Genomic DNA, 60,948 nt, shown 5'->3' on the forward strand with positions numbered 1-60,948 from the left:
TTAATACTTACTTCTGTTGTGGAATTTCTACGCAGGGACACTCAAAGTCAATCTTAAATTAATCATTCCTTATTATCAGCGTGCTGGAGAGGTTCCAACCAACTCAATGCACCAAGTACACATGTTGATCAGGAGCTCTACCGGGGCAGGCCCGTTAGTTCTCTTATATACTGCAGACAAGTTACATTTGCAAGATTTATCTTAATCATCAATCATAATTAATGAATCATTAACGTTAACTTCATTCATGTGACCGACCAATACTGGGTCATGAATGTGACAGACCAATACCTCACAAGGCTTCTTCTCTAAGCTGAGACCTTGGAACTGAGATGTCTTTCGTTCTCAAAACAAGGGTCTGGGCGTACTGCCAAATTGCAGCTACTGATAGTGAGGATTCGTTCAATCAGTCACATTATTAGAAAAGCACAAACATAAAATGTTCCATCACATTTCGTAAGTATGTGAAAGTATTTTATTAGAATCTAAGTTTATCAAATACTAGGATACTGATTACAGTACTCAGATTATTAGGATACTGATTACAGTACTCTGCCTGGGGTACACACAGAACATGAAACATTACATAATACAGAACATTAATAGACAAGAACAGCTCAAGGACAGAACTACATACATTTTTTATAAAGGCACACGTAGCCTACATATCAATGCATACACACAAACTATCTAGGTAAAATAGGGGAGAGGCGTTGTGCCGTGAGGTGTTGCTTTATCTGTTTTTTGAAACCAGGTTTGCTGTTTATTTGAGCAATATGAGATGAAATGGAGTCCCATGCAATAATGGCTCCATATAATACTGTACACTTTTTAAAATTTGTTCTGGATTTGGGACTGTGAAAAGACCCCAGGTGGCATGTATGGTGGGGTAAGTGTGTGTGTCAGAGCTGTGTATAAATTGACCTTGCAAACAATTTGGGATTTTCAACATATTAATGTTACTTATAAATGGAAGAAGTGATGTAGTCAGTCTCTACTAAACTCTTAGCTAAGAGAAAGTATTTATGTTAGCCCTCTGATTACAATAAAGAGCAATCCGTGCTGCTATGTTCTGGGCCAGCTGCAGCTTAATCTTTCCTTGCAGCACTGGACCACATGACTGGAAAATAATCAAGATTAGACGAAACTAGAGCCTGCAGAACTTGCTTTTTGGAGTGTGGTGTTAAAAAAAAGCAGACCTCTCTGTCACGCGGGACTAGGTGGGTGAAGGAATCAGGCGCAGAGAGTTCCACTGGGGAAAAGTGCTCTTTAATACGGCACACAAAAATGACAAGCCCAAAAACACAGGGCGAGGACAACAAAGTGACTACCCAAAAACACAGGGTGCCAAGTCCAGAAAATATAACCACATCTACCTAAAACACACACATGTAACATAAAGACAATCCCGCACAAAACAAGGGCGGGTACACATACTTAAAATAGGGAAGCTCATTAAGCCATACAACAGAACACAGGTGAAACTAATAAGACAAAACAAACAGACAAACGAAAAAGGGATCGGTGGTGGCTAGTAGGACGGTGACGACGACCGCCGAGCACCGCCCGAACAGGCAGGGGAGCCAACTTCGGCGTAAGTCGTGACACTCTCCCCATCTTTACAACCATTTAATCTATATGTTTTGACCATGACAGTTTACAATCTAAGGTAATGCAAAGTAATTTAGTCTCCTCAACTTCTTCAACAACCACACCATTCATTACCAGATTCAGCTGAGGTCTAGAACTTAGGGAATTATTTTAAATTAATTACCAAATACAATGCTCTTAATTTTAGATGTTCAGGTCCAGTTTATTACGAGCCACCTATGCCAAAACAGACTGCAACTCTTTGTAAATGGTTTCAGTGACTTCATTAGCTGGGGTTGATGATACGTATGTGGTTGAATCATCAGCATACATGGACACACATGCTTTGTTTAATGCCAGTGGCCGGTCATTGGTAAAAATAGAAAAGAGTAGAGGGCCTAGAGAGCTGCCCTGTGGTACATCACACTTTACATATTTGACATTACAGAATCTTCCATTTGAGTTCTATTAGATAGATAGCTCTGAATCCACAATATAACAGAGGTTGAAAAGCCATAGCACAAGTGTTTTTCAACAACAGGTTATGGTCAATAATATCAAAGGCTGCACTGAAATCTAACAGTACAGCTTCCACAAGCTTCTTATTATCAATTTCTTTCAACCAATCATCAGTCATTTGTGTCAGTGCAGTACATGTTGTGTTCCCTTCTCTATAAGCATGCTGAAAGTATGTTGTTAATTTGTTTACAGAGAAATAGCATTGTATTTGGTCAAACACAATTTTTTCCAACAGTTTGCTAAGAGCTGGCAGCAAGCGTATAGGTCTGCTGTTAGAACCAGTAAAGGCCGCTTTACTTCTCTTGGGTAGCGGAATTACTTTGGCTTGCATCCACGCCTGAGGACAAAGACTTTCCTCTAGGCTCAGATTAAATATATGACAGAAAGGAGTGGCCATAGAGTCAGCTACGATCCTCAGTAGCTTTCCAAGCTGTCAATGCCAGGAGGTTTGTCATTATTAACTTTACAAAATTAAAACTTGCAATGCTTTTCTTTCATAAAAATGTTTTTGTTGCATGAATACGATGGCTCCCTGTTCGTTGGTGTAATTTCCTGCCTAAGTTTGTCCACTTTGCCAATGAAGTAATCAATTTACAATACTGTACAGCCAAAAATGTAGTGTACAGCCAGACTTATTAGCCACTCCTTTTGACCTATCTCTTTGAACCAGAGTTTTTCAATTCCTCATCAATCCATGGAGCCTTAACAGTTCTAACAGTCAGTTTCTTAACATGTGCATGTTTATCAATAACTGGAAGAAGCAATTTCATACATTCATCAAGTGCAGGGTCTGGATGTTCCTTATTAATCACATTGGACCAACAAATATTTTTAACATCATCCACATAAGAGTCACAGCAAAATATTTTGTATGATCTCTTATACACTGTTTTAGGCCCAGCTGTTGGAACTTTGGCTTTCCTGGATACAGACACTATATTGTGATCACTGCATCGAACTGGTACGGATACAGCTTTAGAACAAAGTTCTACAGTATTAGTAAAAATGTGATCGATACATGTGGATGATCTTGTTCCTGTAGTGTTTGTAAACACCCTGGTAGGTTGATTAATAACCTGAACCAGATTACAGGCGCTAGTTAGAGTAAGAAGCTTCCTCTTGAGCTGACAACTTGATGAAAACCAGTCAATATTCAGGTCTCCAAGAAAGTAGACTTCTCTGTTTACATCACATACACTATCAAGCATTTCACACATATTATTTAGATATTGACTGTTCGCACTTGGTGGACTCTAGCAACACCCCAAAAGAAAAGGCTTTAGATGTGCCAAGTGAACCTGCAACCACAACACTTCAATAACACTTGACATAAGATCTTCTCTAAGGATTACAGGGATATGGCTCTGAATATATATATACAGCCCCCATAAGCATGTCTGTCTTTTCTATAGATTTGATATCCTTGAACTGCTACTGCTGTATCATCAAATGAATTATCCAAGTGACTCTCAGATATGGCTAATATATGAATGTTATCTGATGTGAGCAAGTTATTGATTTCATGAACCTTATTTCTAAGGCTACATATATTAGGGCTAATTTCAGCCTTTTCCTTGGTAGCTTATCAGAGATAGACATAATACTGAAAAGAGCAAACAAGCAAGATAAAAAAATATATACACTCAGCAGTCCATTAATCAATTGGTGTGTGTGTGTGTGTGTGTGCGTGCGTGCGTGCGTGCGTGTGTGTGTGTGTGTGCTGCGGGGTTGAAGCTACGAACCCATAGGCTTGGTTCACTCATCCTCATCCCTTCCAGGCTTCTGGGAAGTAGGGTGGACAATGAGCCTGTCATGCGGATGTAAGCAATGTGGTTGTGTCTAAGAGTTGTGGGAGAAGAACAACAAAAAATGAATTCCCAATAACCTTTTTGTATGGTTATAATACTGCCTGGAACGGGTGTAATCGATAGGTCATTTCAAACCTACACGCAACATTTACAACTCCATAAGAGTTAGTAGCCTCTTCCGAGGCTGAGGCTTTTGGGGTAAAGGGTATTCCTAACTCTGTCCTCTGTTCTAGGTAAGGCCTACTGAGGCCCTGACCAGCCATCACTACCACGGCACCTGCACCAAAGAGCTGTGGATACTACTTATACTCTTACTGGAACACAGGAGCAAAGTGTTACACACATAGGTGAACACACACACACATTCACACTTGATGTAACTATGATTTGGTGACCATTGGATTTTATCTGCAATTAATCAAATTTGACATAGTGTTTGTATTAACAACTGTGTGTGTGTGTGTGTGTGTGCACTTGTGTTCTGGAACTACATGGACACAATGCTGTGGTCTCTGATCAGTGGCCAGCCTGTAGCAGAGGAGCATGGTGTGCTCCCTACACACTGTAAAGACCCTCTGGGCTTCACCTGATGGCTTGTCACTCACTTGGCTGAGCTGGGACAATACAGCAGAAACGGGGCCTTCCAAAACGAGGTAATCTACCTGAGATTAGGGGGTATAAGGAGGGATATAAGGGGTGTGATCTTTCCTGATTAATCAGATATGGCTGAATTTGTGAAATGTGTGCTCCATTTATAGTTTAAACAGTCAAAATCCTGTTTTGTCCCGATCGCATCACCTGTTAAGATGAAAGTCACAGGCTGCAATTTTGACTTCTTGCCAAACTAATTAGACTGTATGTTTTGTTGGTAATATAAGGTATGCTCTGGTCTCACAGAAACCGCTGGAGGACAACTGGAGTTTTGTGGGTGAGCTGCTCAAGTCCACCTGTAACCCTAAGGTAGGCTCTCGCTCAAAGAGGATATGGGTTATGGATGGGAGCATGGCTTCCGTGTACAGTTATAATTAGTTTGTTAATTGATCTGTGTGTGTTGCAGAGAACGCTACAGGAGGACCAGATCAGAATGCACGTGCTCTGCTGCCTGAATCTGTCTCTGCTATGGAAACCTAACAATGGCACTGTCACCACACTCTGGGAGTACTACAGCAAAAACCTGGTAAGGAACACCTCTAACACACCACTCTAAAACATGGACAATATGTAATTTACCCCTCGAAATATCCCACTTACATTCTCCCCACCCTCCAAAGCGGTTCATTCACAGTGCCCTGGTTAGGGGTGTCAGGGCTCTGCAGCGTGAGCAGAACCCCCCTGGCCCTGTTGGACCAGGCCCGGATCTACAGCTCCCCTTCCCCCCTCCTTTCTCCCAGCCACACCCAGCTGTACCGCTCAGCCAACTCCTTTCACATCTTTCTCAGAGTGCTGGCTCTCTACCTGGCCCAGGAGAACGCAGGCGGCGCCCCCTGGAGGCAGATCAGGGGCACGTGAGGTGTGTGTGTGTGTATGTAGGGATGGGTAACATGGAGGGGTACAGAAAAGGAGGCCAGTTAAACTCCTAAGGTACTCTTTAAATGGAGCTAAATTAGTTTTGTTCAATATTATGTTGATTTGAAATACTGACCCAAGGGGGACAGGTGAGTCCACACTCACAGACACGACTCTCTGTGCCTTTATCTTGATGTGTCTGTGCGTGTGTGTGTGCCTGCCAGGTGTGGCACAGCCCCTCTCTGAGGCTTTGCTATTTGCTTAGACTCCCAGGGAGAGCAGGTGTCTCAGGAGGAACCTCCACCTGCCTCTCCACTCCTCCCAGAGGAGACCAGCCGAGTCCCACTGAGCCCCACATCAAACCCACAGCTGCTTCCCAAACTCCCCCAGCCATGGCTCCTCTTTCTGGGGGAGACCAAAGACGATAAGCCCATGGATCCCAACATCAGAACGTGGCCTGGGACGGGCCCGGCTGGGCGCCAGCGAGAAGGATAAATCCGCCTAATGACTTCCCTCTGTCTGGAACGTGCTCAGCCGCTCCACAGACATGAAGGCTAATTAGCTAACGAGCATGGCGGTTAATTCCCCTTAACGAAGCCGTGTTGGTTTCCAGCACGGATGGGGGTGGGCAGCGGTAGGGAGGTTGCTGGCAGGGACGGGACTGGGCTGGGCCTGGTCCAGATTAGAACACCCCCTCTCCCTCTGTCTCTGCTCCAGTTCCCTCGAGAAGAGCCGGGCGTGCTTATGGCGTTCCGGCAACGTTCCGGCAGCGTTCTCGCTGGCTGGACCGGTTCCATGGGAGGCCTGTGGTGGCTGCATTAATGGGATCGACTGGGAGAGCGCTGATCTCTTATGCCGGGAGTCGTGAGCATCTGCTTGCCTCCGGAAAAAGCTGTCCAGGATAAACAAACACACTGTCTGTCTGACAGACAGAAAACACGGGAAAAAGCCTCCCAACCTGTTACAGGCAAACTGTAAATCCATTTCCCACTGCTGTTTCTCTCTAAATGGATCTCCCTATCTACCTTCTCTCTTTTTCTCATCTTTCCCTTCTTCTAACTCTCTCTTCCTGCCTTAGGTTATTTTTCCACATGCATACCATCCATACACCTTGTCTCTCTTTCTCACCTTTTCACCTTCTCCTCCCCTCACTCTCTCTCTCCCTGTAACATGTAGCAGTCATGGTTAGGGCTGTTACAGTGACAATATTACCGCAACACCGGCAGTCATGAGTCATGACCGCAGTCAAATTCCACCGTGACCGCTTAGTCACGGTAACTACGTTTCTCCAAGCTCTGATGGTCATTAGTAGCATATTAAACTTGCTAACTGCCTGGTACTCAGCACTTTATTGTCCCTCTAATCACTCTGGCATAAATGCAAATGTGATTGAAAATCAAATCGAACACTTAATGAGAGCTCGTGTTGCGCAACATTTCTACAGGCTATACAATTGCGCGAGTAAAAGAGGATCCCATCAGCTTTCTATAGGCTAGGCCTCTATTTATTTCTCAATTTATCCTAATTTTTAGCATATTGCTTCGCTTTACAACAGGAATATAGCCTACCTGGCTGGCATGAAAATGAACCACAGGAAAAGCATCCTCCATTCACTATTTAAGTGCATAGATTAGATGTATTTTTTCCCCCTGCACCTGTTCTGAGACAGGTGCATGATAAGGGTCCATTCTAAATCAAAACTAATTTCACACACAAATCAAATACAGTACCAGTCAAAAGCTTGGACACACCTACTCATTCAAGTTCTTTATTTAAAAAATATATATATTTTCTACATTGTAGAATAATAGTGAAGACATCAAAACTATAAAATAACACATATGGAGTCATGTAGTAACCAAACATTTTTTTTTTAAATGTTGATATTTTTCAAAGTAGCCACCCTTTGCCTTGATGACAGCTTTGCACACTCTTGGCAAAATAGTTCAAATAAAGAAAAACCCTGGAATGAGTAAGTGTGTCCAAACCTTTGACTGGTACTGTATATGGTTTAATATATGTAAAGACAAGATTAAATTAAGAATGGTCTGATGGGTGACAATATCAGCCTTTCACTTGTGAATTATGTATTATCTATCGCTTGTGAATGATGCCTAGTGTGTGCAGTAAGGCAAGAAAACAGCGCATTACTTATTTTTGCGACTTTTTCAAATCATAGTCACACACCTCATGTAGCCTGTTGATAAGGTTTGTATCACAACTAAAGTGGCCAAATATCTTCTTAAAATTAAGCACATTAATCCGCTTTACAATCAGTGTAAAACCTAACTGCCAAAGGTGGGACCAAGTCATTGTTTTACAAGTCACAAGTAAGTCTCAAGTCTTAGCACTCAAGTCCCAAGGCAAGTACCAAGTCAAGACAGGCAAGTCCGAGTCAAGTCTCAAGTTAGATCGTCAAGTATCAAGTCAAGTCTCAAGTCCTAAACTTTGAGTTTTGAGTTCTAAACAAGTCATAATGTGCTCTTCACCAAATGTTTAAAGGTATTACAAGAGTAATAGTATATTACATTTACGCAAATTATGAATGCTTTTCAAAATATCTGTATATTTATTACTTTCCAAATAAACATTATATTTCCATGGAGAAAGACACACACCCCCAATAGTGATTGACTATCGAGGATTGCTATGGGGTGCAATCGGGCGATGTAGGCTTATACACAAATCGCCCAACCTTAACACACACTCTCTCACTGTGTAGTTACAGTAGGCTAACGTATGTCAATGGTTTTAGGAACAGCAGTAACATTAGGCAGGATTTAGGCAACCAACTGCCTAGCTAGTTGTAGCTCAATCTTGGGTGCAATGGTCACGTTCCCGCACTGACTGACTGTGTGGAGGATCATTGATTTAACGTTACATTAGCCTACATGATACACCAGTAAAGTAATAAAATATATAGCTGTCGGCTATGTTAGCCACGACTTACCGTTCTTCGTGCAGCTTCAAATGTCGAACAAAGTTGGAAATTGTTGCGCCTCCGTCTGTAATTTTCTCCCCGCGTGTTTTGCAATTTGTTTTTTGTTGATACAGTGTCGTTTTTATATCCGAAAATAATAATTTGGGGTATCATCTTTCCAAGGGCTCCATCTGAATTCACCCGCCGACGTTCCTCTGCACTGCCACACACACATTTTTCTCAGCTGGCACAATTTGATTGGCTCCTGTCCGAATCAAACTGTAATCCGTTAAATGAAGAGTTGATGCGCTGCACAATTTTTTTAATAGCATCATTTTTAATATTTGGGCTTGGGGAGGGTATCAAGTCAGGTCGAGTTATAAGGCTCAAGTCCAAGTCAAGTCACGAGTTATTGGTGTTAAAGTCAAAGTTGAGTCCACACCTCTGCTAACTGCCATACATAGGCAGCACGTGAGTTTCAAGTTTGGGGAAGATATTTTTCACCATGAAAATGCACCTTTATAATAATGCATAATCGCATTAGTGGTGTCATGACTCTCGCTCCTGGGTGAGGATCAAAGCTAGCATCAGAGAGGAGGGGGGGTTGGGCTTAAGTATAAAAATACTTTTGTGAAGATGAAATGTGATTAAAGGATAATTATTATTCATATAAACTTTTGCCAAGTCAGTAACCACGCCCACATGAGCACTTATATTGTGTCAACATGGTGGAACCAGCCTCCAAGGCGAGTGCCTTAAAGAACTTGCTGAAGAATTAACATATTAGACCAAAACATGCTGGGTTGCTGCCATTAAGACCAGTCTACGAGCAGCGCAAGCTGAATACGTGACAAATGGTTTAAAACTACAAGACCAGAAAATGGTGGGACCCTCTGAAACTCTTTAGTGAAGAAGATAGGGACTATACCGGAACATTCAGTCTGCAGCTTTTTAAATACCGGTAGCCTAGTAAACTCAACTGAGGACCACCTCGTGTTTACCTCTGAAGGATCAAGTCTAATGAACACTACAACTACTAAGTACATTGTGACCTCTGGTGGACAACCAGAGACTTGCATTGAACTACTTGCCATAGACGGATCGAGTGGTTTCAACAGAGAGCGACGACAAAGATATACAAACATAAATATAGACATTGCACTTCTTTTCGAATGTGCTGTTGTTCATGTGCAATGTATTCACATCCCATGGGCATAGTTTTTCAACTGAATGTACGATGGGCCTCTCTGTCTTTCCCGCTCTTTATCTGTTCCCACCCCCTCTCCATTGTGCAACAAGCCATCATATCGATTTAGACCACTAGGTACTTTTCATTGCATTATGTTAGTAATCAATTCAACCTATACTGTGTGTGTTTATGTATTTCTGTGTGATCATTTAGTTAGTTAGTAAATAAATAATTAAGAACATTTGTGTAGGCTGAGTCATCACGTAGACTAGGGTTCGTGCAGATTTATAGAATATTACGATGTTCAGAATGAGACTGATATGAGGAAATGATTGATGGGTAGGATATGACGGGTAGGATATGGAGATATGCTGATATATTCTTGAGTTAATTAGGGGAACTGTAACTCATTAAATAAACTTTTCCCGTGGTTCCCCAGATTACTAATTCATTAATTGTTGCATGGTTAATTTAATTTAATTAAACGTGGTATGTCATTTTTCAATGAATTGTCAACATCACATAAATGATAGTCACGTCACTTTTGAGAATGATGTTATCCCGCTAATTGATATCATTTTGGTACATTTGCGCTTATGGCCTACTGCTGTGTGCGCATTGCTGCGCTTATAAGTAAAGAAATAGCCTAATAGTTTGGTATTTTACATTTTTGTATTTTCTCCCCAATTTCGTGATATCCAATTGCGATCTTGTCTCATCGCTGCAACTCCCCAACAGGCTCAGAAGAGGCAAAGGTCGAGTCATGCGTCCTCCGAAACATGCTTAACCTGGAAACCAGCTGCACCAATGTGTCAGAGGAAACATCATTCAACTGACAACCATTGTCAGCCTGCAGGCGACAGGCCTACCACAAGGATTTGCTAGAGCGTAATGAGCCAAGTAAAGCTCCCCAACCAAACCTTCCTCTTACCCGGACAACGCTGGGCCAATTGTGTGCCGCCCTATGGGACTCCCAGTCACGGCCGGTTGTGCGATGCAGTGCCTTAGACCGCTGCACCACTCGGGAGGCCCAGCCTCATTGTTTTTAAAAGTTTTTTTGATGCGAATGGTTGTATTAATTTGGGATCTATCACATCCAACAACTGTCCCAGAGTATGTTTGGAATATTTAGTTCTCGCACAAAAGGACTAGTTGCCCAATAGAATAGGTAAACGTTTGTACTATGGGCGATAGTAGATTGACATAGGCTAGTGCTTTTGCTGTTCATTAGGCATGCTCATCTTGTTGGCTGCCGAAAAGTAAATGTGACAGTTCTTCTAAAATCTTCAATATGCGCCTTGGAATTCGATAAGGACACGCGCAGTTGTGTCCCTGATGTGTCGGTCTTCACTTGTAGCCTACTTTGGAGCTGAGATGCCTGGGAGAAGGACCCAATCAAGTGATGGGCATTGGCTAATAAGAATTGATTGGCAGCCAGGAGAAGGGAATTATGATTATTATATTCATCCCACAACGGCCACTTTGGCTGCAAAAGGCATGGAATTTCTTAGGGGGTATTGCAGCCACACAAGGGGGATACCGCACAGAAATTCGAGGCCTGGTGAGAATATTATCAAGTGCTTGTCAAATCGTGAATGAGAGACTGATGAAGTGTGTACAGCCTGTAGAAATTAACAAAGCAGAGCTCATGCGACCTTTTTCAAATCATCATTAGAGTCGCATCATGCAGCCTTAGAATGTTTTAAAAATCTAAACACAGTGCATTCGGAAAGTATTCACACCTGTCTATATAAGGTCCCACAGTTGTCAGTGCATGTCAGAGCAAAAACAAAGCCATGAGGTCAAAGGAATTGTCCATAGAGCTCAGAGGCAGGATTGTGTCGAGGTTCAGTTCTGGGGAAGGGTACCAAAACATGTCTGCAGCATTGAAGGTCCCCAGGAATACTGTGGACTCCATCCTTCTTAAATGGAAGAAGTTTGGAACCACCAAGACTCTTCCTAGAGGTGGCCGGCCGCCCAAACTGAGCAATCGGGAGTAGAAGGGCCTTGGTCAGGGAGGTGACCAAGAACCCGATGGTCACTTGGACAAAGCTCCAGAGTTCCTCTGTGGAGATGGGAGAACCTTCGAGAAGGACAACCATCTCTACAGCACTCCACCAATCAGGCCTTTATGGTAGTTTGGCCAGACGGAAGCCACTCCTCAGTAAAAGGCACATGACAGCGCGCTTGGAGTTTGCCAAAAGGCACCTAAAGGACTCTCAGACCACGAGAAAGAAGGTTCTCTGGTCTGATGAAGCCAAGATTGAACTCTGAATGTATAAAAACCTGTTTTTGCTTTGTCATTGTGGGGTATTGTGTGTAGATTGATGAGGGGGGAAAAAAACGATTTAGTCCTTTTTAGAATAAGGCTGTAACATAACAAAAGGTGGAAAAAGTCAAGGGGTCTGAATACTTTCCGAGCGCACTGTATAGCCCAACATTTTATCACAAATAAAGTTGCATAAATAACTCTAAATTAAGCACATAGGAATACATTTTTCTTTGTTAACCGTTCAACACAGAATATATATTTCTATTTCATTCAGCTATGTTACATTTTATTCTTCATACTATAAAATAATATAAAATAATGCCACGGAATACTAAACAAATCTTGTCTGCTAAATAACCTAGTGTAGCCCACAGCCATATCAGGGTCTAACATAAGGACAACTCAGAGTATGCTATTCTGTTCTGTTTTCTTCATAGCATGTTTCTTCGGATCTGTCTAAAATAAATAATGGATTTATTGTGATGGTGTAGGCTATATTAAATTGATTTATTTTACTTTTTTTAATGTACAGTACCAAAGTTTGGACACACCTACTCATTCAAGCGTTTTTCTTTATTTTTACTATTTTCTACATTGTAGAATAATAGTGAAGACATCAAAACTATGAAATGACACATGGATTCATGTAGTTACCAAAAATGTGTTAAACAAATCAACATATATTTGAGATTCTTCAAAGTAGCCACCCTTTGTCTTGATGACAGCTTTGCACACTCTTGGCATTCTCTCAACCAGCTTCATGAGGAATGCTTTTCCAACAGTCTTGAAGGAATTCCCACATATGCTAAGCATTTGTTGGCTGCTTTTCCTTCACTCTGCGGTCCAACTCATCCCAAACAATCTCAATTGGGTTGAGGTCGTGTGATTGTGGAGGCCAGGTCATCTTGGTCAAATAGCCCTAACACAGCCTGGAGGTGTGTTGGGTCATTGTCCTGTTGAAAAACAAATGATAGTCCCACTGAGCGTAAACCAGATGGGATAGCCATGCTGGTTAAGTGTGCTTTTTGAATTCTAAATAAATCACAACAGTGTCACCAGCAAAGCACCATCACACCACCTCCTCCATGCTTTGCGGTAGGAACTACGCATGCAGAGCCAGTTTATTCGTAGCGCTTGAGGGTTTTTGTGACTGCACTTGAAGAAACTTTCAAAGACCTTGACATTTTCCGGATGACTGACCATCATGTCTTAAAGTAATGCTGGACTGTTGTTTCTCTTTGCTTATTTGAGCAATTCTTGCCAAAATATAGACTTGGTCTTTTACCAAATAGGGCTATTTTCTGTATACCATACCTACCTTGTCAGAACCCAACTGATTGGCTCAAACACATTAAGAAGGAAAGAAATTCCACAAATGAACTTTTAACAAGGCACCTGGTAATTTAAATGCATTCCAGGTGACTACCTCATGAAGCTGGTTGAGAGAATGCCAAAAGTGTGCAGAGCCGTCATCAAGGCAAAGGGTGGCTACTTTGAAAAATCTCAAATTTAAAATACATTTTGATTTGTTTAACTCTTTTTTGGTTACTACATGATTCCATATGTGTTATTTCATAGTTTTGATGTTTTCATAATTATTCTACTACGTAGAAATGAATGAGTAGGTGTGTCCAAACTTTTGACTGGTACTGTAGATGTTCCAAAGGTCTGCATCAGTGGCTTGTAGGCTATGCATGAAAGCCAGGAGATGCTAAATGTGTTTATTTTAATTAATGGTCAATTACCGTGAGACCGGCAGTTATTTGCTTGACAATCACCGGCTGCAAAAAATGAATGACCGCCACATCCCTAGTCATGGTAATGCTCATAATTTGTAAGTTTCAGTCCCTGTTCCTCAATATGTGCTGTGGGAACTATGGAGCCCTCTGTGGCGTGTGTGTGTGTGTGTGTGTGTGTGTGTGTGTGGTAGTAGTTATTGATCTCAAACTGGTGTTGCAGTAGATTGGTTTGACTGCAGAGAGGGCGACTGTGTGCCTACCGCTGCGTGGCTGAGTGTCTGACATTTAACATGATCTCTAAAGGCATTTGTTCACGGTACCCGCAGGATCTAACAACGTTGCGCTGGGTGTTTTTCTCATACACACAGACACATCACGCATGCCTGGCATGCCTCTCATCAGCACCATAGAAGGAGTGATGGAGCGTTGTGATGGAGGAAGGTGCGTGTGGGGAGATCTACCAATACATATGCACTCTGATCTTGACTAGAGCAATGCAAAGTCTCAGTGAAAGATGAGTAATATGAATGTCACACACTCAACTTGAACTGTGACACTACTATCTCTTCATCTTACTATGGCCAATGGAAACTCATGTCCCTTATTTCTCATCCATCTCTCTCGCTCTCTCTCGCTCTCTCCTCTCCAGGGCGTACTCCGAGTTCCACCAGCAGCGGGGCTGATGAACTTCCTGCTGTTGTTCGTTGTGGTGGCCCGGCAGGCCTAGCTGGAGGACATGGCCGGCTGGGCCTGTGAGCTGCTGGGCCTGCTCCCTCTGGACCCCGCCCAACAGAACCTGGTGTAGAGGGGCCTGTTGGCTCTCTTACTGCTCTTCCAGGAGGGCCTTGATGTGGGGGCCCAAGCTAGCTGGCTGGCCTCCCCCTTCTCTCAGACTGACAGGGAGTTCTACCCGAAGACCACAGAACCGTCTCACCGCCTGGCCCTCTGGGGCCCTACCTAGAGGGTGTGGCCGAGGTGTTTGAGACGAGCGTGCGTCTCGGTCTGTCGGAGGAGAAGCTACTCAATGAGGGGTTTGGTCTGCTGCTGCCCGCCTGCCGCCAGTCGGAGCTGACCTCTGCCCTGGGCTTTCTGCAGATCGTGCTGAGGGTGCTACGGTGAGGGAGGGGGGACAAACACTCAGCAACTCACTGAGACACAGTTAATACAAATGCCCACACACACACACTCTACACATTGACGAGCAGACAGACAGATGGACAGAGAGACATGCTTTCAGGCATTGGCCTTAGACCCTACAACTAGATCCTTGAGTTTTTGCTGTCATGATCACGTTAAAAAAACTCCTGGCCCTACCTATCAATGCTGGGATCTAGAAGCCGTAAAGAGGTTTAGAGAGAAAGGCCCCAGTACTGACATCTACAAAGGCAGGATTGTGCTGTCCCCCCTCCATCCCTTCGATAAATCCAGCCCATCCATTGTGTCCGGAGGCCCCTCTCTGCCTCTTGGGGCCCCGTGGTCCCCAGGTCCCCTTCAGCAGGTGCTGGCAGAGGCCTGAGTATAGATACGGCTTCTAGAGGCCCCAGTGTGGTCACCATGGGTATAGCGGCTGGTCGTGAGTATGTGGAGTGACTGTGTGGCAGAGAGTGGAGACGGCGTCAGGGTGAGTTCACCGGCAGGCCACGAGTGTGTGTTACACGGACGACCCGATCAGAGGTCAAGGGTTTAGAGAGAAAGGCACAGGTGAAACAGGTGTCTGTTTTGGTGAGAGAAGAAGTAAAAGGGTAGGACAGAGGTGTCAGGAGGGAGAGGATGTCTGGTTGTATGTAAATGGACCGGACCACTACAATGTTGTGTTATTGTTCAATTTGGATTACCCTGAGTCAGTGCTAATGAAGCAGTAAGCTGCCAGCCTGCAGCAATCCTCACTCACGACTTATATGAGTGTGTGCTTGCTTTGGCTCTCCTGTGTATACATGCCAACACTCCCACATACACACATATCTCCAAGGTGAAACACTAAGTGTGCTAGTGCTGGGAATTGCCAGGGACCTCACAATACGATATCACAATACTTAAGTGCCGATACAATATAAAAATATTGCGATATTGTCAATACCGTATTGTTTAAAAAAATCCCGATATGTAACTGTAGATTTTTCTCCCATCACTAAAGTGTGCTCTTCTCTTATTTCAGTCCAGGCTCCCGTAACGCAGCATATCTCGTTAGCTTCGCTAATTCTAAAAACGTCCCCATCTCATATCTCGGGGTTGGAGGGCACTCATTTGCACAAACTCCCAAAGGGGACAGTGTTATGGCCGAGATCACGCTGACCCATTTAATGAAATAAAAAAGCGCTCTCTCAAATTCGTCCTGCCAAATTATGCTTAATTCTCCATCCTGGCAGTACTTGGTATCTCTGTGATTAATGCGTTTTCAGTGACACAATTAACAGGTAATTATGTAGTCCTGCAAATTGTGCCTCACCGTCATTATGTTTATTAAGAGCAGAGAGGAATCTGCACACATCAAGAGAATTATCCCACCAGAGGCTGCGACCAAGAGGTGTGTGTGCGTGTGTGACAACCCCTGACTCGTATGGCCGTCGCCAAGGCCGGCCGCCCGCCTAACAGCCAACCAGTAGACTAATTCCTCACATTGCATTCCTTCCCATGATCCTGTGCATGAGGGCTTGAGACCCCTGTGTCGCCAGAGGGTGTATGTGAGGTCTCAGTATTATATTGGGGGACGGGTGGTGGACAATTAGCTGAGATCTTAATTAAGTGCTCTCCTCCGTATCTAGACCCTACGCCCTTACACCTTGGCCCTCCATTGGATCCTGAGTCTCTCTCTAAAGAGCAGTGGATGGACATTATACAGGTGGAGGAACGCAATAGTTGTCCCCCCTGTCATTATTTAAGGCACAGTGCAATTATAACCATCATTTTCCACACTAAGGTTGGATAATACTGTGTAATTGTGAAAATTATGATAATGCCCGTTTTGTGTAAGCGCTGTTTGAAAATACCGCCTGAAATTTCAGCCTGTTTTGGTGGGATGGAGTTTTGGCCTGCCTGGTTACATTAGTTAATAGACCATTAAGAAAGAGAGTTCCAAACCTCTCAGGCAATAGCTGCTAGTTTTCAGTTTCTCTCTCTTCACTCAGACCACTCCCAGACAGTCCTAGCAAAAGTGTTGCTTGAGAAATTGTTCTTTGCTGAGACGTTATTTTTGTTTATTTTTATGATTGGTTGTTTTAAATATGTTTCACTATTAGAATAATATCAATGACATTGTCCGGAAAGTTGAAATACATGTGTTAAAAAACTTGGGAACGGGGCCTCCCGAGTGGTGCAGTGGTCTAAGGCACTGTGCCACTAGAGATCCTGGTTCGAGTCCAGACTCTGTCGCAGCTGGCCGTGACCGGGAGACCCATGGGGCGGCCCAGCACCGTCCGGGCTAGGGGAGGGTTTAGCCGGCAGGGATGTTCCTGTCCCACCGCGCACTAGCGACTCCTGTGGCGGACTGGTCGCATTGCAATTTGACACGGTTGCCCAGTGTACGGTGTTTCCTCCGACACATTTGTGCGACTGGCTTCCTGGTTAAGCGGGCATTGTGTCGCGAAGTATTGCGGCTTGGCTGGGTTGTGTTTTGGGGGAACACACGGCTATCGACCTTCGCCTCTTCCGAGTCCGTACGGGAGTTGACTGGGACAAGACTGTAACTACCAACTGGACACCACGAAATTGGGGAGAAAAAGGGGTAAAAAATAAATAAAAAACAACTTGGGAACTGGCTTGCTGCGCGTCCTGCGCGACTAAAGGAGAGAGGTGCTACTCTGCTTGCTTGAGTTTGACCCGGGAAGGAGAAAAAGAGAGAGAGTAGCCATACAGTGCCTGTCTTGACTGTATCAAATCAATTTAAAGAAGCTAGCTAATATAGCTAGCTACCTAGGCTAATTGAGGCAATTTTGCTGCGCTTCCTGTCCTTGTCTACAACTCATTTTAGATTAAACAAACGCCTACCTGATGGTTGGTCATTGTAGCCTACTCCTTATCATTTAACTAACTTAATTCCGTAATTTGAATTCAACTTTGCATTGATTTAAAGATCTATATTGTTTGCTTCACATGGTGTAGGTAGGTGTAGGCTACGGTATGTCTTAACTACACTGAACAAAATATAAAAACATAAACATGCAACAATTTAAAAAGATTTGACTGAGTTACAGTTCATATAAGGAAATCAGTCAATTTCAATAAATTCATTAGACCCCAATCTAGCAATTTCACATGACTGGGAATACAGATATGCATCTGTTTCTCACAGATAGCTTTCTTTAAAAAGAAGGAGGTAGGGGCGTGGATCAGAAAACCAGTCACTATCTGGTGTGACCACCATTTGCCTCATGCAGTGCAACACATCCTCTTAAAGTTGATCAGGCTGTAAAATGGTGTCCTACTCTTCTTCAGTGGCTGTGCAAAATTGCTGGATATTATCCGGAACTGGAATACGCTGTCATACACGTTGATCCAGAGCATCCCAAACATGTTCAATGGGTGATATGTCTGGTGAGTATGCAGGCCATGGAAGAACTGGGACATTTTCAGCTTCCAGGAATTGTGTACAGATCCTTGCGATATGGGGTATGCCTGCATTATCATGCTGAAATATGAGGGATTGGCGGGAGGATATATGGCACAACAATGGGCCTCAGGATCTCGACATGGTATCTCTGGGCAATCAAATTGCCATTGATAAAATCAAGTTTGCGGACGACACAACAGTGGTAGGCTTGATTACCAACAACGACGAGACGGCCTACAGGGAGGAGGTGAGGGCCCTCGGAGTGTGGTGTCAGGAAAATAACCTCACACTCAACGTCAACAAAACTAAGGAGATGATTGTGGACTTCAGGAAACAGCAGAGGGAACGCCCCCCTATCCACATCGATGGAACAGTAGTGGAGAGGGTAGCAAGTTTTAAGTTCCTCGGCATACACATCACAGACAAACTGAATTGGTCCACTCACACAGACAGCATCGTGAAGAAGGCGCAGCAGCGCCTCTTCAACCTCAGGAGGCTGAAGAAATTCGGTTTGTCACCAAAAGCATTCACAAACTTCTACAGATGTACAATCGAGAGCATCCTGGCGGGCTGTATCACCGCCTGGTACGGCAACTGCTCCGCCCACAACCGTAAGGCTCTCCAGAGGGTAGTGAGGTCTGCACAACGCATCACCGGGGGCAAACTACCTGCCCTCCAGGACACCTACACCACCCGATGTTACAGGAAGGCCATAAAGATCATCAAGGACATCAACCACCCGAGCCACTGCCTGTTCACCCCGCTATCATCCAGAAGGCGAGGTCAGTACAGGTGCATCAAAGCTGGGATCGAGAGACTGAAAAACAGCTTCTATCTCAAGGCCATCAGACTGTTAAACAGCCACCACTAACATTGAGTGGCTGCTGCCAACACACTGACACTGACACTGACTCAACTCCAGCCACTTTAATAATGGGAATTGATGGGAAATTATGTAAATATATCACTAGCCACTTTAAACAATGCTACCTTATATAATGTTACTTACCCTACATTATTCATCTCATATGCATACGTATATACTGTACTCTATATCATCGACTGCATCCTTATGTAATACATGTATCACTAGCCACTTTAACTATGCCACTTTGTTTACATACTCACCTCATGTATATACTGTACTCGATACCATCTACTGTATCCTGCCTATGCTGCTCTGTACCACCACTCATTCATATATCCTTATGTACATATTCTTTATCCCCTTACACTGTGTATAAGACAGTAGTTTTGGAATTGTTAGTTAGATTACTTGTTGGTTATTACTGCATTGTCGGAACTAGAAGCACAAGCATTTCGCTACACTCGCATTAACATCTGCTAACCATGTGTATGTGACAAATAAATTTGATTTGATTTTGATTTGATTTTGAAAATGCAATTGTATTCATTGTCCATAGCTTATGCCTGTACATACCATAACCCCATCATGGGGCACTCCGTTTACAACGTTGACATCAGCATCAGCTCGCCCGCACGACGCCATACAAGCTGTCTGCCATTTGCCCGGTACAGTTGAAACCGGGATTCATCCATGAAGATCACACATCTCCAGCGTGCCAGGGGCCATCGGAGGTGAGCAGTTGCCCACTGAAGTCGGTTACGACGCCGAACTGCAGTCAAGTCAAGACCCTGGTGAGGACGACAAGCATGCAGATGAGCTTCCATGAGACTGTTTCTGTCAGTTTGTGCAGAAATTCATCGGTTGTGCAAACCCACAGTTTCATCAGCTGTCTAGGTTGCAAGTCAGTCTGTGTGTGTGTGTGTGTTAGTGGCTGCATTTGGGGGAGGGGTTAAGTGGGATCTCTAATGGTGTGTGTGTGCACAGCTATAAGAAGCGGCAGTGGGGAGGATTAAGTGGGGTCCCTGACTATGTCTTGTACAATGAGCCTTGATGGGTGTGAAAGGCCCATTCCGTTGTAGTAACGAGGCTAATGAATTCAGACTCTAATCGATTGTCTCAGCTCTCTCTGGATTAGATGCAACCTTGCTGGAAGGCGCAGGCAGAGGTGTAGGTGTGTGTGTGTGTGTGTGTGTGTGTGTGTGTGTGTGTGTGTGTGTGTGTGTGTGTGTGTGTGTGTGTGTGTGTGTGTGTGTGTGTGTGTGTGTGTGTGGTGTGTGTGTGTGTGAGACATGAGTGGGGAGTGGGGAGTGCAAGGGGAGCTGAGGGTGCCAGTACTCACCCCTGCCTCCCTCCCCTCCATCCCTTTCTCCCTCGCTCCATCCGGGCGAATGAGGGGACAGGAGGATCATCTCCAGTCTAAATGAGATTACAGCTCCTTCAGCTGCTTATCTGGGCTAATGCCAGCCGCCGTGGGGCCAGGCAGACCCAGCAGCCAGAGCCCAGTCTGTGTACAGGGGATCAGCCCCTCTCCTGCTCCTCTCTACCCTGCACCGCACCACATGACCTAATCCCCCCAGAGATGGGAAGAGTGTGAGAGCGCTGAAGAAGGATGGAGAGAACATGAAAGAGAGGAAGGAAGCAGAATATAAGAAAGGGACGGAGGTGGAGAGGCGGTGTAAAGGAGAGGGAGATACTGTGTTTCTGTTGAATAAGGATGTTATTGGTGTGTGTGTGTGTCTCCTACAGGAGGGTACATCAGTGCAATGTCTAGCTTGGCCTGGCTGCCTCCTCCCAATGTCAGCGTGGGTAAAGACCGCCACCTGGCGGTTGCAGCAGCTCTCTGGGCTAACTTTTTCCCCTTCCTCCGCAGCCTGTGTCTTTCCAACACCCCTCCTGCCCAGCTGGCTGATGCTGCCGCAGGTCAGAGACACACACAGAGGGAGAGAGGGAGAGAGTGGGAGGAATGGGGGAGGAGGATAAATGTTTACTGTATACAACAATTTCACACTGTGGGTTGCACAAACTAACAATTGTCTTTCTCTTAAGATTATATACACTGTCTGCCTTTGTCTCACTGTTTCTCTCTCTCTCGCTCCCTTTTTCTCTCTCGTCAGTTCTTTTATTTTCAACATCTTCCATCTGTGCTTTGTGTTGAGCATGCAGTGATACATCTTTCCATTATAGAATGACTCTCTCAAACTTATTTTCCATGGTAGTTACCGTAAGGTAACATGGTATGAATGTTGACTCTCATTTCCAGGATTTACTCTGCTGGTCTTTGACCTTCCTAGCTCTGCCCCCCAAGACCTCCAGCCCAACCCCATCCAGTCCATCATGCAGTGCTTAAGCTGGGATGACATGCTGCACCCCCTGCTAGTGACTCGCTACATACCTCCACCTGCTCCAGAACAGGTAACATTACTCAAGTACATTACCCTAGTAAGCAGGGTCTGAACTTGTCCAATAAGAAACACTTGTTTTTGGTTTTTATTGCAAAACACTGCTACGGAGTGCACTAATGAATACAAACCATGTGTGGTGGCAGACATCCGAAAGAATCATTCTAAGCAAGGTGCGGCACAAAATCACTGATCTACAAATCACCTATGCATTCTAAACTACTATCCATCATGTGAGCCTCCCTTATGCAGATTAGCACATCTGTGCAGCGCCTTGCTCCGGTGGAACAATGAGATTGAGATCCACTACATTGCGGTCAGACTGCACAGAATCACTGATCTACAAATCACCTCGCATCCCAAACAATAACTAATTGTTTGATCAAGATTATCAATTCTGCACCTCACCTTATTCTAACTTGTGATTCCCTTAAACACATTTGTTGTCTGTTCTATGTCAAACTGACCTCTCATCCCCAGCGAGCTGGTGTATTCAGTGAGCTCCGGCTGTGGAGGTTCCGTGTCGGGCTCAGCCCAGAACCTGTCTGTGAGAGCCTGGTTCCGCTGTGTTCTGCAGCAGCACATCCACAAGAACCCAGATGGCATCGACAGCAGAGTAGGTACAGAACCTCAACCTAGAAACCTGGACATGCGACCATTTAGCAAACGCTTTTATCCAAAGGTACTTACAGTCTTGCGTGTACACACTGGCCAGGCCTCACTGGTCTCCGTTCAGCAATGGAACGACATCCTCAGTCAGCTATTAAAAACACTTGCAACCTGCAGTTCTTGTCTATTACAATATTGGATGATTTCCCATTAGTTTCTGTTTTTAAGTATGTGTATTGCTGTACGTTTATTTCAGTGTTTTGTTGTGGAGATGTAAGTGTGTATGTGTATGACTCAGTTTGGAAAGAGTGTGGCACTAGAAACACTTAAGGTCGTGGGTTCAGGTCCCATAGGGAGCGAATACACATCCTAAACATGGCCAGCATTTACACAGGCAGCCCAATTTTGATATTTTGCCCAATTATTGGTATTTTGACCAATCAGATCAGATATTTTGGCAATAATTGGGCAAAAGATCAGAATTGGGATACATGTGTAAATGCAGTCTTTGGATAAAAGGTTCTGCTAAGTGGCATATATGATTATTTATGATGGGTTACTGACTTTTTCCCAGGCAGGGCTCTGGAGGAGCAGTTGTCAGAGCTCACTAGGCTCATATTAAGGCTCCCTGAGGTGGACTCCCTACTGCAGAGGGCCGGGCTGCAGCCTAGAGCCGGCAGCAAGCTAGTGCCCAGATCTGCTCTGGAGATGTTCATCAAGGTACTACACACACACACTGTAATAGGGTAGCACCTTGTCACACACACGGTGTAACATGGTAGCTTGTCATCTCACACACGCATGTGAGCAAGGATATTTGCAGCATGCAAGATACATACAGGTAACCGCCAAAAGAAAGGAAACACTTGAGTAAATGAGGGATACAAAGTATATTGAAAGCAGGTGCTTCCACACAGGTTTGATTCCTGAGTTATTTAAGCTATTCATCCCATCATGTTTAGGGGTCATGTATAAAAAATGCCCAGTTGTCTATTATTTTGGCTACCATGTCTAGAAGAAGAGATCTCAGTGACTTTGAAAGAAGGCTCTCAAAGTAGCATAGGGGGTTTTGAGGGTATGTGTGTGTCTCAAACAACAGATCTCAACCCAATTAAAAACCCTTATGGGAGATTTATGGAGCGACGCATGACACAGCGTTTTCCAAAATATAATTTCTTGTGAAAGAATGGTGTCGCATCCTTGCAATAGAGTTCCAGACACTTGTAGAATCTATGCCAAGAAGTATTGAAGCTGTTCTGGCTCGTGGTGGCACAATGCCCCATTAAGACACTTTATGTTGGCGTTTCCTTTATTTTGGCATTAACAAGTATATCAACAGCATACGCTGAAAGGCAAGTCTGCATTTCCATACATATACAGCTTAGATGCATTATGTCGCTTTTGTATTTTTCTCTCTCAGGCTGTGGGGCGTGTGTACAGTGGGCTGCAGGTGTTGTCTGAGCGTTCTGCCATGGTCGCCCGTGCTCTGGACTACACAGGGGGACATCATGAATATATCAAACACTACCTGGTCAATAAGAGTCCTCAGGAGGGGCTGCTGCTGGCCTACTGGGCTGTGGGTGGGTGTTTGCATCACGGAGGTCTGCCCCTATCCCCGTAGGCTGTTGTGTGAATCTCTAAGGACTGGACAGGTGTAAGGTGGAGCTATAACCTTTTTGCTTATACCTATCCAATCATTACAGATCTCTACAAGTGCATAGACAAGATATTGGCTAGAGGTCAATTTGGTGTTGGGCGAGAAAGAATCGGCGCGTGTGAGAGGATCAGGATACGATCAGGATTAGCAATTCTGCCCAGCGACTTGCTTCGAGCCTATCTCGTCAAACACGTTGAATGTCTGTCATCCTTGGTGTTGACTGTGTGTGTGTGTGTTCAGGGTGCGTGGTGAAACACTGGAGTCCCCTGCTGGCCACCTCCAAGGCCCAGCAGCTGCTGTTCAACGTTGTCAACGGGCAAGCACCTCCCTAACTCTCTGTCTGGGCTGGACAAGGCCTTGAGGGACTCCTCTACCTGCAGGTGGGACGCATGAACAGACACACGCACACACACACTCCCTATACCTAAACATTATGTTACTTACTACCCCAGTTTGGATACTTTCAGGGGGGAAAAGTATTGTTTGGATACTTCAGAAAGTACTAGCAGGGTTAGAGGGGAGGACAGAAAAATCCAGAAGTATTTCCCATGAGCATTAATAATACTATACTGACCTCTCTCACTGTGCCTCTGTCTCTCCTTTCTTCCCCTCCAGGGTCTGTGTATAGCAGCCAGTATGTCTGTCTCAGGGAGCCTACCTAAAGAAGCAGCTCCGTGATGTCATCTCCAAGTACCTTGACCATTTCCTGCCTGCCACTCCATCGGTTGGGGCCATAGCCAATCACCCGGTGCTGCTGGCGGCCTGCGAGGCCACGCCCGCCCCACGTGGGGCAGCACTGAGGAGGAGCGTCCTGCAGGTGATCAGGTAGGATTCTGACACTCTGGGTAGAGATTGCTCTTAGGCACAGATCCAGGATGAGTAAACCCTGCCCAAATCCTCACCTTAATAATTAGGTAAGGGAATGCGAAGCCAAACTGACCTTGGAGCAGTGTCTCAGGACAACTTCATCCTAATCCACCTTGACAGCCTCCCAAGAGCATCTATTAAATGGCCAGACATTACTGGCTCTGTGTCATACCTCATCTGTATCTGTCTCCATAGTGAGAACTTCCTGCATTTCAAAGGCAACGCCCCTCCTCCCCGCCTGGTCACGGTCCTGGCCTTCCTATTGGAGCTGCTGAGACGGAACAATGACTGTGACCCCGCCCTGCTCACCATGCCCCTTCCCCTCTCTGCTCCCCTGCCTGAAGCTGGTCAACGAGCTTCACGGTGAGAGTACACACACATAAAGACACAGTAATCATATTTGTGAACAATGTGTCGAACAAGCTTGCTTTTATGGGTAGTGTTTCTCTAGGTTTTTTGTGTGGTAACTAGTCTAAAAGCAGCTGTGCGTTCACAGTGAGGAGGACCAGTACAGAGGCCCTGCAGCTGGTGGTGGAGAGACGTTCAGCCGCCGCCGGGGATGCGCCATGTGACCAACTGCTATAACCTTTACTCTTCCTCTCTCTGCATTCAGCACTTGGGTCGTGTCAATTATTGTACACCGTAGCAAAATGTTTTCAAATGTTGGACATAGCCTAATCTATGGGTCATAAAACCATAAAGCCAGTGTGTGACATGCCAGATATCAAACCACATCACTAATAAAAACACACAACCCCAAATACAGACAGACAGACAGACCCCTCCCTTTTCCACATTTTAGAATATGCCTTATTCTAAAATGTATTAAATATATGTTTTTTCCCTCATCAATCTACAATCTATCAATCTTACCCCATAATGACAAAGCAAAAACAGGTTTTTAGAAATGGTTTCAAATGTATTCAAAAAAACAAAAACAGATACCTTATTTACTCCTGAGTGGCGCAGCGGTCTAAGGCACTGCATCTCAGTGTCATTACAGACACCCTGGTTCGATTCCAGGCTGTAGCACAACCAGCCGTGATTGGGAGTCCCATAGGGCGTCCGGGTTTGGCCAGTGTAGGCCGTCATTGTAAATAATAATTTGTTCTTAACTGAATAACCTAGTTAAATAAAAGGTGAAATAAAAAAGTATTCAGACCCTTTGCTATGAGACTCAAAGTTACGGTGTGGGTCATGTTTCCATTGATCATCCTTGAGATGTTTCTACAACTTGATTGGAGTCCACCTGTGGTAAATTCAATTGATTGGACATGATTTGGAGAAGCACACAAGTTTGAAACCAACAAGACTTCCTAGAGCTGGCCGGCCAAACTGAGCAAAAGGGAGAGAAGGGCCTTGGTCAGGGAGGTGGCCAAGAACCCGATGGTCACTTTGACAGAGTTCCTTTGTGGAGATGGGAGAACCTTCCAAAAGGACAACCATCTCTGCAGCACTCCACCAATCAGGTCTTTATGGTAAAGTGGCCAGACGGAAGGCACCCAAAGGACTCTCAGACCATGAGAAACAAGATTCTCTAGTCTGATGAAACCAAAATTGAACTGAATGCCAAGCGTCACATCTGGAGGACACCTGGCAACATCCTTACGGTAATGCGTGGTGGCAGCATCATGCTGTGGCAATGTTTTTCAGCAGCAGGAACTGGGAGACTAGTCAGGATCGAGGGAAAGATGAACGGAGCAAAGTACAGTGAGATCATTGATGAAAACCTGCTCCAGAGCGCTCAGGACCTCAGACGGGGTTCACCTTCCAACAGGACAACGACCCTAAGCACACAGCCAAGACAACACAGGAGTGGCTTTGGGACAAGTCTCGGAATGTCCTTGAGTGGTCCAGCCAGAGCCCGGACTTCCAATCCAATCTCTGGAGAGACCTGAAAATAGTTGTGCAGCGACGCTCCCCGTCCAACCTGACAGAGCTTGAGAGGATCTGATGAGAAGAATGGGAGAAACTCCCCAAGTACAGGTGTGCCAAGCTTGTAGCGTTGGGGAGGGTCGTCAGCTACATGGGAAACACGTGGGCCAGGTGTGTCCCAGGATAAATAGACCTCTTCCACATTCATGGAAGAGACTCTCTCCATGCAGACACCTTTGTAGATTGTGTTGTGGTTCTTGGTGGCCTTTTGTTTGTTTGCTTTGGCACCTTTCAACACTGCATTATCACATTCATGCATGCAAAACACTCACTTACACTACTGATTACACACACCATTGTATATTTTCCTTAGTTGCTTTAGTTAATAAATATACCTTTTGTTACTCCTTATCTCCACGTTGTCTCCCTTTGTTACGGGCTTTGAGCCGGTTCGTGACAAGTGGAGGCTCATCCGGGATCTTTGAACTATTGGTTTGGGAGACCGTGGAGGTACGTGTTTGGTTTGAATATTGTGTTTGAGTTTGATAGGCCCAGTATTGGTTGCCTTTGTTGTTTGGTTTGTGTGCTGCGTTGGAGAGAGATAATGGTTAGTTTCTAGGCCCTGCCTAGCCTGGAAACTCTTGTTATACTTTCTGTTGGGACTTCAGTCTGAGGAGGTGAGTAAATCGGCTGTGTACCTGGTAGGAGATTTGTGTAGGGTAGTGGAACTTGCTACCCGGAGCTGTAGCCTTTTTCCCCTGATAGGCTTAGCGACGTGTTTCAATTTGACATGTTGGGCATGTTTAAATGTTTGTTATTTTTGTGTGGTGTCTGTGGACTGAGCAGTTGTCTCGGGGGCACACCCGTGGCTTGGTGGAATTTGCCAGCATAATGGGGAGTTCTATTTCCTTGCCAGCGGGCTACAGTGCGTAAATACCCACTGCAAATCTGCAGGAAGACTAGGGTTGAGTTATTGTAGGTTTTGGGGAAGCTCCGTATCTCATCTCTCTTCTGTGGTGCTCAGGGTGATTGTCATTTCTCTGGTTGTGGTCTGATGTGCTCAGCAGAGGGGTTGAGCAAGATTATTTACTTATGACTATGGTGTCTCATGTAGACAAGTTCATTCGCTTTCCATCAGAGGAACTGTTAGAATTAGGTACTAAAGACCAGCTGTTGAAGATCGCTGAACACTACAAGGTTAAATGATTGAAATTAGTGAAATTCTGTTTCGTTGGTAGTGACTGAATCGAATCGTTGGAAGTGACTATATTTGCATCCCCCCCTATTTTACACCGCTGCAAATTCCTGTCACACAACAGTCCCTCTCTGTATGAAATATACTGGATCTTGTGCTGTGACACCTTTGGGAGTAATTTTGTGACCCCTCTCTTACTCACTCACTCTCTCCATGTGTGACAGGAATTTGCTGACCCTGCTGGGGGACTGTGATCAGGCGGAGATCATCAGCCTGGAGGAGGACTGACCCTTGACCCCAGGACTAGGTTACCATGCTGTTGACCTCAACACCACTGGGCTTGAAATTCATGTACATAATGTATAGATATTGTCCTGTTGGAGTTACAGATCATAATTTATGATCAAGTTTCCATCTTCACATTGAAATATTTTTCAAAAAGGTGTTACGAAAAAAAGTTTAAAAAAAAGAATGTGGAAGTGCATGTGTTGTATTTCAGTTTCCTAATTGTACAGGCATGGAACGAGGGAAGAGTGTGTGACGCATATAGATAAATGTATAATATTTTGTTTTTCTAACTGTTTCTATGGTGTGATAGTAACTACTGATAGTAGACAAATAGGATCTCTGTGTGCTAATGCACTCTTTTGTTGGCCCAACTTTACAGGCGGAACCGCCTCCTTTCCTGAGACTGTGTCCCTCATCAGATACAACCAAAGAGTCTGAATTACTTTTGCTCTTTCCATTCCCTTTTTCCTTTGAAATCTTCATGCAAATCAGGCTTCATTTCAACAGTCATAATTTCACGTCTAAGGAACTTGAGGTGTCATTAAAAAAAATGCACACAAAAAATACTTTCACATGACCCTCCCCTTTGTACTGTAGTTTTTTGTTGTTGCATACCCCCCCCCCTCATAGAATTAACTCAAAATAATGTTTACAACCACAAATAAAATGAAAACATAGCAACCATGTGTTTATAAATGTGGTTATCGACTTTTTCCACATCAGCATGCTTTTGTGGCACAGTTGATGCCACGCAGGGCTACGGGACACAAGGTTGAGGGTTCGCCGACCACCACAGACGAGCTCATTCTCCATTTCTGTTTTATTACTCTACTGCAAATACCCTGGGTAGCCATTTTTTACCTAGAGATGTTCAGGAGTCTTATGGCTTGGGGTAGAAGCTGTCTTGGCGCTCCGGATACCGCTTGCCGTGCGGTAGCAGAGAAAACAGTCTAGGACTAGGGTGGCTGGAGTCTGACAAATTGTAGGGCCTTCCTCTGACACCGCCTGGTGTAGAGGTCCTGGATGGTAGGAAGATGGGCCCCAGTGATTTATTGGGCCGCACGCACTATCCTCTAGTGCCTTGCGGTCTGAGGCCGAGCAGTTGCCATACCAGGCAGTGAAAAAACATTGTGACCGGTTGTGTGTTTATGCCACATGTAAAAGGTAATTAATACATTTTAAAAGTAAAATGACAAATATTTGGGTTAGATTCTAGATGAGCGAAGAATAGCTGCTCAGATCGGAGGCGGAGCATGTGTTGAGCTTTCCTGTGAATAACTGGGCCTGCTGAGATTATTATAGGACGACATGCGAGAATGATGATCCGCAACAAGACCGCGCATCTCAGTATCAGTAGTAGAAATACAGCCAGACAGGCCTGCCATGGTGCCTTTCAAGACCTTGTTAATAACTGTCCAGAGTAGACCCACAACTGGAATGAAATGTTCAATTCACAGGGCTTTTGCACCGTCATTCAAATGACATTTTCACTGAGGCCTAGAGTAGAATTTTGTGCTCCCTGGAAAACAATAATGCAATTATTCATTGCACTGTGGCGTTGTATGCTAGTCTTGGTAGGATCATTGTATTGTCCCTAAAGATCAATAGGGGAGCTTTTTGAGCTGCGTGCCTCGTCTTTCATGCTCAGTGATTTACCTGGCCTATCCACTTCCTATCAGCTCTTCCTCTTTATGTGGATACATATTGAATATCGGTGCAGCTTTGTATGATTATATGTGTGCCATGATTGCTAATTAGCCTATTGAGTACCACAGTGTGAGTCATAAAACCCAGGAAATCGTTTTTTTTTTTTAGCCATTCATTTTTCCTTCTGGGATTTTAGAACTACTTCGTATAAGGTCTTTGTTTCGTGTCGGCTTACCCTGGCATGACATTTTTATAACCGCGCAAATCTCTCTCAGACAAGGTCCCTTTTATCGATCATTAGAATTGCACATGTTAAGTAAACTGAGGTGAATATATTGATAAAACTCACCTTGCCCGAGAGAGAATTACACGGCTATCAAAACCTCACAATGAATTACATTTTTTTTGGTAAACTTCACGATGTGAAAAACAAACATTTCCGTGTTTTTATGGGTATGATGTGTCCACTGTGACGGACCATTGCAGATCTGGACAAACGGTCCACCTACCACTATTGTCACTATGACTGCTGGCTAGAGGGCAGGATAGACAGACTGGTAGATATATCCCCCTCCCTCTACTTAAGGTGTCGAAAGCATTCCACAGGGATGCTGGCCCAGGTTGACTCCAATGCTTCCCACAGTTGTCAAGTTGGCTACATGGCCTTTGGGTGGGGGACCATTGTTCAGACTCGTTACAGTTCGTGACAAATCCGCTGCGCCTGGCACCTACCCTGTTCAAAGGAACTTAAATATTTTGTCTTGCCCATCCACCCTATGAACTGCACACATACACAATCCTTCCTTAACCTGTCTCCTCCCCTTCATCTACACTGCTTGAAGAGGATTTAAGTGACATCAATAAGGGATCATAGCTTTCACCTGGATTCACGTGGTCAGTCTGTCAGGGAAAGAGCAGGTATCCTTAATGTTTTGTATACTTGTGGTATAGTTAAGCAATAAGGCCCAAGTGGGTGTGGTATATGGCCAATATACCATAGCTAAGGGCTGTTCTTACGCACGACGTAATGCAGAGTGCCTGGATACAGCCCTTAGCCATGGTATATTGGCCATATACCACAAACCCAGAGGTGCCGTATTGCTATTATAAACTGTTTTCCAAGTAATTAGAGCAATGCAAATACATGTTTTGTCATTCCCGTGGTATAGGGTCTGATATACCATGGCTGTCAGTCAAACAGCACTCAGGGCTCGAACCACCCAGTTTCTAATTATAGTTAGTGCATGGAAAAGCGCATTGCATAAGGGAAGTACCAAAACGCCTTGATATAGTGCGTGCAAGCAGATGAGAAAATGTGCTAAGGATAGAATAAATGATAGTAAATCCTGCCAAAGGGAGAATGTAAACCAGGAAAAAAAGTGCCCTGTGCCCAATAGAAAAAACAAAAAAAACAACACAACCCACCCAAAAGCAACAAAAAAAAATGCTCCCGTATTTCAGACTAACACAATACAGCGGATGAACAACTTGCTCGGTTCAACTTATCACGGGCTTTATTGATACAGTACTGGACCTCTTTATTCTGAAAACAAGACATTTTAAAGTCCTCTCTCTCACTGCTGGAGGTGAAACGGCGTTATTTCTTTGACGAAGTAAAACGAGACGTTTCGAAAATGGCACAAGACAGTGGCAACACCTAGCGTAGGCTCCCCGACACACAGTGTGCTGAGTATATGCACTGTATGCTACGTGGTCAGACATTCACTCAACTGTTAAAACAGTCTTCAATCCTGAGCTTGAATAGAAAAACACACGCTCGAGAAAGAGTAAGACGGGTCCACAGTTTACACAGGACAGGTTTCAATTGAAATGACCGTGGGTGGGTCCATTGGCTTTGTATTGAGTAGATGGGTTATGGAAAGTAGTAAGTACAGCTAGTTAGAGTGCCAATAGCCCTATAGTGCATTAGTAAAAGAGGGAGCCATTTCACTCCGTAGAGAGCTCTGCTCACCTTGAGTGCTCCAGCATTGCGATCTACTGTTCTGCACCAGTTTGACTAGAGCCGGTCATCTGAGCAGGGTTGGGGTCAATTCAGGATATATTACTCCAATCAATATCTATTATTCTCAATGCTTTTCAATGAGCAAAATGATCATCAGAATTCTGGTTACTTCCTGAATTGACTGAATTGAAATGGAATTGACCCAAACCCTGCAGCTGATGGAAGATCAGTCCATCATCACAGGGTAGCTGGATAGGAATAGGGAACTTTGAGGACCTTCCTCTTTGAGGATCTTCCTTTTTTCATCCTCAGGATGGGCAGTGACGCCTGCACTTGAAGTGTGTGTGTCTGTGTGTGTGTGTGTGTGTGTGTGTGTGTGTGTGTGTGTGTGTGTGTGTGTGTGTGTGTGTGTGTGTGTGAATGCCTTTTAGAGGAAGAGTGGGGCTGTTGTAAAGGAGCAGACCTTTGGTTCTATTATTTTGTGTTACATAATTGTATGTATGTCCATATGAGTTGTTTGCATGATGTATTTACTGTAGTCTCTATTAGTGTGTTAGACAGCCCCTATCCTGTGATGGGGCACTTGTAGAGTCTGTAGGTTGGGGCAGGTGAAGCATGGAGCAGGGAGGAAACACGTTGCTATTCCATTGGAGGCGAACGGTAGAGTTGGTCCATAGAACACTTCCTCCTTCCCACACCTGGACAACAGGAAGTGAAATAAACATGTCATGCACATGGAACAATATAATATTGTAATAAGATAACATTTGCTATGAATACCCTCTTTCCCCATAATGCATTATAACCTTATAAACTACGCACAGCATAGTTTAATAAAACATACAATTTTTTAGGTTACTTAAACCTGTCAAGGTCACTCGCCTGAATACACGCTAGGGGCTCATTGGTCCAAATAGAATATCCACCGACAACATAGATTCGGTCATCATGGACTGCCACGCCAGATTCATTCTGACCTGCAGAGGATAGAGAAAACAATGATTCGCTGTGCCAAAGAGAGGCCAGATGACTCAATGTCATCCCGAAAATAAGTCCCTCCGTCTCCTCTCATGACTTCACCTTGAACATACTTGACAACTTCACAGGGAAGCTCCCCTCTAGTATGTGCGTGTGTGCGTGTACACGTGTGTGCAGGTGCATGTGTCTGCCTGCCTGCGTGTGCACGTGCATGCTTATGCATGAGCGTGTGTATGCGCATCCCACCCACCCGTGAGTAGGCTGAAGGTGCAGCGGGTCCACTGGTCCATGTCTATGTCATAGGAGTCGATGTGGCGGACCAGGATGCGGTCGTTGTAGTCCAGGTCATTTCCTCCCAGCACATACAGCTGCCTTCTCGCCACGGCCATTACATGGTACACTCGCCTCTGTAGCATGGGACTGCGGGCCAGCCACTTGTTCTGTCAGAGAGAGAAAGGGGGGAAAAAGAGAGGGGGGGGGTGAAAGAGACAGAGAGGGGCAAGAGGAGGGGGGAGAGAGGGTGAGAGAAAGAGAAGGTGAGGAGGAAAAAGGATGGCGAAAAGATGAGATGTTGAATAGATGGATTAATATTTTAGCGTATCCCTGCTTGGGTAATTGATGTATGTTCAGTGCTGGATAAATAATGTGACACCAGGGCTATGATTTTTCCTAATGATTTCACCCCCCTTCCTAATAATATACTTCACTCTCTCCATTTTACAAAGATGTATCCGACTGTGCACATTTGACTAAGTGTGTCTTTGGTTGTTTTGTAAGTGTAAGTGTGTGTGTGTGTGTGTGTGTGTGTGGGTGTGTGCGGGTGTGTGCGTATGTCTGGTAGAAGCTGGCGGGTGGCCATCTGTTGAGGGTAGTGTGGGGGGGGGTTGGTGTTCCTGGCAGGTGAATGTAGCTCCACGGTGAATACAAATGAGACTTTCTCTGTCTCCTGCTTTCTCTCGGTCTCCTGCTCTCTCAATTCAATTCTATTCTATTCATAGGGCTTTATTGGCATGGGAAACGTATGTTAACATTGCCAAAGCAAGTGAAGTAGATAATATACAGAAGTGAAATAAACAATAAAAATGCATTTCAAATGTCATATGTATATATACAGTGTTGCAACGATGTGCAGATGGTTAAAGCACAAAAGGGAAAATGGTTTTTGTTCTTCACTGGTTGCTCTTTTCTTGTGGCAACAGGTCACAAATCTTGCTAGTGTGATTGCACACTGTGGTATTTCACCCAGTAGATATGGGAGTTTATCGAAATTGGGTTTGTTTTCAAATTCTTTGTGGATCTGTGTAATCTCAAGGAAATATGTCTCTCTAATATGGTCATACATTTGGCAGGAGGTTAGGAAGTGCAGCTCAGTTTCCACCTCATTTTGTGGGCAGTGAGCACATAGCCTGTCTTCTCTTGAGAGCCAGGTCTGCCTACGACGGCCTTTCTGAATAGCAAGGCTATGTCAGTACATAGTCAAAGTTTAGGTCAGTCACAGTGGTCAGGTATTCTGCCACTGTGTACTCTCTGTTTAGGGCCAAACAGCATTCTAGTTTGCTCTGTATTTTTTCTTAATTCTTGTCAATGATTCAAGTAATTATATTTTTATATTCTGATGATTTGGTTGGGTCTAATTGTGTTGCTGTCCTGGGGCTCTGTGGGGTCTGTTTGTGTTTGTAAACAGGGCCCCAGGACCAGCTTGCTTAGAGGACTCTTCTCCAGGTTCATCTTTCTGTAGGTTATGGCTTTGTTATGGAAGGTTTGGGAATCACTTCCTTTTAGGTGGTTGTAGAATTTAGCAGTTTTTTTCTAGATATTGATAATAAGCGGGTATCTGCCTAATTTGGTGAATTCTTGGTTGGTGAACAGACCCCAGACCTCACAAACATAAAGGGCAATGGGTTCTATAACTGATTCAAGTATTTTTTTGTCAGATCCTAATTGGTATGTCGAACTTTATGTTCCTTTTGATGGCCTAGAAGGCCCTTCTTGCCTTGTCTCTCAGATTGTTCACAGCTTTGTGGAAGTTACCTGTGGCGCTGATGTTTAGGCCAAGGTATGTATAGTTTTTTGTGTGCTCTAGGGCAACGGTGTCTAGATGGAATTTGTGTTCGTGGTCCTGGCGACTGGACCTTTTTTGTAACACCATTATTTTGGTCTTACTGAAATATACTGTCAGGGCCCAGGTCTAACAGAATCTGTGCAGAAGATCTAGGTGCTGCTGTAGGCCCTCTTTGGTTGGTGACAGAAGCACCAGATCATCAGCAAACAGTAGACATTTGACTTCAGATTCTAGTAGGGTGAGGCCGGGTGCTGCAGACTGTTCTAGTGCCCTTGCCAATTCGTTGATATATGTTGAAGACGGTGGGGCTTAAGCTGCATCCCTGTCTCACGCCACGGCCCTGTGGGGAGAAATGTGCCAATGTTAACCTCACACTTGTTGTTTGTGTACATGGATTTTATAATGTTGTATGTTTTTCCCCCAATACCACTTTCCATCAATTTGTATAGCAGACCCTCATGCCAAATTTAAATCAACAAAGCATAAGAAGACTTTGCCTTTGTTTTGGTTTGCTTGTTTGTCAATTAGGGTGTGCAGGGTGAATACATGGTCTGTCATACGATAATTTGGTACAAAGCCAATTTGACATTAGCTCAGTACATTGTTTTTACTGAGAAAATGCACGAGTCTGCTGTTAATAATAATGCAGAGGATTTTCCCAAGGTTGCTGTTGATGCATATCCTACAGTAATTATTGGGGTCAAACTTTTGTGGATTGGGGTGATCAGTCCTTGGTTCCAAATATTGGGGAATATGCCAGAGCTGAGGATGATGATAAAGAGTTTCAGTATAGCCAGTTGGAATTTGTTGTCTGTATATTTTATCAGTTTATTGAGGATACCATCAACACCACAGGCCTTTTTGGGTTGGAGGGTTTCTATTTTGTCCTGTAGTTCATTCAAGATAAGTGGATAATCCAGTGTGTTCTGTTGGTCTTCAATAGTTGATTCCAAGATTTGTATTTGATCATGTATATGTTTTTGCTGTTTGTTCTTTGTTATAAAGCCCAAAATATTTTTTGCTCTATACATCTACATTTTGGACAGATAGCAACACAAATAATTATCTGTTTAGTGTTTTCTAATTTCTAAGAAGTGGTTAGAGTCTATGGATTCTTCAATTACATTGAGCTGATTTCTGATGTGCTGTTCCTTTTTCCATAGTGTATTTCTGCATTGTTTTAGTGATTCACCAAAGTGAAGGAGTAGACTCAGGTTTTCTGGGTCTCTGTGTTTTTGGTTGAACAGGTTTCTCAATTTCTTAGGTTTCTGCATTCTTCATCAAACCATTTGTCATTGTTATTAATTTTCTTTGGTTTTCTTTTTTTTTTTTTTAGATTTGATAGGGATGCTGAGAGGTCAAATATACTATTTAGATTATCTACTGCCAACCTTACACCTTCACTATTACAGTGGAATGTTTCATCCAGGAAGTTGTCTAAAATGTATTGCATTTGTTGTTGCATAATTGTATTTTGGTATGTTTCCACACTACATTCCTTCCATCTATAGCATTTCTTAACCTCTTTGATCTCTAGGGGCGCTATTTCATTTTTGGATAAAAAATGTTCCCGTTTTAAGCGCGATATTTTGTCACGAAAAGATGCTCGACTATGCATATTCTTGACAGTTTTTGAAAGAAAACACTCTGAAGTTTCAGAATCTGCAAAGATATTGTCTGTAAGTGCCCCAGAACTCATTCTACAGGCGAAACCAAGATGATGCGTCAACCAGGAAATTAGCAGAATTTCTGAAGCTCTGTTTTCCATTGTCTCCTTATATGGCTGTGATTGCGCAAGGAATGAGCCTACACTTTCTGTAGTTCCCCCAAAGTGTTAGCAGCATTGTGACGTATTTGTAGGCATATCATTGGAAGATTGACCATAAGAGACTACATTTTCCAAGTGTCCACCTGGTGTCCCTGCGTCGAAATTGGAGCGTAAAGCCAGGTGCAATTATTTTTCCATTTGAGAGCAAGGAGAAACCAGGCTTCCACGAAGGATATATCATTGAAGAGATGTGGAAAAACACCTTGAGGATTGATTCTAAACCACGTTTGCCATGTTTCAGTCGATATTATGGAGTTAATTTGGAAAAAAGTTCGCGTTTTGAGGGCTGAATTTTTTTTTTTTTTTTTTTTTTTGGTAGCCAAATGTGATGTACAAAACGGAGCTATTTCTAATACACAAATCTTTTTGGAAAAACTGAGCATCTGCTATCTAACTGAGAGTCTCCTCATTGAAAACATCAGAAGTTCTTCAAAGGTAAGTTATTTTATATGAAGGCTTTACTTGTTTTTGTGATAGTTGCCTGCTAAATGCTAACGCTAATGCTAACGCTAAATGCTACGCTAGCTAGCTACTGTTACACAAATGATTGTTTTCCTATGGTTGAAAAGCATATTTTGAAAATCTGAGATGACAGTGTTGTTAACAAAAGGCTAAGCTTGAGAGCTAGCATATTTATTTCATTTCATTTGCGATTTTCATGAATAGTTAACGTTGCGTTATGGTAATGAGCTTAGGTCTATAAATAGAATCCCGGATCCGGGTTTGGTAGTCGCAACAGGCTAATCTCTTCACATAGCTCACCTCAACCCAGAGCATTCAGTCAACTCTCTGTCTCTCTCTCTCTGGCGCTCGCTCTCTCTCTCTCTGGCACTCGCTCTCTCTGGCACTCTCTCTCTGGCACTCGCACTCTCTCTCTCTCTTTGGTACTCACACTCTCTCTCTGGCGCTCTCTCTCTCCCTGGCGCGTTCTCTCTCTCTCTCTCTCTCTCTCTCTCTCTCTCTCTCTCTCTCTCTCTCTCTCTCTCTCTCTCTCTCTCTCTCTCTCTCTCTCTCTCTCTCTCTCTCTCTCTCTCTCTCTCTCTCTCTCTCTCTCTCTCTCTCGAGCTGTCTGTCAGGCTCGCTCTCGCACTGGCGCGCCCTCTCTCACTCACTCACTCTCTCTGGCACTCACTCTCTCTGGCACTCACTCTCTCGCTCGCTCTCTGGCGCTCGCTCTCTCTCTCTGCCACTCGCTCTGGCGCTCGCTCTCTCGCTCTCTGGCGCTTTCTCTCTCTCTCTCTCTGGTGCTCACTCTCTCTCTCTCTGGTGTTCGCTCTCTCTCTCTCTGGTGCTCGCTCTCTCTCTCTCTGGCGCTCGCTCTCTCTCTCTCTGGCGCTCGCTCTCTCTGTCTCACACACGCTCTCTCTCTCGCACGCGCAATATCGCTCTGTTTCTCTCCTGCGCTCTCTCGGTCTTGCAAGTGCTCTCTCGGTCTCTGTCTCGCACGCGATATCTGTCTCTGTCTGGCATGCTCTCTCTCGCTCTCTGGCGCTCGCTCTCTCGCTCTCTGGCGCTCGCTCTCTCTCTCTCGTGCGCACTCTCTGTCTCTTTCTCTCGCACGTACATTCTCTGTCTTTCTCGCTGGCGCTCTCTCTCTCTCTGATGCTCGCTCTCTCTGACGCTCTCTCTCTCTCGCTCGCTCTCACTCACTCTCTCTGAAGCTCGCACTCGCTCTCTGGCGCTTGCTATCTCTCTCTCTCTCTCTCTGTCTCGGTCTCTCTCTCTCGGGTGCGCTGTCTGTCTGTCTGTCTCGCTCTCTCTCTCTCTCTCTCTCTGGCACTCTCCCTCTCTCTCTCTGGCGCTCGCCATCTCTTTCCCCCTCTGGCGCTCGCTCTCTCTCTCTGGCGCTCGCTCTCTCTCTCTGGCGCTCGCTCTCTCTCTCTGGCGCTCTCTCTCTCTCTGGCGCTCTCTCTCTCTCTGGCGCTCGCTCTCTCTCTGGCGCTCTCTCTCTCTCACTCACTCTCTCTGAAGCTCGCACTCTCTGACGTTCGCTTTCTCTCTCTCTCTCTCTCTGGCGCTCGCTCTCCCTCTGTCTCGCACGCACTCTCTCTCTCTGTTTCGTACAAGCTCTCTCTCTGTCTCTCGCATGCGCAATATCGCTCTGTCTCTCTCCTGCGCTCTCTGTCTCGCAAGTGCTCTCTCGGTCTCTGTCTCACACATGCTCTCTCCCACGCGCGCTCTCTCTCTCTCTCTCTCAACCTCTCTGTCTCGCACACGCTCTCTCTGTCTCACACGCGCGCTCTCTCTCTCTCTCTCTCTCCATGCACTCTTTCTCTCTCTCTGTCTCTCACATGCACAATATCGCTCTGTCTCTCACGTACTCTCTGTCTCGCACGCGTTCTCTCTCTCTCTCGCACACACTCTCTCGCACGCGCGCTCTACCTCTCTCTGTCTCGCACACGCACACTCTCTCACTTGCTTTCCCTCTCTCACTCGCACACAAGCACTCTCTCTCTCATGCACACTCTCTCTCTCTCTCTCTCTCTCTCTCTCTCTCTGTGTCTCGCACGCGCGCGCTCTCTCTCTCTGTGTCTGGCACACGCGCGCTCTCTCACTCGCACGTGTGCTCTCTCGCACGCACGCACTCTCACACGCACGCACTCTCTCGCACGCGCTCTCTGTCTCGCAAGCGCTCCCTGTCTCGCAAGCGCTCCCTCTCTCGCATGCGCTCTCTCTGTGTCTCGCACGCACTCTCTCTCTCGCTGTCTCACAGGCGCTCTCTCTCTCTCTGTCTGGCACACGCGCACTCTCTCACTCGCACGTGTGCTCTCTCGCACGCACGCACTCTCACACGCACGCACTCTCTCGCACGCGCTCTCTGTCTCGCAAGCGCTCCCTCTCTCGTATGCGCTCCCTCTGTGTCTCGCACGCACTCTCTCTCTCTCTCTCGCTGTCTCACAGGCGCTCTCTCTCTTTGTCTCTGTCTCGCACGCGCTTGCTCTCTCTCTCTGTCTTGCACACGCTCTCGCTCTCTCTCTCTGTCTCCCATGCGCTCTCTGTCTCGCACACGCTCTCTCTCTCTCTCATGCGCTCTCTCTCTGTCTCTCACACGCTCTCTCTCTCTCCCAGGGCTCTCCCTCTCTCACGCACTCACTCACGCGTTCTCACTCTCTCTCTCACACGCTCTCACTCTCTTTCTCTCACGAGCTCTCACTTCACGCACTCTCACGCGCTCTCACTATCTCTCTCACGCACTGTCTCTCTCTCTCCCTCTCTCTTCCACGCGCTCTCCCTATCTCACGCTCTCCCACACGCTCTCACTCTCTGTCTCTCTCCCTCTATCTCTCTCTCACGCGCTCTCTCTGTCTCGCACACGCTCTCTCTCTCTCATGCGCTCTCTCTCTCCCTCTCTCTCTCTCGCTCTCTGTCTCGCACGCGCTCTCTCTCGCACACGCGCTCTCTCTCGCACACGCGCTCTCTCTCGCACGCGCTCTCTCTCTCGCACGCGCGCTCTCTCTCTCGCACGCGCTCTCTCTTGCACGCGCTTCTCGCACGCGCTCTCTGTGTCTTGCACGCGCGCTCTCTCTCCCTCTCTCGCGCGCACGCACTCTCACACGCACGCACTCTCTCGCACGCGCTCTCTGTCTCGCACGCGCTCTCTGTCTCGCAAGCACTCCCTCTCTCGCACGCGCTCTCTCTGTGTCTCGCACGCACTCTCTCTCTCTCTCGCTGTCTCGCACGCGCTTGCTCTCTCTCGCTGTCTCGCACGCGCTCTCTCTCGCACGATGTCGCTCTCTCGCACGCACGCGCTCTCTCTCTCTGTCTCGCACGTGCTCTCTCTCTCTCTGTCTCGCACACGCTCTCTCTCTCCCTGTCTCGCACGCTCTCTCTCTCTGTCTGGCACACGGGCGCTCTCTCGCACGCACGTGTGCTCTCTCGCACGCACTCTCTCACACGCACGCACACTCTCTCTAGCTCGCACACGCTCCCTCTCTCTCGCGCTCTCTGTCTCTCGCGCGCTCTCTGTCTCTCGCGCGCTCTCTCTTTGTCTTGCATGCACTCTCTCTCTCTCTCGCACGCGCTCTCTCTCTTGAACGTGCTCTCTCTCTCTCTCTCTGTCTCTCATGCGCTTTCTCTCTCTCTGTCTTGCACACGCTCTCGCTCTTGCGCTCTCGCTCTCTGTCTCTGTCTCGCACACGCTCTCTCTCTCTCTCATTCCCTCTCTCTCTGTCTCTCACACGCTCTCTCTCTCTCCCAGGGCTCTCCCTCTCTCACGCACTCACTCACGCGTTCTCACTCTCTCTCTCTCTCACACGCTCTCACTCTCTTTCTCTCACGAGCTCTCACTTCACGCACTCTCACTCTCTCACGCGCTGTCTCTCTCTCTCTCCCACACGCTCTCCCTCTCTCTCTCTTCCACGCGCTCTCCCTCTCTCACGATCTCCCACACGCTCTCACTCTCTGTCTCTCTCCCTCTATCTCTCTCTCACACGCTCTCTCTCTCACACGCTCTCTCTGTCTCGCACACGCTCTCTCTCTCATGTGCTCTCTCTCTCTGTCTCGCACGCGCTCTCTGTCTCGCACGCGCTCTCTCTCTCGCACACGCTCTCTCACGCGCTCTCTCTCTCGCACACGCTCTCTCACGCGATCTCTCTCTCGCACACGCTCTCTCACGCGCTCTGTCTCCCATGCGCTCTCTCTCTCATGCGTTCTCTCTCGGTCTGGCACGCGCTCTGTCTCTCACACGCTCTCCCTCTCTCTCGCGCTCTCACTCTGTCTCTCTCTCTCTCCCCCTCTCTCTCTGTATCTCTCCCACACGCGCTCTCACTCTCACGCGCTCTCACTCTCTTTTTCTCACGAGCTCTCACTCTCACGCGCTCACTCTCTTTCTCTCACGCGCTCTCACTCTCTCACCCCCTCTCAATCAAGCGCTCTCACTATCTTTCTCTCACGAGCTCACTCTCACACGCTCCCACTATCTCTCTCACGTGCTCACTCTCTTTTTCTCACGCGCTGTCTCTCTCTCTCTCTCCCCCACGCTCTCCCTCTCTCTCTCCCACGCGCTCTCACGCACTCTCCCTTTCTCTCGCGCTCTCTCTCTCTCCGTCTCCCATGCTCTCTCTCTGTCTCGCACACGCTCTCTCTCTGTCTCGCCCGCGCTCTGTCTCTCTCCCTCTCTCACGTGCTCTCTCTCTCGCACACGCTCTCCCTCTCTCACGCGCTCTCTCACGCACTCTTTCTCTCTCCCTCTCTCTCTCTCGCTCTCTGTCTCGCACGCGCTCTCTCTCGCACACGCTCTCCCTTTCTCTCGCGCTCTCTCTCTCTCCGTCTCCCATGCTCTCTCTCTGTCTCGCACACGCTCTCTCTCTGTCTCGCCCGCGCTCTGTCTCTCTCCCTCTCGCACGCGCTCTCTCTCGCACACGCGCTCTCTCTCTCGCACGCGCTCTCTCTCTCGCACGCGCGCTCTCTCTCTCGCACGCGCTCTCTCTTGCACGCGCTTCTCGCACGCGCTCTCTGTGTCTTGCACGCGCGCTCTCTCTCCCTCTCTCGCGCGCACGCACTCTCACACGAACTCACTCTCTCGCACGCGCTCTCTGTCTCGCACGCGCTCTCTGTCTCGCAAGCACTCCCTCTCTCGCACGCGCTCTCTCTGTGTCTCGCACGCACTCTCTCTCTCTCTCGCTGTCTCGCACGCGCTTGCTCTCTCTCGCTGTCTCGCACGCGCTCTCTCTCGCACGATGTCTCTCTCTCACACGCGCTCTCTCTCTCTCTCTCGCACGTGCGCTCTACCGCTCTCTGTCTCGCACACGCACGCTCTCTCACTCGCTCTCCCTCTCTCACTCGCACGCGTGCTCTCTCGCACGCACGCGCTCTCTCTCTGTCTCGCACGTGCTCTCTCTCTCTCTGTCTCGCACACGCTCTCTCTCTCTCCCTGTCTCGCACGCAAGTGTGCTCTCTCGCACGCACTCTCTCACACGCACGCACACTCTCTCTAGCTCGCACACGCTCCCTCTCTCTCGCGCTCTCTGTCTCTCGCGCGCTCTCTGTCTCTCGCGCGCTCTCTCTTTGTCTTGCATGCACGCGCTCTCTCTCTTGAACGTACTCTCTCTCTCTCTCTCTCTCTGTCTCTCATGCGCTTTCTCTCTCTCTGTCTTGCACACGCTCTCGCTCTTGCGCTCTCGCTCTCTGTCTCGCACACGCTCTCTCTCTCTCTCATTCCCTCTCTCTCTGTCTCTCACACGCTCTCTCTCTCTCCCAGGGCTCTCCCTCTCTCACGCACTCACTCACGCGTTCTCACTCTCTCTCTCTCTCACACGCTCTCACTCTCTTTCTCTCACGAGCTCTCACTTCACGCACTCTCACTCTCTCACGCGCTGTCTCTCTCTCTCTCCCACACGCTCTCCCTCTCTCTCTCTTCCACGCGCTCTCCCTCTCTCACGATCTCCCACACGCTCTCACTCTCTGTCTCTCTCCCTCTATCTCTCTCTCACACGCTCTCTCTCTCCCATGCTCTCTCTGTCTCGCACACGCTCTCTCTCTCATGTGCTCTCTCTCTCTGTCTCGCACGCGCTCTCTGTCTCGCACGCGCTCTCTCTCTCGCACACGCTCTCTCACGCGCTCTCTCTCTCGCACACGCTCTCTCACGCGATCTCTCTCTCGCACACGCTCTCTCACGCGCTCTCTCTCTGTCTCCCATGCGCTCTCTCTCTCATGCGTTCTCTCTCGGTCTGGCACGCGCTCTGTCTCTCACACGCTCTCCCTCTCTCTCGCGCTCTCACTCTGTCTCTCTCTCTCTCCCCCCTCTCTCTCTGTATCTCTCCCACACGCGCTCTCACTCTCACGCGCTCTCACTCTCTTTTTCTCACGAGCTCTCACTCTCACGCGCTCACTCTCTTTCTCTCACGCGCTCTCACTCTCTCACCCCCTCTCAATCAAGCGCTCTCACTATCTTTCTCTCACGAGCTCACTCTCACACGCTCCCACTATCTCTCTCACGTGCTCACTCTCTTTTTCTCACGCGCTGTCTCTCTCTCTCTCTCCCCCACGCTCTCCCTCTCTCTCTCCCACGCGCTCTCACGCACTCTCCCTTTCTCTCGCGCTCTCTCTCTCTCCGTCTCCCATGCTCTCTCTCTGTCTCGCACACGCTCTCTCTCTGTCTCGCCCGCGCTCTGTCTCTCTCCCTCTCTCACGTGCTCTCTCTCTCGCACACGCTCTCCCTCTCTCACGCGCTCTCTCACGCACTCTTTCTCCCTCTCTCACGCGCTCTCACACTTTCTCTCACGCGCTCTCACTCTCACGCGCTCTCACTCTCTCACTCCCACGCGCTCTCTCTCTCTCTCTGTCTCGCACACGCTCTCTCGCACACGCGCTCTCTCTCTCGCACGCGATCTCTCTCTCTCGCACGCGATCTCTCTCTCTCTGTGTGTCTAGCACGCGCTCTCTCGCTCTCACACGCGCTCTCTCTCTCGGACGCTCTCTCTCTCTCTCTCGGACGCTCTCTCTCTCTCTCGCATGCTCTCGCTCTCTGTCTGTCTCGCACGCTTTCTCTCTCAAGCTCTCTGTCTCACACGCTCTCTCTCTCGCACGCTCTCTCTCTCTCTCTTTGTCTTGCATGCGCTCTCTCTCTCTCTCTCTCTCATGCGCTCTCTCTCTCTTTGTCTTGCACGCACTCTCTCTCTGTCTCGCACGCACTCTCTGTCTCGCACGCACTCTCTGTCTCTCTGTCTCGCACGCACTCTCTGTCTCACACGCACTCTCTCTCTCTCTCTGTCTCGCACGCGCTCTCTCTCTCGCACGCACTCTCTCCCTCACACACGCTCTCTCACGCGCTCTCTCACGCGCTCTCTCTCTCGCACGCGCTCTCTCACGCGCTCTCTCTCTGTCTCCCATGAGCTCTCTGTCTCATGCGCTCTCTCTCGGTCTGGCACGCGCTCTGTCTCTCACACGCTTTCCCTCTCTCTCGCGCTCTCACTCTGTCTCTCTCTCTCTATCCCCCCTCTCTCTCTGTCTCTCTCCCTCTCTCTCCCACACGCTCTCCCTCTCTCACTCTCACTCTCTCACACGCTCTCACTTTCACGCGCTCTCACTCTCTTTCTCTCACGAGCTCTCACTCTCACGCGCTCTCACTAGCTCTCACTCGCTCTCACTCTCTTTCACACGCGCTGTCTCTCTCTCTCTCCCACACGCTCTCCCTCTCTCTCTCCCACACGCTCTCCCTCTCTCAAACACTCTCACTCTCTGTCTCTCTCCCCCCTCTCTCCTCTCTCTCTCTCCTCCCTCTCCTCTCTCTGTCTCCTCTCTGTCTCACACACGCTGTCTCTCTCTCTCCCCCACACGGTCTCCCTCTCTCTCTCTCTTCCACGAGCTCTCACGCGCTCTCCCTCTCTCAAACACTCTCACTCTGTCTCTCTCTTTGTCTTGCATGCGCTCTCTCTCTCTGTCTCTCATGCGCTCTCTCTCTCGTCTCTCATGCGCTCTCTCTCTCTCTCTCTCTCTCTGTCTCTCATGCTCTGTCTCTCTCTCTCACGCGCTCTCTCTCCCTCGCGCTCTCTCTCTCTCCGTCTCCCATGCTCTCTCTCTGTCTCGCACTCTCCCTCTCTCTCGCTGTCTCCCTCTCTCAAACACTCTCACTCTGTCTCTCTCCCCCCTCTCCCTCTCTCTCTCCCCCCCTCTCCCTCTCTGTCTCCCATGCTCTCGCTCTGTCTCGGACACGCTCTCTGTCTCCCATGCTCTCGCTCTGTCTCGGACACGCTCTCTCTCTCTCATGCGCTCTCACTCTCACGCGCTCTCATTCTCTTTCACTCACGCGCTCTCACTCTCTCTCACGTGCTCTCACTCAAGTCTCACTATCTATCTCTCTCAAGTGCTCATGCTCTCGCTCTGTCTCGGACACGCTCTCTCTCTCTCATGCGCTCTCTCTCTCTCTCTGTCTCGCCCGCGCTCTGTCTCTCTCCTGTCTCTCTCTCTCCTCTCTTTCTCAAACACTCAAGCGCTCTCACTATCTGTCTGTCTCTCATGCTCTCTCTCTGTTTCTCTGTCTCTCACTCTCTCACTCGCACGCGCTCTGTCTCTCACACGCTCTCCCTCTCTCGCGCTCTCTCTCTCTCTCACGCGCTCTCACTCACTCTCTGTCTCTCTCTCTCACGCGCTCTCTCCCACGCGCTCTCCCTCTCTTTCGCGCTCTCTCTCTCTCCGTCTCCCATGCTCTCTCTCTGTCTCACACACGCTGTCTCTCTCTCTCTCCCACACGGTCTCCCTCTCTCTCTCTCTCCCACGAGCTTTCACGCGCTCTCCCTCTCTCAAACACTCTCACTCTGTCTCTCTCCCCCTCTCCCTCTCTCTCTCCCCCCCTCTCCCTCTCTCCCTCTCTGTCTCCCATGCTCTCTCTCTGTCTCGGACACGCTCTCTCTCTCTCTCTCTCTCTTCCCCAACTCCCTCCTCCCCTCCCTCTCTCCCTCCCCTTCTCTCTCCACCCCTCCCTCTCCCCCTCTCTCTCCTCCCCCCCCTCTCTCTCCTCCCTCCCTCTCTCTCCCCCTCCCTATCCCCCTCTCTCTCCGCCCCTCCCTATCCCCCTCCCCTCCCTCTCTCTCCCCTCCTTCTCTCTCTCTCTCCTCCCCTTCTCTCTCCACCCCTCCCTATCCCCCTCTCTCTCCACCCCTCCCTATCCCTCTCTCTCTCCTCCCTCTCTCTCCCCTCCCTCTCTCTCCACCCCTCCCTCTCCCCTCTCTCTCCCTCTCCCCCTCTCTGTCCCTCTCTCTCTCCCCCTCTCTCTCTCTCTCCCCCTCCCCCTCCTCTCTCTCTTCCCACTCTACCTCCCCCTCTCTTCCCCAACTCCCCCCCCTCTCTCTTCACCCCAACTCCCCCCCCCCTCTCTCTCCACCCCTCCCTATCCCCCTCTCTCTCTCTCCTCCCTCTCTCTCTCCTCCCTCTCTCTCCCCTCCCTCTCTCTCCACCCCTCCCCCTCTCTCCACCCCTCCCTCTCCCCCTCTCTCCCTCTCTGTCCCTCTGTCCCTCTCTGTCCCTCTGTCCCTCTCCCCCTCTCTCTCTCACTCTCTCTCCCCTCCCCCTCTCTCTCTCCCCCCTCTCTCTCTCTCTCTCCCCCTCTCTCTCTCTCTCTCTCTCTCTCTCCCTCTCTCACTCCCTCTCTCACTCCCTCTCTCACTCCCTCTCTCACTCCCTCTCTCACTCCCTCTCTCACTCCCTCTCTCACTCTCGCGCACACATCCTCCTATTGCAGTAAACAAGCGTATTACTCGGCTAGCACTTAAACAGAAACTATTCTGGTTTTCATTGTTTTGATGTCTTTTCTGTTATGTCTCTGTACTACCTGTTCTTCAGTTACCTGTTCTGGGTCGTACACCATCAGTCTATTCTGGTACTGAGCTGTGTTTGTGACTCCACCTGTAACAGACAAGAGTATTACACACAGGTGGCGTGCATGTGTGTGTGTGTTTAGTGTGTTATACTCTATTCTCCATCTGGGTGTGTGTGTGTGTGTTCAGTGTGTTATGCTCTATTCTAGATCTAGGTGTGTGTGTGTTCAGTGTGTTATGCTCTATTCTCCATCTGTGTGTGTGTGTGTGTGTGTGTGTTCAGTGTGTTATGCTCTATTCTCCATCTGGGTGTGTGTGTGTGTTCAGTGTGTTATGCTCTATTCTCCATCTGTGTGTGTGTGTGTGTGTGTGTGTGTGTGTTCAGTGTGTTATGCTCTATTCTCCATCTGGGTGTGTGTGTGTTCAGTGTGTTATGCTCTATTCTCCATCTGTGTGTGTGTGTGTGTTCAGTGTGTTATGCTCTATTCTCCATCTGGGTGTGTGTGTGTGTTCAGTGTGTTATGCTCTATTCTCCATCTGTGTGTGTGTGTTCAGTGTGTTATGCTCTATTCTCCATCTGGGTGTGTGTGTGTTCAGTGAGTTATGCTCTATTCTCCATCTGTGTGTGTGTGTGTGTGTGTGTTATGCTCTATTCTCCATCTGTGTGTGTGTGTGTGTGTTCAATGTGTTATGCGCTATTCTCCATCTGGGTGTGTGTGTGTGTGTGTGTGTGTGTGTGTGTGTTCAGTGTGTTATGCTCTATTCTCCATCTGGGTGTGTGTGTGTTCAATGTGCTATGCTCTATTCTCCATCTGGGTGTGTGTGTGTGTGTGTGTTCAGTGAGTTATGCTCTATTCTCCATCTGGGTGTGTGTGTGTGTGTGTTCAGTGTGTTATGCTCTATTCTCCATCTGGGTGTGTGTGTGTGTGTTCAGTGTGTTATGCTCTATTCTCCATCTGGGTGTGTGTGTGTTCAGTGTGTTATGCTCTATTCTCCATATATGTGTGTGTGTGTGTGTGTGTGTGTGTGTGTTCAGTGTGTTATGCTCTATTCTCCATCTCTGTGTGTGTGTGGTCAGTGTGTATTGCTCTATTCTCCATCTGGGTGTGTGTGTGTGTGTGTGTGTGTGTGTGTGTGTGTGTGTGTGTGTACCTGAGACCCAGAACAGGTCATCAGCCACACTGCCTGCATGGCAGGACAGCGAGCGGTCAAAGGACTGGACGAAGGTCCACTTGTTCCTCTTCGGACAGTAGCGTTCCACGGTGGGCAGCACCTGTCTCAGCTCGTTCCTCCCCCCCACCGCGTACAGGTACTGGCCCAGAGCCCCCAGGACAAAGTGTTCCCTGCACGCCTTCATGGAGGCTATCTCCGTCCAGCGGTTCCTCCGGGGTTCGTACCGACAAGCGGTCCTCACCGCACACGTTCTCCCCGTGGAATGCTCCACCTCGCCACCCGCCACAAACAGGAAGTGGCCCATGATGGCATTGGTGGCATTGGCCCATGATGGCATTGGCGCCAGCTCGCTCCAGTTGGAGCACCCGGCCACGCGCACGTTCTCCTGGGCGGCTGGGTTGAAATAGCGCAGCTCCCGCACGCGGCTCACCTCGCGCTTGCGCCCGCCGGCGATGTAGAGGGTGAGAGACTGGAAGCGGGGCTTGGTGTGGGCGTTCTGGCGGAGGGGTTGGGCGAAGGTGGCACGGTGGTACTCTAGAGCCTCATCCACTAGGGCGGCGGCGGTGGCACTGGACTGGACCAGCGGGTGGCACTGTGCCACGTGGTGCAGGGCGGCCACATCCATAAGGCCGTAACGAATGTGCTGTATCAGGTCCTCTGTGTACTGGTACCGACAGTCATGCTCTAACCAGCACACCACCAGCTAAAGAGGAGAGGGGGAAGAGGAAGACAAGAGGGAAGTGATTCATACTTATTAGCATTCCAAATGCCTACAGAGCAGTGTTGCAAGATCAAGACGAGTGTGTTACCGTATACACAAACACACTTATACAAACGAATACACACTAATACAAAACTCTCACACACACACACCACACTAGTGTGTTGTGTGCAAGCATCATAAATATCCACTGGTACATTCTTTTGTTGAGGACCGGGAGAGGAGAGAAGCAGAGAGGGGATTTAATTGAACAGTGAGAGCAATCGGAGGCTGTTTAGCTGCGGCGGTGGCCCGTGAATGTGGGCGAGATGGCTGAAGATCACTGATACCATTATCAGGGAAACAAAGTGGCTTTTAACACAATCAGTACAGAGACAGGGAACTTATTACAGCACAGCAAGATTACTGAGCTGGAGCGGTTCACTGTCAGCACCTCCTCCTGACTCACAGGCACACTGGATACACACTGAAATCCTATTCAAACATTACACTGGCTCGTAGACGCGTTCAAACCACATTCTGTGCAAACAGCACACCAAAACACACATTTACATAGACACAGACATAGTCACACATCCATTGTATATATTGTCCTGCTACTGTCAATGCCACTCCTTTTGCTCTGTCTTCCTTAAATACATCCTAAAATTACGCCAACACAACAGTATTTACACCCCCCACCACTCTCTGCTTTGTCCTCTTCTCGGTTTCGCTATCTACACTCCTCTCTCTTTCCCGCTCTCTCCCTCCTTCCATCTCTGAAGTGGCGGAGGGGTGTGTGCGCTCCGGGAAGGCTGACTGAAGGTCACGCTGGATCAGAGAACTTCCTCGGGCAGAGAATAAATCAACTTCCCGTGTCTCTCCCCTCCTCCCCAAAGAGAGAGACAGAGAGACAGAGAGACAGAGGGAGAGAGGGAGAGAGGGAGAGAGCGAGAGAGCGAGAGAGCGAGAGAGCGAGAGAGAGAGCGAGAGCAGCCAGAGAAAGACAAACGCGTGAAGAAGGGGGGGGGCGAAACAAAGACCCAAGAAAATGTGATTTCCAGAGCGTGAGACTCGGCGAGAAGTCGGTGTGACTATGATTGACGGGCAAACTATATCAGCTGTGTATTGGCGCTCGCACGTTTTTTCGGGCGGATGCCCAAATTAACCTTCTCGGCAGAGTGAAGGAGGCCCAAAGCAGCCTAATCAGGGTCTGATTATGGTAGAATCGCCTGGCTAAAGGGTCAGGGTAATTGTGCCATCAGAGGCCTGATTGTTTTCAATCAGACGGGCGGCCGGAGTGACAGCTGGGGGATTGGGGCGCTGATGAAGCCGCAGTGGGCCTAATCAGAGAGGGGGGAGAAGGGAGAGGGGGGCCTGATTGGTGCAAATGAACAGTCAAAATGCATAGCCCCCCCCGCCACACTTCACTCATCCCTCATACATATATATACACACACACACACACACACACACACACACACACACACACACACACACACACACACACACACACACACACACACACACACACACACACACACACACCTTCCTTTCCTATTCACTCCTATACATAAATATAACGAGTGCATTTTGGTGCAGGCAAGGAAAATTGACCAGTTGATGTTTAATGACACACTGTGTGTTGTAGTATATCAAAGTCTGTGTGGGTCTGGCTGTATGGAAGATCTGCATTTTATTGTGTGCATATATTGTGTGTGTGTGTGTGTGTGTGTGTGTGTGTGTGTGTGTGTGTGTGTGCGCGTAAGTGCATATGCCTGTATATGTGCATGCATTTGCGAATATGTGTGCGTTCCTTCCATTGTATGTGTGTGTGTGTGTGTGTGACTGTGAGGAGCCAGTGCGGTGTACCTGCCAGATCTCCTCCTCGTTGAGGGGTCATCAACACATCCCTGAGGAGGCGGTAGGGGAGCAGCAGCATCTCCTCCAGGCGGCTCTGCTGCAGCTCACACAGGTGTTCTACCAGGAAGCTGACCACAGCCTCCTCCAGAGCAGGGAGGTGGAACAGATCGGCCACACGGTACAGGTCCAGGTAGTTAACACTGTTCAGCTCCTGTTGTGGACACATGGGCATAGGGCAAAGACTCATGAGGTAAATACATTTACATTGGAGTTATTTAGTACAACGCCACCACGTGTACCATCCCGATGGAGTTGAGCAGCGGCGGCTGCAGACGGGCAGGACTTCCCGACTACATCGAGTCACTGTCAGTCGATACTAAAAATATACAGTTGAAGTTGGAAGTTTACATTTAGGTCGGAGTCATTAAGACTCATTTTTCAAACACTCCACACATTTCTTGTTAACAAACTACAGTTTTGGCAAGTCGGTTAGGACATCTACTTTGTGCATGACACATGTAGTTTTTCCAACAATTGTTTACAGACATATTATTTCACTTATAATTCACTGTATCACAATTCCAGTAGGTCAGAGGTTTACATACACTAAGTTGACTGTGCCTTTAAACAGCCTGGAAAATTCCAGAAAATGATGTCATGGCTTTAGAAGCTTCTGATAGGCTAATTGACATCATTTGAGTCAATTGGCGGTACCCCTGTGGATGTATTTCAAGGCCTACTTTCAAACTCGGTGCATCTTTGCTTGACATCATGGGAAAATCAAAAGAAATCAGCCAAGACCTCAAAAAAAAATGGTAGATCTCCACAAGTCTGGTTCATCCTTGGGAGAAATTTCCAAATGCCTGAAGGTACCATGTTCATCTGTACAAACAATGGTATGCAAGTATAAACACCATGGGACCACGCAGCCGTTATACCGCTCAGGAAGGAGACGCGTTCTGTCTCCTAGAGATGAATGTACTTTGGTTCGACTGGTGCAAATCAATCCCAGAACAACAGCAAAGAAACAGGTACAAAAGTATCTATAGCCACAGTCAAATACAGTCAAAGTCCTATATCGACATAACCTGAAAGTCCTCTCAGCAAGGAAGAAGCCACTGCTCCAAAACCGCCATAAAAAGCCAGACTACGGTTTGCAACTGCACATGGGGACAAAGATCATACTTTTTGGAGAAATGTCCTCTGGTCTGATGAAACAAAAACAATGGCCATAATGACCATTGTTATGTTTGGAGGAAAAAGGGGGATGCTTGCAAGCCGAAGAACACCATCCCAAACGTGAAGCATGGGGGTGGCAGCATCATGTTGTGGGGGTGCTTTGCTGCAGGAGGGACTGGTGCACTTCACAAAATAGATGGCATCATGAGGGAGAAAAATTATTTGGATATATTGTAGCAACATCTCAAGTCATCAGTCAGGAAGTTAAAGCTTGGTCGCAAATGGGTCTTCCAAATGGACAATGACCCCAAGCGTACTTCTAAAGTTGTGGCAAAATAGCTTAAAACCTCTCTGATCTCCCCATCCCGGATCCGGTATCAGGAATACAGACTCAAGCTCATTACCATAACGCAACGTTAACTATTCATGAAAATCGCAAATCAAATGAAATAAATATGCCATCTCTCAAGCTTAGCCTTTTGTAAACAACACTGTCATCTCAGATTTTCAAAATATGCTTCTCAACCATAGGAAAACAATAATTTGTGTAAAAGTAGCTAGCTAGCGTAGCATTTAGCGTTAGCATTAGCGTTAGCATCCAGCACACAACATTTCAACAAAAACATAAAAGCCTTCAAATAAAATCATTTACCTTTGAAGAACTTCTGATGTTTTCAATGAGGATACTCTCAGTTAGATAGCAGATGCTCAGTTTTTCCAAAAAGATTCTTTGTGTATTAGAAATAGCTCCGTTTTATACATCACATTTGGCTACCAAAAAAACCCGAAAATTCAGTCCTCAAAACGCGAACTTTTTTCCAAATTAACTCCATAATATCGACTGAAAACATGGCAAACGTTGTTTAGAATCAATCCTCAAGGTGTTTTTCACATATCTCTTCATTGATATATCGTTCTTGGACGCATGGTTTCTCCCCTGAATCAAATGGAAAAGTACAAGCAGCTGGCAATTGCGCACCGAATTCCACGCAGGACACCAGGCGGACACTTGGAAAATGTAGTCTCTTATGGTCAATCTTCCAATGATATGCCTACAAATACGTCACAATGCTGCTAACACTTTGGGGGAACTACAGAAAGTGTAGGCTCATTCCTTGCGCAATCACAGCCATATAAGGAGACAATGGAAAACAGAGCTTCAGAAATTCTGCTAATTTCCTGGTTGACGCATCATCTTGGTTTCGCCTGTAGAATGAGTTCTGGGGCACTTACAGACAATATCTTTGCAGATTCTGAAACTTCAGAGTGTTTTCTTTCAAAAACTGCCAAGAATATGCATAGTCGAGCAACTTTTCGTGACAAAATATCGCGCTTAAAACGGGAACGTTTTTTATCCAAAAATGAAATAGAGCCCCTAGAGATCCAAGAGGTTAAGGAAAACAAAGTGAAGGTATTGGAGTGGCCATCACAAAGCCCTGACCTCATTTGTGGAGCATAACTGAAAAAGCGTGTGCGCATAACTGAAAAAGCGTGTGCGAGCAAGGAGGCCTACAAACCTGACTAAGTTACACCAGCTCTGTCAGGAGGAATAGACCAAAGTTCACCCAACTATTGTGGAACCTTGTGGAAGGCTACCCAAAACATTTGACCCAAGTTAAACAATTTAAAGGCAATGCTACCAAATACTAATTGAGTGTATGTAAACTTCTGACCCACTGGGAATGTGATGATAGAAACAAAAGCTGAAATAAATCAGTCTCGACTATTATTCTGACATTGCACATTCTTAAAATAAAGTGGTGATCCTAGCTGACCTAAGACAGGGCATTTTTACTAGGATTAAATGTCAGGAATTGTGAAAAACTGAGTTTAAATGTATTTGGTGTATGTAAACTTCCGACTTCAACTGTACATGTCGTGGAGATGAGAAACCCAGCTAGTCATTTAGCAGACGCTCTTATTCAGAGCGACTTGCAATTAGTGCATTCATCTTAGAATAGCTAGGCGAGACAACAACATATCACAGCCGTGGGACTGTGATCTTCCCACAATAAAGTAGCAGGAGTTTAGGTTTTTATTTCATTCAAAAAAATTTGGGGGGGTGCCGTGGGATTTATTTAAGATACTCTTGGAGGAGGAAGGGTTTCAAAACATTTCAGAAGATGGGCAGGGACTCCGCTGTCCTGACGTTAGGTGGAAGTTTGGACCACCGTTGGGGTGCCAGGACAGAGCAGAGCTTTGAGCAGGAGCTGACCTCCTGCAGGGGTGGGAGGGCCGAGACACCAGAAGTGGCAGAACAGAGTGCTCGGTTGGGGTGTAGTAGGGTTTGAGTTAATACATCCAGTAACACACACACACAGACATACAGTTAAATATCCCTCACACACACATACAGTTAAATATCTCTCACACACACACACACACAGTTAAATATCCCTCACATGCACACACACCACACACACACACACACTCTGGGTTCCACATTTTCTTTGGGGTGTTTTTGAACTGCAGTTTATATATCACTGAATCTATTGAGATGAGACAACATTGTTATTCAAGTAGATCACAGAGTATGAGAAAGAGAGAGCAGGAGGAGGCAAGAGAATAGAAAATGGAGATTGCGAATGGAATAAGACTGCCATCTGCTGGCAGTAAGCAGAGCCATGTACAATATACTGCATGGCTCTGAGTATTCAGCTCAAACAAAAAAACTAACACAGGAATAACCTGTTCAACGTCGCCTTTCATACAGACAAAACACTTATACAGAAAGCTAGTGAATCTATATTTTATGTTAAACCCGGGCCTTTTCTCTGCATCTTCAGCTGTGATCTAACTGCTGTCTAATTGTATAATACGATGTTTACAGTGAGCATGTCTACAGGGACAGTGCAGTGAAATCAATGGTGTGCAACAGTGTCCATTTCTCTCTCCACCAGCAGATGGTGTATGAGAGCACTGTTTACCATAAGGTGATGTAACGGTTTGCCCATTAACATGCTAATGTATCTTTCTGGTGGTGACAGGGGGGTTTAATGTGTGGTTTTGTGTGGTTAGGAAGTACCTTGAACATATGGAGAGTAGACCCTCCATATACACAAGAAATTGCAGTGTTTACGTGTGTGTGTGTGTGTGTGTCATACACACGTGTTTATTTGACTGTACTACTGTATATGACTGTATGTGTGAGTATGTAATATATGTGAGTGTGCGTGCGTGTGTATATATATATATATATATATATCTGTCTTGACTCCTCACCTGGATGAGGTAGTGTGAGCAGAGACTGAGCAGCTCCAGCAGCTGAAGGTGACTTCCTGCCGACAGAACATCCTGAATCACCCCTGGCTCCAGTATTATCTGAGGAGAGGACCTGAGTGAGACCACTTCCTGTCCACCTCACACACTGCTCACCTCCCCAGGCAGACAGGTTCTGTCCCAAATGACATCATATTCCCTATATAGTGCCCGTAGGGTTCTGGTCAAAAGTAGTGCACTATGTATGGAATAGGGTGCCATTCTGGACGCACTCAAATGACAGAAGCACTCAGGACCAGTGGTCACTTTATATAATGCTGCTGATTCATGTGTGTGGGTGTGTGACTGTGGTCTCAGGCCAGGCGTGTTTTTTTTTGTGCAATAGCATTTAAACTAATGTGATTTCACTCATGTGTCACTGAAAGCCTTTACAAGGCATTATTTACGCTATCTGTTCTTCAACAGACTACATGTGCTGGTTCCACTTTATATTCAGTGTCTATAAAACATGAATTTAAAAAAGGGTCATTGCGTTGCAGTTAGCGTGTTATTATACATTGTTATTCACACACAGTTATTCTTCTCTCAACTGTGATACCTATCACATTTACATGTGATTGCCATGTCGTTCTGCCCCTGAACAGGCAGTTAACCCACTGTTCCTAGGCCGTCATTGAAAATAAGAATTTGTTCTTAACTGACTTGCCTAGTTAAATAAAGGTAAAATAAAAAATATAAATGTAAATACATGATTTTAGCAACATCAAATAAAAAGTCAGACTAATATGTCGAATGCGCATGCGCGTGTCCTCTCAGTGTAGGCTATATAGCAACAGCATGTCTGCTAACCTTTATGGCCCCTGACATGTGGCTGGTGGATTTCAGCAACTAGCTGTGCGGTTGTTTACTGAAATAAGCATATTGCTCAGGTCTCATCATCTCAGCAGAAAGAAACGGAACGGCAGCCGGCTGCTGACCTACATCGACACAACTTCCCCTGCTCATTTCCACTGTGGAAATGCAATTAGGAATAATTACGAGCTAGCCAGCCTCTCACTGCTGGGCCACAGGGCATAGGTCTCCTGACTCCTCGCCGCAGCGAGAGAGAGAGGGAGAGAAAGATGGGGGGGTAAGAGAGATAGGCAAGAGAGAGAAAGCGAGAGAGAGCGGGAGGAGAGAGAAAGGGAGGGGGGGAGGGAGGGAGGAGAGGGGGGGGGGGAATCACTGGCGTACTGTAGGGTCAGGCTAGGTTAGATATCACATCCATGCATAGGTTGTAGCAGGTGTACTCAATCACTACTTTAGAAGGTCCAGTCACACAAATGTACTAGATGGCAAAAGTCCGGATGGATATTGTCATTTATCAGCATAGTAACAAGCCGCCACATCGCGACTCATATGACTGCAAACTGCTCACACCCCTCTTCTTGGCGGAGAGAAAACTTCTGCATTTTAAAGCAAATTTCCTGCAATTCTACACAGTTTGTCATGTTTTATGATGAATGGGGGACCCCTAGGGGTCAAGTATCCGGGCCGCGATCCGCCAGTTGAGTATGGCTGGGCTATAGCTTTAATCAGCTAACGAAAAGCTGAAAATTGGCACTCTTAGTTCGTGTTAGCCTGGATATTTGTGAGGTATGTTTGTGTGTACAATTCAGTACCTGTGTGTGACTTGAGGACATGTGGTGGCTAGCTGTAGGTGAAGGTGCTACTGTAGACTCACCTGTCCTGTGTAGGCAAAGTCTAGTGCATGTTTCAGTCCCACACTTGTCACTCCCTGAAGAGTCACCTCATCTGCCTCACTCTCCACCATGCACAGACTGAACATGGCCTGAGAACACACACACACAGACAGAGAGAGAGCGAGAGAGAGAGAGAGAGAGAGAGACAAGAGACAGAGAGAGGAGACCTCAGACATAGGCACAGCAAACCTGATCTATAAATAGGCTACAGCATAGTTGAATTACAAAAACAACTGTATATGGCCTCATAGATGCGAGAAGAAGGGGTGCTGAAGCACCCCCTGATATTATCATAATAATAAATACGAAAAATAGTGCACTGGGTCTTTACTAGTCCTGTATTAGTGGACCGATATAGCCGCCTGTTCCACCGGCAAAAAATAATAATAAAAAACTATATTGCCCATTGTCTTAGAGTTCATATTTTTGCTTGATCAGCACACACAAAACAAACAAACAACCAATTTGATATCAGCAGGACTCTCATAACTGCAATATTCTCTGCTTTTCTGAAACATTGCTTTTGGAAAAGATACCCCCATGGCTATCCAACTCGATGGATTCTCCATTCACCAAGCGAACAGGACATTGGATTCAGAGAAATCCTAGAAGGGGAGGGGTATGACTCTTCATCAACAGCAAATGGTGTGCTGACTCTAGCCCAGTGGAAGTCTTCACCCGTCTTGGAATACCTGATGGTCAAATGTCGAGAGAGAGTTTTCAGCTGTTATCATGACTGCTCCAGCAACCTTTCGGTATATATTCCACCTCAGGGCAAGAAAAACAACAATCTGGCACTTAAAACTATAACATTTTTTTATATATTTTTTAAATGTAACCTTTATTTAACTAGGCAAGTCAGTTAAGAACTAATTCTTATTTACAATGACGGCCTATTGGGGAACAGTGGGTTTACTGCCTTGTTCAGGGGCAGAACGACAGATTTTTACCTTGTCAGCTCGGGGATTCGAGCTGGCCCAATGCTCTAACCACTAGGCTACCTGCCGCCCCATAAACAAGCAGGAAACCATGAACCTGGAGGCAGCTTTTTTTGGTTGCCGGTGATTTTAATTCTGCGTCATTAAGACATCTAATACCCAACTTCCATCAACACGTCTCCTTCACCACTAGGGGTGATAAAGTCCTAGATCACTGTTACTCTACTCACAGGCAAGCATATAAGGCCCTCCTTCATCCCCCGTTCGGCAATCAGATCATGACTCTATACTCCTGTGTACAAGCAGAAGCTCAAACAGGAAGTACCCGTGACGTGCTCCGTAGATAAATGGTCCTCTGAATCAGAGGCTATGCTACTGGACTGCACAGGGACTCGGCTGATAGCATCGACAAGCTAACCACCTCTGCGACCGGCTTCATTAGGAAATGCATCACCGATGTTGTCCCCACAGTGAAGGTGAGCTGCTTCCCCAATCAAAAGCCCTGGATTACAACCAAGGTTGCAGCTAAACTAAAAGGACAGTGCTACCACACACAGGTCTATCGCAGCCACCCAGAGACTACGGCTGATGACAAGAAATCCTGCTACGACCTCCACAGAACGTGGCCAGGTCGCAGTTGTAAATGAGAACTTATTCTCAACTGGCCTACCTGGTTAAATAAAGGTGAAATAAAAATAAATAAATAAAATCATTTATTCTGATGTCTAGTCACCTTACACCCTATACATATCTACTCCTAACCACTTCAGTATCCCTGCACATTGTATGATATTGGCACTGACCCTGGAACTGACCCTGTATATAGCTTACTTACTTTCTCCTGTTCTTATTATTTCTATTTATCATGTGTTTTTGTTCTACTTTACTAGTAATAGTGATATTGATTATTGCATTGTTGGGAAAGAGCTGCAAAAAGGCATTTCACTGTACTTGTGCACGTGACAATACAACTTCAAACTACACTCTTAGAAAAAAGGGTTCCAAAAAAGGTTCATTTGGCTGTACCCATAGGAGAACCCTTTTTGGTTCTAGGTAGAATAGTTTTTGATTCCAAGAAGAACTTTTTGGGGTTCCATGTAGAACCCTCTGTGGAAAGGGTTCTACATGGAACCCAAACGGATTCTACCTAGCAGCTAAAGGGTTCTTCAAGGGTTCTCCTATGAGGAGAGCTGAATAACTATTTTTTTCTAAGAGTGTAGTGTCCTCCCCAGGTCCAAACTCACCCGGAAGTAATCACTGCACGCCGCCAGCACTGCTTTATGGGCATGGAACTTCTGGTTGCCGGCGACCAGGGTGACATCACAGAGTAGGCCATCCTTCCTCTGCTGGTTGAGGGCGGAGAGGACGAAGTCCTGGTGAGACTTGGACTGGCATAGCCTCTGGTCTGTTACCAGCTCCTGCCCACTGGGAGGGGGAGGGGAGGGGGGGGGGGGGGGGGGGTAGAGTGAGGTAAAGGGAGAGACATCAGTGAAGGCTGGGGGAAAATCTCAGTCTCTCTTGTCTCTCTGCTCATCTCATTTGAGTCATTTAGCAGAAGCTCTTATCCAGAGCGACTTACAGGAGCAATTAGGGTTAAGTGCCTTGCTCAAGGGAACATGGACAGATTTGTCACCTATTCAAGTCAGGGATTCAAACCAGCGACTTTTCATTACTGGCCCAACACTCTTAACCACTAGGCTACCTGCCGCATCTCCTGCTCTGTCTATTGTTCTCCTAGCTGTCTATCTGTCCATTTCATATTTGTCTGCTTATTAGTCCAGCTGTTTATTATTTATTAGTCTAGTCTGTTTATTATTAACTAGCTGTCAGTCCTTTTTTCTGCCTGTCTGCAGTTTGGTCTGTCGCCTTCAATAGTATGTGAACGTGTGTGTGTGTGTGTGTGTGTGTGTGTGTATGTATTCTCAGGTTTCGTGGTAAAGCACTGGAGCCCCCTGCTGGCAACCTCTAAGGCTTAGCAGCTGTAGTTCAAGATTGTCAACGGGCTGCTCCTCCCTAACTCTCTGTCTGGGCTGGACAAGGCCCTGAGGAACAGCCTGTCCCTCTACCTGCAGTGTGTGTGGCCCTGAGAGTAATACCCCAGGAATGAGGGACAGGTCAGAGAGGCAGAGTCGGTATTATAATATGACAGGCAGAAGTGTGTGTGTGGAGGGGAGGGGTTGACTGCCAACACACCTGCCAACATGCTGCCCCACCAAAGCTCAGATCAGCAATGCCAAACCAAGGTTGGTCAGAGGTTAGTTAGCTCACCACATATACTACAGTTAACACTGCAGATGGCATTGCAAACTCTAAGAGCAAAATGAGTCACACCCGATTACAAAATGCTGGAAACTTTAGTAGGGCTGTGTGTATGATTCACTTGTGTTCGTGTGTGTGTGTGTGTGTGTGTGTATGATTCACTTGTGTTCGTGTGTGTATGATTCACTTGTGTTTGTGTGTGTGTGTGTGTGTGTGTGTATGATTCACTTGTGTTCGTGTGTGTGTGTGTGTGTATGATTCACTTGTGTTTTGTGTGTGTGTGTATGATTCAATTGTGTTTGTGTGTGTGTGTGTGTGTGTGTGTGTGTATGATTCACTTGTGTTCGTGTGTGTGTATGATTCGCATGTGTGTGTGTATGATTCACATGTGTGTATGATTCGCGTGTGTGTGTGTAAGATTTGCGTGTGTGTGTGTGTGTAAGATTTGCGTGTGTGTGTGTAAGATTCACTTGTGTTCGTGTGTGTGTGTATGATTCGCGTGTGTGTGAGTGTGTGATTCACGTGCGTGTGTGCGTATTCACCAGTTTACAGATTTACCTGACACAAGGTTCAGATGGCATGCTCCCGGAGAAGGAGAGAAGAGGTGGAACAGTATTCTGTGATTCCTTAGGGCTGCAGTTACTTCCTGCATTAGCCTGGAAAGAGAAACAGATAAGGCAAATTTCAATCAATCCATTTGGATCAATTAACTGCTAACCCCTAATACAAAGCAGACCGAAAGTCCACTTGAAACTGCGAGGCACTTCAGGTTAAATGAATAGAATGAAGCAAAGACACATTGTGAATTAACAATCAGCCAAAAAAAACACGACCTGAGCATCCTACTGACTCTCTGTGGTTAAGAATTTTTTTTACATTTATTTTACCTTTATTTAACCAGGTAAGCTAGTTGAGAACAAGTTCTCATTGACAACTGCGACCTGGCCAAGATAAAGCAAAGCAGTGCGACACAAAGAACAACACAGAGTTGCACATGGAATAAACAAGCGTACAGTCAACAACACAATAGAAAAAAAGAAAGTCTATATACAGTGTGTGCAAATGGCGTGAGGAGGTAAGGCAATAAATAGGCCATAGCAGCGAAGTAATTACAATTTAGCAGATTAACACTGGAGTGATAAAAGAGCAGATGATGATGTGCAAGTAGAGATACTGGTGTGCAAAAGAGAAGAAAAGTAAATAAAAACAATATGGGGATGAGGTAGGTAGATTGGGTGGCCTATTTACAGATGGACCATGTACAGCTGCAGCGATCGGTAAGCTGCCCAGATAGGTG

The 60,948-nt window shown here is 46.7% G+C and overlaps 2 pseudogenes; one reads left to right on the top strand and one right to left on the bottom strand.

Moving 5' to 3' along the window:
• LOC139377308 (protein MMS22-like) overlaps window positions 1-25,074 on the top strand; it is a 31,100-nt pseudogene extending 6,026 nt beyond the window's left edge.
• A 6,936-nt stretch (window positions 25,075-32,010) lies between these two features.
• On the bottom strand, window positions 32,011-60,232 carry LOC139381116 (kelch-like protein 32; annotated as a pseudogene).
• Window positions 60,233-60,948: the final 716 nt, after the last annotated feature.

Source organism: Oncorhynchus clarkii, chromosome 2 (assembly GCF_045791955.1).
Source record: "Oncorhynchus clarkii lewisi isolate Uvic-CL-2024 chromosome 2, UVic_Ocla_1.0, whole genome shotgun sequence".
Lineage (NCBI taxonomy): Eukaryota > Metazoa > Chordata > Actinopteri > Salmoniformes > Salmonidae > Oncorhynchus > Oncorhynchus clarkii.